The sequence below is a fragment of the Rhopalosiphum maidis genome, chromosome 3 (genome assembly GCF_003676215.2).
Source record: "Rhopalosiphum maidis isolate BTI-1 chromosome 3, ASM367621v3, whole genome shotgun sequence".
NCBI lineage: Eukaryota > Metazoa > Arthropoda > Insecta > Hemiptera > Aphididae > Rhopalosiphum > Rhopalosiphum maidis.
This window is the reverse complement of record NC_040879.1, coordinates 72,111,559-72,180,735: the sequence shown is the minus strand read 5'-3', so window position 1 is coordinate 72,180,735 and position 69,177 is coordinate 72,111,559. Positions and strand designations below refer to the sequence as shown.

The 69,177-nt window shown below is 32.1% G+C and overlaps 3 protein-coding genes across 5 annotated transcripts; 2 read left to right on the top strand and 1 right to left on the bottom strand.

The window, feature by feature from the left end:
* Nucleotides 1-27,428: 27,428 nt before the first annotated feature.
* LOC113556638 lies at nucleotides 27,429-30,764 on the top strand. 2 transcript variants are annotated; one of them, XM_026961719.1, is made up of 5 exons: nucleotides 27,429-27,941; nucleotides 28,608-29,024; nucleotides 29,091-29,221; nucleotides 29,799-29,957; nucleotides 30,052-30,764. In XM_026961719.1, the coding sequence occupies exons 2-4, from the start codon at nucleotides 28,635-28,637 to the stop codon at nucleotides 29,902-29,904; spliced, it is 627 nt and encodes a 208-aa protein (XP_026817520.1). In that variant the 5' UTR covers nucleotides 27,429-27,941; nucleotides 28,608-28,634; the 3' UTR covers nucleotides 29,905-29,957; nucleotides 30,052-30,764. The 2 variants fall into 2 exon arrangements, with proteins under 2 accessions (XP_026817520.1, XP_026817519.1); XM_026961718.1 differs by having other exon boundaries at nucleotides 27,430-27,941; nucleotides 30,049-30,764.
* A 1,966-nt stretch (nucleotides 30,765-32,730) lies between these two features.
* On the top strand, nucleotides 32,731-34,128 carry LOC113559280 (THAP domain-containing protein 2-like). Its single transcript, XM_026964944.1, has 4 exons — nucleotides 32,731-33,157; nucleotides 33,253-33,488; nucleotides 33,587-33,706; nucleotides 33,777-34,128. Exons 1-4 carry the CDS (start codon nucleotides 33,084-33,086, stop codon nucleotides 33,947-33,949), a joined length of 603 nt encoding a protein of 200 aa, XP_026820745.1. The 5' UTR covers nucleotides 32,731-33,083; the 3' UTR covers nucleotides 33,950-34,128.
* Nucleotides 34,076-54,640, bottom strand: LOC113559279 (inactive histone-lysine N-methyltransferase 2E-like). Of its 2 annotated transcripts, none has more exons than XM_026964942.1 (5): nucleotides 54,245-54,640; nucleotides 42,840-43,161; nucleotides 38,917-39,508; nucleotides 37,630-38,129; nucleotides 34,076-36,761 (listed from the first exon to the last, which is right to left on the bottom strand). In XM_026964942.1, exons 2-5 carry the CDS (start codon nucleotides 43,094-43,096, stop codon nucleotides 36,692-36,694), a joined length of 1,419 nt encoding a protein of 472 aa, XP_026820743.1. In that variant the 5' UTR covers nucleotides 43,097-43,161; nucleotides 54,245-54,640; the 3' UTR covers nucleotides 34,076-36,691. The 2 variants fall into 2 exon arrangements, with proteins under 2 accessions (XP_026820743.1, XP_026820744.1); XM_026964943.1 differs by having other exon boundaries at nucleotides 42,840-43,158.
* Nucleotides 54,641-69,177: the final 14,537 nt, after the last annotated feature.

The window sequence follows — 69,177 nt, the reverse complement described above, 5'->3', positions numbered from 1 at the left end:
ATATTATACAATTTTTATAATTACATTTTAGATTCTGAACTAGGTATAGTATGCAATACAAAAAAGTTAGAGTGCTTAGACTAGCCTTACTTAATATCAAAAATGTTTCTTAAATTATTTTGAATAACTAGACGATTATGCACAATTCAAATACTAAACACAGTATTACCTATATAAATTAAAGTATACACACTATAGTACTACACAGCAAACGTGACCACAAAATAAGTAAATGCTTGGAATAGAAACATTGAAGCTCTGGTCACTAAAAATTTTTCTGGCATTGATAACAGTGTTGACAAATTTAAATTAATTCATTATCACGTTGCACAAACTTTTGTATCTCACAGCACAGCTTTTTTTTTTTGGCCAGTAGTTATAATATGTTATACACATTAAAGTTCCCTACACTAAATATTTGTAATTGAGTTTTTTATTCGTTCTTCTTGGTGTGAGACAATATCATATTATTATTTATAAATGTCTAAGTAATGATAAATCGTTACCAAAAGAAATATTTGAGTGGCACTCCGGTTCCATTGTGTTATTTTTATAATACGTTAGAGAGCGTAATATTTTTCTACAAAATATGGTACACAAAGATAAATTTAACAAATTTTCTTACGAACAATAAATTCACATTTTTTTAATATATTCAAAAGGTAAATTAAAAGTATTTAAGGGTCATATTTACTGTAATTTTGCTTTATAATTTTATATTTTGTAAATAAAAAAATATTGTATGAACCAATACAGTTTAATACATATTTATATATAATGAAATATTATTTAATATCCAACCAAATATAACCTGTCCTATAATATGAAAAGTAAACACTTTATTTGCGATGTGACGATTTATTGAATCAATTGTTAATGTCTTATCATTTACAAAATTAACAGATGTTCTATAAAAACGCTTAGTAAAGGTACTTGAAATCCCAAACCTCTTAAGTTATTTGAAAGATTGATCAAAAAAATATGAGAAAAATCGTTATATTTTATTTAAGTATTAAATTGTATATATAAAATACAGGTTAGGCATACAGTGGTTATGGTATCCAAATAAAATATATAGAAACAATCAAATAAAATATAACCTTAAAAAACGTGCAATAATATTTCGAATATAACGTCTCAATACTCTCAATGAATCAATTATACGGGTAGACATTGTATTTTTTATAAGAAATATAAACTATGTGCCAAGACAAAATAAAGACAAATTTAGACTGAAAAGAATTCGTCATGGAATCCGGGCCTGTAATTAAAAATTCCTTTAGTGCGTAAAAATTAATCAATTAAATAGCTTATTCAATAAAATTTAAAATATATTAAAGAATTACTATACCATTATATATAATAAATATAATTAATATTGTTCAAGAATCTGAGAAAAAAGATTAATGTACCGTGTCGAACCTATTTAGTAAATTACATTTGAATTGCAAACAATCAGGTTAATATTTCTCAATTTATGGGGTTTTTATAAATTACATAAAAATGTTTTATTTTTTTCTTTCGTAAACTCAATTTTAGTTAGTCGAGATGCAGTGTATAATGTGTATACCATACACTCGCATATACATAATACATAATATATGTGCATATATTATATAATTCCTATAACGATAAAATATATATATATTAGTGCGGATTTATTATTGAATTATATATTTATATTATGATCAACTAAAACGTATAATTTTTTCAGTATATTTCTTCGTTTTTTAGCCATTTATTCAAATCTACTCATTCGATATATTTAACTACTCATAACTTATTCATTTTACTAATAAAATTTTTTCCGCCTAAGAACTTTACATTTTTGAGTATTATTATATTTAATATTATACTTAATAAATAACGTTTAAACATTTATTTAGTAAAGTACACATAACAATAACATATTTTATTATCAATCATTTAAGAATGAAAGATTTTTTGTAAAATATTATTTCATACGGCCATTATTAAAGCGTTTCCAAAAATAGATGGTCTTATTTTATAGCGCTGTTAAAGCAATGTTGTTTTCCGTAAATATTGGCATTAGACACCAATTAACGTTAGTTACATAAAACAAGTATTTTAAGATTATATTCTACGAATTTCTTCAAAATATTGTTGATTTGGTAGTTTATTTTATACAAGATTTAAACAGTTGCAAACGATTTTAAAAGCATTTTATCATCATATAATTTTATTGTACTATTATGTATTATGCAGAAAACCTATCACCAATGGAAAACGAAAATAACTATACAAGTTTAATATTTATTATACTTATATTTAAGTAGAAACAAGTAGTTACTGAATGGCATCGTGAATGTACATTTAAAAAATACTTTTGTTATATTCATAACAATTTGAATAAAAAACAAAACTTCTGCATATGTCGGAAAACTGCTATTATTATAGTGTTCAGTAAAATATATTGCGTAATAGTCGAAAACTTGAGTTAAGTATATCAACTTAAAATGATAACCATTGCATTCTAAAAAAGTTAGTTACTTGAATTTCAAAGTTATTTTAGCAGTATGTTTTTATTTTACAAAAAAAAATATTTTGTTATAAACAAAAAATAAACTATAAAAATAATGATATTAAGAAAAAATTCCAATTAGATAAAATTAGATTTGAAAATACCGCATTCATAGCTTTGTTACTATGGAGTAAAACTTGATTAAAAAATTATATACTTAATATTTATGAAAAAAATAAAATAAAACATTTATTAGTACGATGAATAATGCTAACAATTTTCAATTAAATTCTGTAACAATATAACATGGACATTTCTGAGCACTTTGACCCTATGGAATAACATTTTTTATTTTTAATTACATATTTTTATAGATATAAATAATAACCAGAATATTATAATGCTAAAAAATGTTACATAGTCACAATTTGAAAGACCTTGTAGATAAATATGCTTATAAGTTTATAACACAATAAAATAAACCTATTATAATTAAAATGCCATAGAATCATATTATTTACTTTAATCTATGTGTAATAAAATCTTAATATGATATATTATCTTATATTTTTCAAAACATAATTCATTGACTAAGAAATAATTATATAATTACGTATTATTGTTTTAACATTATTGGACATTGATATATTGTAAAACAAAATTATACTACATCATAATCTAAACATTTAACATGGAACCTAAGTATTTTTATTGTTTCAAATTAAAATTAATATAACTTTTTTTAAGTATTGTACTACACTCTTATAAAGAAATAAATTCAATTTGAATGACTAAGATTGTATAGTATTAGTCTCATAAGTTTAATCAGAAAAATGTTTTTCCATAGGTAATTACTTTTAACTAAAATTAAAATGAAGGAATAAGATGCTAAAAAAATCGAATTTTTTAATTACACATTAATTTAATAAACTTGATCTAATTAAGTGGAATCATTTAACTTTCTTCATTCATTTTTAGTCTTATTAAATTTTCATAAAAAAAAACTATATTAAGAACATGATTTATAATATACGATGTCATTTCTTCAATTAAAATTAAGCTTGATCGCATCATTTTATGTTCTTTTAGAATTTATTCAATTTCATTTTTTATATATTTTTTCAATAAAAATAATTTTATCAAGAAATTTCTTATAAACAATTAAAACATTAATTTAGGTTTATTACATTGTTCTAAAAATCATAATTTTATTGAAATAATAGAAGCATGTGTTTGTATGTCGTAGTAAGTATACCTATAGTATATATTTAATTGTAATTTTTTTCTTATTATTTTGAAAGTGCTATATTATACTAATCAACTGTAAAGCTCACAAGTATTGTGCACTAATTTCTAAATTATTAATTATTAATTTAGGACTACAGTCATATAATATGATAATATAAATATTTTCCTATAACCCAAAACATCAAACAATTTATTATTATTAATTATGATTAAAATTATTGCATGATGTAAATTATGTGTGTTATACGTTATACCTAATCAATATTAATCCAAATCCGTTCATAGATCGTAGATGTTTGCATCTATGAAGGTGCATAATAAATTTAATAATATCCGATACTAATATTTGTTTTGAACGTTTACTTTATTCAATAAGTATAAGTAGTATAACATATATATTCTCTCTATAGATACATGTTAATCCAATTGCTAGAGAACACATAATGTATAGCTATTGACCTATCATAACTATTGCGTTTATAGCTTTATCATAAATTGTGTACTTTCAAATAAAATGTTATTTAAAACTTTTAAGCATCGTTTCTGTATAAGTACATTTATTGATTTTATTTTATAAAATTCATCGTATACCTAATCAAATAATGTTGAAACATCGTCTTTCGAATGTAATCTTATTATTGTATTCTAATTTAATAGCATAGTTTATAAAAACTCGACGCTACAGGTACTGACTACTGATTAAAAGCGAGTAAAACTATATAAGTACGAGGTCTTCACTGTCTGTATTCTTCCACTATATTTAAATTATTGGTTGTTAGTTTGACAAAAAACGTTTAAAGCTATTGTGATACAATACAATTTCCACCGGAAGGAAATATTACGTAATACCAACGCACTCTAGTGATATATTCGCGAGGAAAATTGTAAAACTCGCCGAACAACCAAGGTTGAAAACACATAAACACGCTTGCCATTTTAGAGATAAAGAAAATCGACGATCAGTGATGATATAAAATTATCATTTTTATGCAAGTACGTATACAAGTAAATTTTATAGTAATTTTTAAATATATAAAATATATATATCGATATCAACTTTAAAGTTGATGCGAATACGTGTGCACATAAAATAATATATATTTACATTGATTTGCAAGCCCTGACGCATGAAATTTATGTAAGCATTTATTTCAGAAGACATCGATAAGAGTGGATTAGTACAAATTATATGAATAATATATATTGTTTGAATTTTTGAAATGTGACTCTTGTTACATGACCCGATTTAAAACTATTGACCCAATAACGGGCGAGATAGTTCTAATGCAATCGCAATACAATAGCCAATAATATATTGTGGTTTTGGTCTAATTTGTAAACATACACGGTACTTGATATATATATAATATATACTAAGGAAAATTATATATTTTACGTGTGGATTATAATAATATAAATAGTTGACCGCGTACGCGGAAGTTTCAGATTTCGTATACACACAATATGAAGGGCGAGATGAAAATACCCATTCGAAGGTCAACATTAACGAATGACCTACTACTATAATACTATAATACTACTAATACTACTGATAAATGGTTAGGTTATTTTTTAATCACAAATTTATCGTCGTCTAAGACTTCGTATGCCTCAACATACTCTAAATCTACCAAAACAACAGCTACGGTACTCTAAGCTTTTTGTTAGTAGGCCATTCGACTCACCTTCCATTGACAAAGTTCAGTTCACGAGTGTATGTGTGTGTGTATATAATAAAATAAATTATGTTAATAGACACGAGGTTCGTAAAATGATTACGTTACTTGAACGGCTCGTTGTCACGTGAACAAAGTGATAAAAAAAAAAAAAAAAAGTGAAACAATAATACGCTCCAAGACGTAAATGAAAGCAATGAATAGTGGTATAAATACGAAACGTTAGAATTTCCAAAGGACCGCGCAATTTAATGTAAAACAGAAAAATTATCGTACAGAATAACGTACGGCGATAAATCAATACAACGAATAAAACGAATAATACTATGTATTGCGTATACAATATCCGTTAACGAAAAAAATTTATCAAAACATATTAAATCCTTAATCCTTTTACTCGCGTTTTACTACGATAATCGTAAACGATTTTTACTCCTTCTCTTCGGAGTCGTCTCGATGTGTTTTTTTTTTTTTTTGCGTGTAGCGGTTCATAATTCAACGCATTCCTGCGCAATGTCCCTAGCCGAGATTTGCCCCCACCAGTCGCCCGACCAAACCTCCTAAGGGGGTTTTCGTCGACGCGCACGTGCGGGAGCCTCCCTCGCGCATAGAAAGCGCCAGCGTGCGTATGTGTGTCCGCTTGTAGGCGTGTGCGTGTGTACAAGACACGATGTATGACATTATACGTACAAACACGACCGGAGCAAATGGTGCACACGCGACACCCCCGACGTTCGCAGTACATTATGTCCACTCGGACGACGATGTGAGTTAATTAAATCTTAATTTTCTTTTCCGTCGACCGTAGTCGGATTTACTTTTCTTTTTATTTTCGGTCCGTTTTGGCCCGCCCCGCCATACGACTGCTCGTCCGGATTCGATTATGGACAGAGCATGATGGGTACATATGGTGCAATTCGTGTTTTCTGTCCCCCGAACATGCGCCTTGACGACTGCACGCCTTGACGACTTCTATACTATATATGCCGAGAAACACGTCGATATCGACGCTTATATATCGTATACCCCACCGTACAGGGAGCGGAATCCCGTAGCGAGGGGGTCGTGACAGCTGAGTACACCGACATACAGTGTGGCCGGACACGGGGTTGTTGTTGATCGCGAGTGCGATAACTTGCGATATAGATTATATACATACGTTTTTATAGCCGAGTACCGCCAACGCGAGTTTTGAAAATGTCCACGTACCACTCGGTCTAATAACCATTTCTTTTTTTCGTTTTGTTTGTTAAAAAATGTATTCGTTATTTTAAACGTATACGGAAGAGCCATTCGTAAAAATGCAAGGAAATTGTGCACCTAATTAAGAAAATGTAATCGTTCAATGCGCACAAAAGCAAAATATCAAATATGATACATTATTATTACAATAATTATGGCTTAAATTTTTTAATAAGACGAATGATGATGTTTTGAAAAACGATGACTTCGATCTCCACACGTCGATAACTCTAAGCCTTCATTCATTTTTCTACGTTCTAATTTATTTCTGTTTATTCTTAGTACATAAAAGTGGGAAAATGTGTTTTTCGTACAGATTCATCCGACACACAAGCTAGGGATTATGATCTATTGTAAACTTTGTTTAGACAATACCAATGTTTAATTCCAATTTTTTTTTTAAAACCGAAATTTCTTTTACGTAAAACAGACTATGAAATGTTGATATAGATAAACTATTTAGTACCTAATCTAATCTCGAGACATTTTACGCTAAACCACAATGACGTTTGTGTTAATCGCAAAACATATAGTACCTACGCGTACTAAAACGACGGCTCTATAATATAATATAAACATAATAATGTCAGTTTTATGATTACAAGTTTACATAAATAGGTTTACTCGAAATAATCCGATAGTTACCGTGATAATCATTTTATTTGTTTATTGTCATAATCTGCTACGGAACGAGATAAATAATATATAGATTTCTATGATTTTGAATTATATACGCAAATACTGTTTATAATAATAATAATACTTTATCTTTTATCTTTATCTCTACACTTTTTGTGTAATTTAATTTAGATCAATTTTTGGTTGACATCCTACAAAAATTATTATATCAACCTAACCGATATTGCGATAGTATACTAATATGCTATCAGTTATCGTGATATCAGTAAATTTAAAAGTTATCCTTTGTCCTTTATAAATTATATTCCAAGGCCACACAATTAAAACCACTTTTCTCACATTTACCTAAAAATTAATATTTTTTTTGCGCACAATTATATGAATTGTTTTTGCAAAAATTTACAAATAATAGTTACCCTTTTTTAAAATAGTTTTCACACATTTCCTGAAACATTAGTGAAAACTTATAATAACTGATAGTATACAAAACAATAAATTGGTGAATTCCTAAACTTAAAAAAATTTAAATATATAACAAATAAATTAAATGCACTATAGCATGTTACATAAATAGCATAATAAAACATATAAGTACACTTAAGTACATTTTAAAATATTAAAAATGTATAATTATTTTTAATTTTGATAATAAAATTTTAGCTTATCTATCAATTTCATCCATTCTTTTTAATGATATATAAAAAAAAATTGCTGACTAATAACATTTTAGTATGTTTGGTATATCTAACCTTAGATTGATCAACAACTTGATAACAATTCTTAACTTAATTAACCTTATAACTTTTCTTAGTTGTCCATGAATAATTATTTTAATTTTTAATTTTCTGAACTCAAGAAATTTAAAATTCTTTAATACTTAATAAATATTTTTTTTCTTAATATATTTTTTACCGTCACATCCGTTGTTGGATATCGTCAATAGACAATAGATTCTATATTTAATTTGTACTATGTAAAAATGCAACAAAATAATGCATTTAAAATATTTATATTTTGACTTTGAGAAGAACGATGAATGTGCTGATTTTACAATGATGTATTTTGTGTGTGTGTGACTATGCATACGATAAATATTTGATAAAATTTTTCAATCTTTAACTTTGGGGTAGTTTTTTGTTAGAAATTTTGATCTAGTTTGATCTTTAAAAAGGTCGAATTTAAATATTCTCAGTATTTACAAAAAGAAAGGATAAACAAAAATGTTTATTCAAAACTAGTATTTATAAAGTAACGTATTTTATTATTTGTTGTAAATCAAAAACTAATAAATAATAATCCATAAATACTATAAAATTTTACCAACTTTTTAGGTATGTTAGCATATTCTACACATAGTATAATTTCTAAATATCTTTATTCTATTTTGGAGCTAAAAAAAAATTAAAAATATATAATCCCTATATTTTTTTTTTATAAGCTTTTAAGGTAGAATTTTGATTTGAAAATTTAATACAAGATTCATCATAAGTTTTTTTGCCTATACGGCTATACCTAACAAAATATTTACTGGAAAGTCACATTAATTTTTCGTTAATTTGATTTCAAATATTTACGACATTGAATTTTTATCAGAACAATAACTGTTTTTAGATTTTTTTTTTTGTTATATAATTCAAAATGAATAACTGTTAATACTTAAGACTTTCAAAAATTTTAAATACCAATTGACCAATTATATTAAACGATAATAATAATAAGTATATATTTCAGTATATGTTTAGAGCACCAATATTTTTAAGTAATTATACATTTTGTATACTATACAAAATGTATAATTACTTATACTAGTGTAAGATACTATCTTACACTTTTTAGTGAACAAAATTAAAAAAAAAGTTTTGATCGATTTTAATTTAAATTTAAACCTATTAATAAATATGTACCTATTTTATTGTCAATAACATTTTTTCATTGTATAAATAGTCTGGAATGAATAAGCTCACCAAATTAAGCCAACTTGCGCCTATGCTTATTGATTAGTTCAAATGGCAATGTTTTCTATTATAGCTATATCTCCGACTTTTTAAAGGCTTTCAACATTGTATACCTGTAATTCACAATTTAAAATCTATATTTTAAATATTCACCACGAACGTTCTTTCTGATTTTTGTAAATAAATTGGTTGCACCTTTTTTATGACAATTTTTAAAATAAATTAAATTTCTAGTCAATAACGGTCCATACTTAGAATTTTCTTAAAATAAATTACAGGAAAGAGTTTTAACATTAATTTCCGTTTTAAATATTTAAATATAAGATAAAAATTATGATTCATACATTTTTTTCATTATTTTACATCGCTTTAAAATATATATAAATATATATAAAACAGCACGTCATTATGTACTTGATAATGACTCATTCAAATAATATGCAAATTTAACCAGTAATCTATATTCAACCTGTTGCTAGATAAAACAAAAAAATTAAGTACTTTAGAATGTAAATAATTTAGACGTAAAATTAGGTGATTCTATTAGTGGGATATAGTTTATGGCTGTGACCCGAGGTAATTTCACTACTTCTAAGTAACCTTTATTAAAAATATTTTAATATTTCATCCAAGTACTCAACGGCCAACATTTAAATATAAAATATTAAAGTTTAATAATCATAACTATAAATGTATAATCTATATTCATTACTCCTTACAATCTAAAGAAGGCGAAATTAACTTAATTAGTAAAAAAAAATAAATCAAAGCTTCACAATATTACAATATAGTGCAATTACTGTAATTTATGCCTATAAATGTTTTAATTAACTGATTAAAATAATTTTATTTTTAAATTATTACCTTGTAATAACGCACCTACTCTGATTTTCGTATTGATTAAAAACCTCCATGAAATAAAAAAACTATAATTGACGGCAATGAACTTCAACCAATTGAATGACAAAAGGCTGTAATATATGTAATACAGTATTATACAACGTAACATTTTTCTAATCATTTATTCTATTAGTACTATTAGTAGAATATGAACGAAATAATACTGAAAAATTAATAAAGGATAAAATAAGACAATAATATAGAACCTATTTTTTGATGTTACTATGAAAGTTTTATTTAAAAACAATCAAAATTTAAAATGATTAAAATACACACAAATTACAGTTATATTTAAAGTTAAAATGTTATGTAATACATTTTCAAGGTTAATAAGACATGCAAATCAATTTTTATTACGATCTACTTAGGTTTAAAGAAAATATAAAAATTTAATTGTTCGCGGTTATACGATATACCTACTTATATCTACCTAACTGCCTTGTTATGTTTTTTCATTAAAAAATGTTTTTTAGTATTTTTAATTTGTACTTTTTTTATATTCATTAAATGGCTATTAAAAACAAATAAAAATTATTTCGTGTCAATATAATACTCAAATTTTTTAAATTGTTACTTGATATCTGAAATATATTATTTTTTTCAATTGTATTTCTTTAAACATTAAATTTTTAATAAAGTACTCAATTGTATTAAATAATGATGACAGTTTACCAAATTTATTAATACAAATATTATACGATCGAATATCTATGTCAATTCTTAACTCCTATTATTCTATAGAAATCGTTGGAATGGCAATCGACAATAATTAATTTTTATCAGAAAATATTGTAAATAACTTAAAAATTATAACTTTATAAGTAAATAATGACGAAATAGAGAATAGTATAATCGATTTGTGGTATTAATAACTTAAAATTAATCAAAATATTTTTAAAGATCATCATGTTCTTAGAAAATCTCAATAGAAATATTTAGGGAAAATGTTGAATCGCTGTAGTAATTTCTTAAGAATAGTACTGAACTCACCGACTATATACAAATGAGTTATTGAAAAAACATAAATAAAAAAAATCACATTCATAGAAATAAAGTTCCATTTTAAGTCGACTAATTTCTTGTTGATATAGAGCCGACAAGTTGTTACCGTGTTAGGTTGGTAAAATAATAAATAGTTGTATTAGTATGATCAACGGTATAAAATCAACAACCATCATTTTGATTATACGTATTGTCACTTTAACAACAAGGTTATGTAAAGTCAACAATGGATTTTATTAATATAACAAAATAATATTATTGTAGTGAAAACACTTCTCGTCACCAATATTAGTTTTATCGACAATTCATATAATATGTTGTGTTAACTAAATCCTCTAAGCCGATGATTGTATACAATTTTTAACCAAAACATGTTTAAAAATACAAACAAAATAAATAAAAATAAACACATTATTTTAAAACCAATAAATTGGATCGTTCAGTATTTAAAATGAATTTTAAGCTGTTGAATTCGTTTACTATTGTGCGTGTGCGAGTCTCATCGGCAGAAACAAAGAAACGATTGTCGTTAAAATAACAACGAAAAGAAAACACACGAACAATGAACATTCTTACAGATAAATTATTGTCATGTATATAATATTAATATTCCGTCAACGGGAATGTCGCGGGAGTAAATCTACTTTGTATTTCGTACGAATTTCCCGATACGACATCATAAAGAAATTTTGTTTTCCCGCGAGTACACTCATTAGTTATATTACACAATGACGATTTACAAATGCGCGAGAGACCAGAAAATTGCAGATACAATATCGTATATCATGCCAATAGCTCGACTGATCATTATAATAACAATGGAATCGGTTTGAAAGCGCGAACAGAAAAACACATTTTGAACAGTAGTCCGCCGTAACCTAAATAATACGACCATACGTACAATGTGTTTGCACTTTTTAGAGGCATACCTAAAACGATACCTATAATACGGACTGTAAAAACGACTGCGATACGATATATTATTTCGACGATGCCCGAAGAGAAACCAGTATACCGGCGGCGGCGGCGGCGGTGTGTATATATAACTGGATTACATAAGTGCAATACACCTGTGTACATATTATACCTACGATTAATGGTGAATATGATATGAATGATATTACCTACCTTTGACTTTTGAGACATTAATACATTGTAATATTATTACGTCAGAGATCTAAATCGAACAATGAAAACCATAAACGTATGTATAGGTACTCCGCGCCGGTCCGCCAGTTGTCGTGTTTTAAAACGAAAACAGAAACTGCAGTTATTCATAATAATATACATATCCGGTAAAACATATGGTTATTTATTAATTGAGGCAGTTTTAACATTTAATTGTTATAAAAAATTAAATATAGTCAAGTATTTTTATATTTTTTTACCGAGTTATATAAACCGTGGTTGTTAACTAGTAAAATATGTATACCATATGACTCACATGAATCATTCGTACGCCTATTATTTAGTTCCTGTGACCTCCGAAAGTTGTGACTCCTTGTGGTGTAATTGTGTGACATTTTCTCGAACCTTTATAGACTATCCTTAGTCTTCAGTCACAACATCTTTAGTTTAAAAACAAAACCACTTCGCGCGGCTTGATATGTCGCTGTACAATCTTCACAATGACGCCAATTAAAACAACGTTTCATCGTTTGTAATAATATTGTCGTAAAGCTCGTGAGCTCTATGAACAATATTGGTGTATTTTACGTTTTTACTCATTACTCGAGTATATAATATTATTATCGTCATTATACGCAACATTGTTACGCATTCTAAACACTATAGATTTGATTCATTCAACCAACTATGTAAAGTGGTTTTTTAACACATTTTCAGGTTAGTCTATAGTTACTGTGATTATATTATGCACGGATGACTGTGCAATGCGGATAACTATAAAAATTACTCCTTAACAGTTTTGATGGTGATTATTGTTATATGCGAATCACCTAATTGTTCACATGGTTGACGTACCTGTAGAAGCTATACCCGTAAAGAAACCGTGCATAAAAGAAAAAAAAACGACTCGACGATGGATCATCGGTTGTGTGTTGTGTCCAGCCAAAGAGTACAATATTATATGTTATCGTTTTCTATTTATACGCCAGGAGTGGCTGAAAGTCGATTTTAAGTATTCTAGTGAAATGAAATCCTATTAAATAAAGTGATCTAAGCTAAGTGAAAATCGGTATGGGACAATTCAAATAATCATTACAATTCGGTTATGCCTTCCGATGGGTTTTTATCGCTAATGACCGCTAATCGAACTTACCTTGCAGAGCAATCCACCCTAATGCCTTACTATACGTTATAACAACTATATACACACTATATATATATATATAAAAAATTTCAAATCTTCCCTATACTTGTGCGTGCTAAACAGCTAAACCTTGACCATCTCTATATATATATATATAAATATATAATGTAATTGCACGAGCAGCGTAATCTGTGACTAAAAAAAAGTGTACGTAATTATAATTAGTGTACATAAAAGCTAATACAAACTATATATATATATACATATAAATACTATATATATTTTATGTTCGTAAAATATTGCTTGTTCGTTGTATGCATATAAATTACGAACAAAATCAAAACTATTACAGACGATAATAAAATTAAACATTATTTCCTTATATTAAAAAATGTACTACAGACATACGTCATAATTACCATACGGTAGTACTTATATACAGAATTAAAGTATTCAATATGTGTAGTGTATATTGCGCTGCAAATAATAATGTTATCGACAAAAACGAGTATGAGATATAACATGCAATTGTATAACATTTATATACAGTTGAAAAGCTGTACGTATGCGTAGGTCTGAAAAGTATTTAACGCAACATATATAACATTGTATACTACGCCGTAGCAGACTTTCGCTCGCGTTTTATAATATAATTATATACATTTATACCGTTAACGCACATCAACAGACTAGGCGTACTGCTGGACATCAATCTAATCTAACCCAAAACGGCTGTTACTCGCGAATCGACGCATACAGTGCAGTGATGGCTAGGATTTTATATCAGAGGAGAGAGTCACCGAACGCGTTTTATACGCTTAACGCTTCCTAGCTGCTGTAGGGTGGTCGTAAACATCTTAGTTTATACATTATTTATTTATTTTATACATGTATACATATTACGAGTATATACACACTTAAGTTTATTGCAAACGCATTTACTGCATAGTGCACGCCTTTACACACGATGGGCGAAAGGCGTCGTGAGTGCCCTTTTTTTTTCAAAATTGCGTTTTCCGCTGTGTACGATTTTGACAAAGATAATCATCTCCAGGACTGTACGAATGTTGTGATTTTACATCGACTAGATAAAAAAAAATATAGACAAATTATTAAATGTATAAAAACGTTACGCGCAAACGCGTGTTTATGGTATAATAAATATTTTCTATTTAATATTTATAAATCATTTAATAATACAACAGAGACTAATTGGGACACTACGTTGTCCGAATTAATGAAAGTCCGGATTAAACAAAATAACCCAATAACCGTAAATTATAAATTTAAGAAAACTGTATTAAATATAACATTATACAAGATATTATTCAACACAGCGTTAGACCTAATAAAATGATTACAAAGTATATAGAGCAAAAATTTAATATACAATATAGCAATATTTAAACAGCATCTTTAAAAAAATGATATTCTTATTATTTTCAATTTTGTATCGTTATAATTTTTAAGTGTTTTAATTTTATAGCAAATAACAGACAATATTTCTTTATTTGATATTCAGAAGTAGAATATTTTTCTGTGAATTTCAATGAACAATAAGTCTTAGGTGGAATACAATTATGAAAAAATTATAAATACGCAGGTGGCACAAAAACGTCTTGAAAAATGTAGGCTCCCTCGTCTACATTTCAAATACTTATATTGTATAATTAACGGCAACTATAGTCTACAATCATTTGAAATACGATTTTAAATTTTAAGTGGAGCAATGATGAATTAATTTGTTTAAAAATGATGACTGTGGTTTATTCTGATGTTTATTATCACTAGGTATAAAATTGCAATGTTATGTTATTTTTTTTATGGTGTTTTAATACGTGTAAGTGGAAAATACATTATATAGCCATACGAGTAAATTAATAATATTTTTATCTCAAATTTATTGGCATTTTTTTTTTTTTTTTTTTTTGATTTTATAGTGCATTTTCCCGCGCTTTTAAAGCATTTTTTTCCCAACAAACGTAAATTGCTGTATCAAATGTATTCTTGTGATACAAACAATATAATGGTAGAATTTTTTTTTAGTGGTCAGATAGTGACATAGTGTTCAACGTATGTAGTAGATATGCAATACACTCTGACTACGATTTCATATTATCTACAAATATTATTAAAGAAGCGATAAAAAAAAATACCTCAATACTAGTGTCATTAGCTTTTTAAAGTATTTTCTAAAAAAAATTACCTAACAACACGAACGAATATACAATATATTTTCGTAAAAAAAAATGTATACATAATACTATATTATTATGCGGTAAAATTAATGAAAAAATAAATATGTATTTGATTGTGTATTATTACAAACAAATAAATCAATATCCTCAAAAATAGAAGCTGACGCTGCACTGTTGCACTACAATTTATCTTAATTCATGTTACATAAAAAAAAAAAATATCCGCAAAAACGCAGAAACTTTCGAGATTAGCGAGTGATGATGTTCACTTTTAAAGAATCACTCTACGTGCCGTCTAAACGTTAAGTAAATCTTTCGACTGCATATACGAGTGTACATACATTCACATCACTCCCACCGCACACATCCTTGTCGGACAAACAGTGTACGGTGTATGTTATATAAATTACGATGTGCACAGGTATGTATCTTTTCGTGCATAATAATACTAATACACGAATATTGAATTTATCTACACCAGGCTTTACTATATATATATATATATTATATATACAGGTCGATACGCGCGAGTTGCTTACATAATAATATAATTCGCAAGCCGACAGAGTGGTAATACCGAAATACGGTCAGTGACGGCGGTAAGTATCGTATATAATATAATAATATGACGTACCTACCTGTATCCTACCTGCGTCTATATTATAGTCACCGTTAGAGAGTCTGTAAAATAGGCTACCTAGCTGTAGTCGCGGCGGCGTTAACGTTGTTGAACGTATCGCAATCAGTCGTCCCGTCGACCATGTCACATACGAAAACATAATGTCGTAGACCCGACGACGCAGAGTACGTGCATAGGTACTACTTTTTACTCATAATACCTGCATCTATACAATATCGACGGAAAAAAAAAGCACGACGTTTGAAAACGGATCGTGTAAAAAATAATTATAATAACAGGTATGTAAGTCAAGGTCGCGCGTTAAAAAAAAAAAAAAACACATTTTGGCATCGCGGGCGAAAATATATCATATACAATTCGCGCGCGCGCGAAGTGTGCGTGCTAATTAGTTAGTGGTCGTGTGAGGCGTACGCACGCGAGACGAGTAGACGGCACACATTATTCTACACACAACATGACATGTCGATGTGAGGTTAACACGTGTAATATTTAGCTGAACTACGACGTCACGGCCGCGCAACACCCGTGTTACGGCATTACGCGCGAACCATCGGGATACACGTACAATTAGTACATATATGTGTATATATTTAACATCATATACCTAGTACATTTCGTACATCTATTGGCTAAACATTACTTACGTTCGTTTAACGATAGTGTAGTGTTATTTACGTATGTGCTCGCACTACACGTAAATAATAACGTGGCAGAAATTAAACACACCCACAGTTGTAGCGGAGACGGACATTTTGCACCGATGATGGAGTTGTGTTCTTATAAATGTTCGACAACCGATCAGGTGCGATTAAATATATGAATATACATGTGTGTGTGTGTGTGATGAGCTAAGAGGGCTCCGAGCACCGCGTGTATTCGTTTTAAAAGAGTTTTAACGTTAAAAATGTGTATGTTTTTGGTTTTCATTATGAAAAATCAAGAGTGGATAAACTTATAATAATAACACCCGACTCATCGTGACATATATCATAACATCTATAACATGTTTAGTGATGTTCCGTCTATCCTCGTGTACATACAGTGTTTGACGTTAATAAGCATAAATTATTACAGAAAAGCCACGACTGTTATATGGGTGATATAATAACAGTATATGATTCAGTTTCTCTGTACTAAAATAATAAATACAAAAATGTTTGTTTACACGGTTTTTTTTTTTTTTTTTAATTATTTTTTTAGAAATCCGAGATAACTAATATATACTATGAGTCACATATTCCAGTATATTATGGTCAAGAATAAGATGGTATGTCTCGTAACTCGAGAACTCGGTTAAAAATACAAAACACATGATACTTACCACAAGAGATTCTAATGAAGAAATGGTAACTGCAGACCTGCACTGACCAGTATTGGCGCATTGCACAGTGCACACTTATCACGTCGCATTATACACATAAACGCAAAATTGTTGGTATTGCAGTTTCGTTGAGTATAACATACAAGAGTCAAGAAGTATAATAAATTTATCGCTTATACCGTACAAAAATTAAATTAAATAAATATAATATAATAATTTATGCATTTATTCAGTTATACCCAAAATTAATAAAAATTATTAAATTCATTTTACAAAAAAAAAAAAACATGCCAAGTCTATGAGTTTTGATTGCCAAATATCTGTTGTTTTTTTATTTAATTGTTCCTGTAACACGTGACTACACGGCAAAGTCGAATATACAAACTACAATTATTATAACACCTAACTAGGGCTATTCTAGCGTATTCTAGCGACGACAAACACGTAACCGCCACTGAAGGTGATTTATTGCAAAGCACGAATAGAGTGCAATAAAATAATACAAAACAACTATACACCGTTATATGGGATCGAATTTCTCATCGTCCACACGCTACAGCGCGGGTTACCGCCAAACAGCACCCGAATGACTCGTGATAACAATACTCGAGTATCCCTCAAATTTGAATGTTATCTACACTAACACGGGCTCCCGTTGGTACGGGGGAAGAGAATAACACTGGACAACGTTCGTCGCCGCGAAAGAGTGAACTTGTGCCATGATAGTTTCATTCCAAACGCCGCAGTATTAATGATGGCATCATCCGACGAATTTAATTTAGATTAAACTAATGGAATCATACAATTATTATTGGCCAATATATTGAAAAATAAATTGTATTGTTTTACTGTTTTTATTTCACTGCGCTCAATACAATCAATTTAGTTAAACATATAATAATACTTAGCATATAATAGTGTATACGGGTACATTAATAACTTTATATAATATTAAATTTTATTATTTATTTGATTATTTAACATACATTTCGAATTTTTGTTTTTTTTTTTTTATTTTCTCCCTAAAGTGTAACTATAACATGTGTGCAGTACACCACTGTTGATTTAAACTTTAAAATTTTATGAAAATACATGCAAACTGTAGACCTCCGTACAAAAAGTAAAGACAAACCTAAAAGTCACCGTTTTAAAAAACAATAGAACACGCGCACCGTTCAAAGCGCGTTGTATATTATGTATACATAACGAGCATTGAATCGTCTCTTTTGATCAATGCAGATGTCTCAAATCATATTATTCTATTCGGCATTAAACGTAATATAAAACGACATATTATACAGATATGCAGACACATATATTTAGGCGCATACGTTATAGCTTATAAGGTTCTGCAAACTCATTGCCGTGTGATTGTCGAAGGGCCGCATGATTTCGATTAAATGCCGTGTCTATGCGGATGCCGCTATTTTATAATATATATTGTTTTATGGATATATCCTACACGTCGTGTGTATATATGCAATACGCTACGCGTTTAAGGAGCTATGGGCGCTCGTTTAATCGTGTCACGCAAATATAAACGAGCGAGAGTATTTTCATAATTATCATTAACCATCGCCGAATAATCGTCCAACACTTGTGACCATAATGTATCATACTTTACGCGAGGTGTCTATAAGTATACAATATATACCCGCGGGGTCGGGTCGTCGGTTATATATTACCGCAACGGGCACTACAATACATATATCTCTATTATCCTTATAAACCGCGGTGTGATTACATACGGGTTTCCGGAAGTTCGTGTACTCGCATACTTATTTCGTCTATGTATATGTGTGTGTGTGTGTGTTTGTGTGTGTGTGTGTGTGTGTGTGTGCAGGTATAACATATATGTGGCTATGTGTCTGAACGCAATTTAAATTCATACGGCGTTCCGAGATGCAACGAAATCTATACGGAGATACGGCAATTAATAATAATTACATATGTATTTATGTAAAAAGGCGTATCTAAAACATGTTTGAACCACCCGGTGGTGCGGATCGAGTTTGGGCTGAACAAAATTAACGGGAAAATCCTTAAAAGTCCGCATAGTATTATAGCTATATGCAAAACACATAGATATACCACAGCTACATACAGATATAAGCTCAGCACGTAAGATCGTATACAGTCATCATATCATTTTTTATTTTATTTAGAAAAACATATACCCGAATCGTTGCGATATCTGCAGGTTACCGCGGTCGACGGTCATCGACCCCGCGGGTGATTGAGAGGGTCTCTCCGAGGATTCGCTTGAATCTGACGTAGCTGCACTTTCGCATTGATACGAATAATATATAATAAACGATAATCGTCCGGCGTGTATTGACAATACAGCCAGTGATGGTATAGGATTATTATGATGGATTTGGTATTGACAAGTTTATTGTGTACTGTTATCACGCCGTTATAGACGAGTCGCTCGCGAATGTCAAAATGGTCGAAATTCACTCGATGAATCGCTCGGTTTAACCAAAACAAATCGTGTTAACTATTGGCTATATTAATGTTCACCTTCGTCATTTATCGATCACGAATAGATACGCTGCAGTAAATTAAAAACTCGGTGAAACCATCTATACCGCGGAGGAGTAGCATAACGCAGACAGTTTTGTTCGAGAAAACAGTGTGAATAAACATTGTATATTACACACTCTACTGCAACAGGTCGCGCGTATGTACAATATTTGACTTGTAGAAATGTGCGGGTATGTTTATATAAATGCATAATATTTATCATATAAATTATAAACCAAACAAAACCTTAACAAAAAAATGTACTATATAGTATGTATATGATACACTTACCACACCTACGCCTGCGTCTATGTGTATCACGTTTACAGTTACTGTGATGACGGTGACACGAGTACCGAAATTACAATACATAAACTATTCGAAAAAAAATGTCTGAAAACAAACGTTTATGATGAAACATGCATGATATTATTATGGTTGCATACATATGGTGTGGCACGCACACCATTTATATTTTGGCTCGAAAAAATCATATCGTACATACAGTGTTCGTGTGATGCGTTGGCGTTGCACCACGTGCAAGCTGATAAAAATATAAATAATATTATTATCAATTTTTTATTATCGTATCATCGAACCCGTTGGAATAATATTATTTATTTTGCATAAGGTATTTAATAAATGTCAAGGATAAATCGACCGTCACAAAAACGAAACTTGAATTTAAAACAATATCGTGATTGAGTTTGACCACATAATTGCCTTTATCCAGTAACAAATACGTTAAAATATCCTTTGTCCGTACACTTAAATTAGATTCTTTTAAATTTTTATTATATTTACTTTTTATGGCATTCATTTTGTGAGGACAATGATTGCAAGAGGTTAAAAATCGATTAATTCATTTACTACAAAACTCAAAATACTTGTAAATCATAACTGACCTATTATGGTTGGTTCATTATTCGATATTTAATAGTTATTAGTTATTCGTGTATTACAATTATTATATATCATTATATTACATTATATATAGATACATTATGTTCATCTAACTCGTCAGATAATATCCTTATTGATAATTATATTTATAAAGTCAAAAATATGTGTTTAAATTAAATTAAACATGTTTTTGTTAAATAGAAAATAGTATTTAATAAATTTAAAATAATATTCACCAAAAAATGTATTACAATAGCTCTATCGGAAAAATAAATAACTATGCTGCCACTACGGTTAATTGAATTATATAATATGCCTATTTTTTTTTTTTTTTTGTGTACATTATTATATCAGTTCAGTGTGGTTTATAATTTTTTTATAACCGTGAGACAAAGAGATATTTTGTTCTCGTTAAAAAAATATCAATTGACTGAAACGAAGTAACAACGTGTGACGTCTGTGTAACAAATAACAATATATGTTAAAGTAACCGAATTCTCGTTCGATGCTATTATTGTATTATTATATAATATTATATTGGTGAACAATCGTTTTCAATAACGCACATTATGAACCTCTAAATTTGAATCAGACTTCCCATACGCAATATGCAATGTTAATTAATTGCTACAAATACTTTTATACGCATCCTATGTTTATATATATATATATATATTCATTCGATACGTTATATAATTGTATATTGCGTTAAATACGTCCCCCCCCGGAGCGACTCGCCCGCAGAAAATTGAATTAGTCGAGCGAGTTCAAATTTAGTGTCATCGTGTCAACCTTAAACCAACCCTCATTAGACACTCTTCTCGTACTTCATATTTGATAAGTATAAAATCAATATTTTAAAAATCTCAATGTCTGTGGTATATTAGTGCGGACATCGCGTGGCTTTTATTCCGCCGAGAGGCTCGCGTTAAAAAAAATATAATAATATGCTCTGGCCAAGGATAAACTATACATAAAATAAAAACCACCGGTTAAGACGTATTACAACTGCAGCTCGCGAAAAACAATCACAGGTCGTTATCGCGATTTCTCACAGTTTCCCCGCAGACTGCATGACAATATTATTATTACACGCGCGGAAAACGAAAAAACCGACTAGTTATTTATTACTATTTTCCTCGACGGCGCGGTGGAAATGAATTCAAATTGAAAAGACTGCAAATCGCGTACCTCGGAGCCTATAATATATAGGTATTAGAATAATGAATTTTTTTGAAGACTTACGTTTCACTCGGGCACACCCCCCTGTACTGACGGGGAGCATAACGACACAGAAATATTATATACACAATACATTATAATATTATATTGTGTGTTTAATAGAGTTGTTCGGACGAACCATACAATTATTCGTTTGCGTAATTCGTGTCTTACATTTTACTGTTTGTACATTTTTTCCGATAGACGTCGATTCGTATTTGAAAAACGTATAAATTCAAACGGGAGACATGACGCGCGGGTGAACCGCAGGTACCCAATATGGTAATCGGTTTTCTCGAACGGATGATATATTGACTTATTTAGACTTGTGTCTATACACCGGCCGCGACGTGACAGATTTATTGTAATTTAAGACGTATAATGTGCACCATTGCACAATATTATTATACGTACCTATATATAATTGTTAACGTCGAAACAACATTTTACGATATATTTTCGTCAGTCGACGAATTGTCACCGCATTAAGGGAAAGCTATTAATCGGTCGAATACGGTGTAATAGGAAACGGCCAGAAAAGTATTGCATATTTCGATATCATTTTTTATTCGTTTTTCAATCTTATATAAGATCGGTCTACGGCAGCGCAATTATTGACCACTCTTCTTTGACACTCGTCACCCTTTTATTTATTTCGTATACGATAATCCAAGCAAGCAGCAACCATCATGTCTCAGTGAAATTACCATCCATTAATTTCATTTTATTTTTTTTTTGTTTTTGATATTTTTCCAGATCTCCGGTATATTTCTAATAGCTTCTCGTGATCATGTATATAATGGTTATAAATTATGTTTTATTTGGAAGCAAAGTTTTAATTAGTTTTTTTTTAATTCTTTCGTACACACTTATGGTAGAGATTAAAGAATATAAACACTTCTTAAATATGTGAATATTTTCAAACTTTCTCTATTATTCCTCGATTTCCTATAGGAATATAGGAATATATATGTATATACATGTAAATCGGAAATGTGGTGTTTTGTTATCCTGCTGTGTTACATTGCACACGCTATACGCCTAACAACTTTGATTTTTTCGTGTGTATTTTCAAAGTGAATATTTATGAAAATTATAATGTGCATCTATATATTTTGTAATCTCGCTATGCTCAGCACATTGTATTGCGTTCCTGCAGCGTGTTTATTTACTTTTTCAAAACCCATGTGTTCATAAACATATAATATCACCGCGTCAGGCCGACGACGAACAAACGCATTTGTATTACGCATAATCATAATAATGATATATACGTACACGTGTATATTTATGCGCATAAATTCATAATCACACCGCAATCGTATTTATAACGCCAAGCCGATTTAAAAGAAACGCAAAAGTAACAACACCACATAATCGCGCGGTGCGAGTTTGTGACGCGGTATCACACGCGTAAACGTCGTCGTTTAAATAGCGATTATAATAGGTAGGTATGAGCATTTAATAATATACATCCCGCGACTAATGCACACTTCGACACAAACAAATGTTATCTATAACAGTCCGCGCGGTCGTCTCCGATCGCCGAGGTGAAATCCATCATCGTCGTCGTGGATCACGATTACCATATATAATAATTATGCGTATACCGCGGTACGCTAAAACGTAATCAGTTTACTATATACACACACACACACACACACACACACACATATATATATATATATATATTACATATTATTATGATACCTACCTACTACCGATACAGACTATGGATAGGCTTTAGTCGCCGTTCTGATTAATCGTATATAATACGCGTAGGTACAATATGTACATATACTATGATATGTATTATGTACACATCACTATTAAACGCGTCAACGCTATCATATAATATCATAAACCTGTAATCCAATCATTTACACCACACGTTTTCGGATGACAAAACCGGAATAAACATTATACTCGTGTTATACGTATTATTATTATTATTATTATTATTATTATTATAGGTATGTATCTACGTGTGTGTACAGAGCACCGAGTGGTCACTATAATATGTTATCACCGCATGTATACGAACCAATCTCGCGCGTGAGATATATACATATACACCGTGCAGAGTTGAAAATAATGAATCCTGCAGTGTATTAGACACTACAAATTGTATTGCGTTGTGTACTTATAAATATATACTAAATATTTACGTATAATAAATCACACCAAACCATATTATTATAATTACATATAATATAAGCGTGGGCGTGCGACCGGTAGAAGGGATGGTTGTGTGGTCGACGGTTAGAGGGGAGCCAGTGAAGAGCTTGCCGACAGCGGAGCGAAATTCCACGTCGAGAGCCAAGAGAAGTGATTTTTCATATTTTCTGTTTATGATCGACGAGCTGAGGAATTTATTAAGAGCGTGTCAGCGCACCGTTTTCTTTCTCTCCCTGGCCCACGTGCAACATACATAGACGAAACGAATTCACTCAAAACCGTGTTCTGTTCTCATAGGTTTTCTCCGAGTAACGTATTACAGAAAGCGGTTCGTGTAGCGGACGATTTACTTCACAGCTATATTTTAATACGTGTGATGGCGGGTGATCTACCATTTAATTGTACAGTTTTAAACAGTCACAGTTGTGCCGATCTATCAAATTTTATAAATATTTCGCAGTGATGATTGCCTATATTACACATAGTTCTTTTTTAGTGGTAGTTAGTCAAAAAAGTGAGCTTTCACTTTTAAATTATCAGTTGTTTACCATCACCTACCTTTAATATATAATTATTGAATATATTTTACGGAATTTATTCGCCGAATGCCCGTGGGCGCAATTAAAATTGAGGGTACTTAAGCTTTTCATTTTCCGGGCATAGCGTTGAATCGCTGCTAAATGTGATATTATAAAGAAATATTTGAGGGTGCTCATTTTAAAATTGGGAGTGTGCCTATGCGAATGTCGATAATTCTTTTATAATTGATTATGATCATCATGACGTATAGCGTATAGGTGTATACACTGAATGCCAATACTATTGCTATCTATGGAATAGAAGTTTAATATTAAGTTACATTGGTCAATGGCCAGAAGTAAACACTGTACATTTTAAGAGGCCGCAACACCCGCATGTGTGTTGTCTCCGTCTTACAACTTACAAGTACGTAACATAGCAAATTTATGCTCAGCAGATCACATTTAGCTCCGTTAATTTAAAAATTAGAGTGAATCGACCTATTATGAAACTTGCTGGTAAGAACGTTATCTGTGTTTGTATGTTGGTTTTTTACGATTATTAAATTTTTAAGTGAGTTATGAGCATTTTTAATTAACGCTAAGTTATATACGCATAACTTGCTAAAAAAATGCACTATCGTAAAAAATCAACACACAAATACAGATAGTTTTCTTACCATCGAGTTTCGTTACCATCGAGGTCGATTCGCTCGATTTTTTAAGCTGACGGAGCTAAGCGTGATCTGCTGAGCGTAAATTTGCTATGTTACGTACTTGTAAGACAAAGACGACACATGCGGGTGTGACGCCCTCATAAGCGGACCCGTATGTGTTGTCTCTGTCTTATACACGCGTGACATAGCTAAAACCCGTGTTACGCGGGACAACTTTACTCCCTCGATATTTTAATCAAAACAACCAAAATTATAAATCCCATTGGGAAGAACTTCGCCTGTGACGTAGCGTTTTAATTTTTTTGATAACATGAATGCAATTAAAGTTATCGGTTTGAGAACTTTAGGTTTTTTTCATTTAATTATTAAAAACTATTGGTTACCACTATCAAAAAAATTAAAACGCTACGTCACAGGTAAAGTTCTTCCCAATGGGATTTATAATTATGATAATTTTGATATAAATATTTTGAGGGAGTAAAGTTGTCCCGCGCAAAACAGTTTTTAACTATGTTACGCGTGTATAAGACAGAGACAACACGTGCGGTATACCGTCCTCTTAATGAAATTGTATAAAACAATATTTGATTTATTCGTATTATTATAACAGCGAAATTATTCTCAACGCGATGGGTGATATGAAATGTTTACTCTATTTGAGGTTATACGACAATGAGGCCCATAAAAAACGCATTTTGCGTGAGCGAGTTTTTACCCACTTTGTCCACGTTGCGCGTGGGCGAGAGAGGAGAGAGAGAGAGAGAGAGAGAAAATAATAATATATATTCAGTGCACTATACCGCAGCCTCTTGAATTCGTTTGATGACCGGACGGTATAATCAGCTGCAAGATAGGACTTGTCGGCAAGTTTTACGTAAAATTCCGAGAGACACCGCCGCGAGGGCGGCTTGTTATTATAAGAACACTAGGAGCGACTGATCGTGCCCCGAAAATGGGGGGGGGGAAATGTTTTAAATTGAACAGGTTTAATCACGATAATTCATAACCGAAATTGATCATTCGAGTACAAAAAATACGTATATCCATATCGTAAACTGTAAGATTTAATGAAAAATTTATCTCTAAAAGAGAACCTAAAAATATATATTATATCGACTCTCCTAGCAAATTTAGTTGGTGGAAACTATTATTACTCCTCGAGTTTAGAAGACTCCGTCGATAGCCACCATCGCCGCACCACCCCGCGAAAGCGAGCGCAACAGGTGTACTCTAAAACGTTACCGAAGACCCGACCGCGGCGAGTCGGCATGAAAAAACGACGTGGAAACCGACCGACTGACGCCTTCGCCGGTCGCAGTCGTCGGATCTCAGTATAATATTATCTCGCCATCTCGGTTTTTTTGTTATTCGCCCGTACAAGGTCATCATCTGCCGCTGACGACGATGACGAGGCGTTCGTCCAGACGTTTCCTATGCGTGTACATAATAATAATAATAATAATAATATCGTATTGTTCGGTCTTAAGGCGTTTAGTGATTCCGAACGCGCCGAATTTCGAATGACGCGAACAGACGGAAGACGAGGGCGAGGCGGCGTTCGCGCGGCACGAGCGCTTACCGCCGCGACACGTGCGTATCGATCTCGCGCAATCCGTCGGCGTTCGAGCGCGAACGCTCCCTCGCGGTTCGTGCGCGCACGGTACTACCGTGCCGCGACAAGCGTGACTATCGTGCGCGACGACTTCGACCGGTCGCGAACAATGGGAAACTGGGTGGTGGCCGTCTGTTGGCCACACTGGCGCGTCCGTCTGTCGGTGGCGCGGGGGGGGAACGTCGTGTCGACCCGAGTCGTGGTCCTCCGAGTTTTATCAGAATATCAGACACAAAAAGAGCATTAACTTTGTCGCACACCCACCTACGGATTCTCGCACTATTATCGCCTATCTCCATTCGCCGCCGCCGCCTCGCGACAGTTTTTCGCTTTACGTCCGTCGCTAGACCGCGACCAGTTTGCCGCCGCCGATTGCCGCGCGCACAGCCGGATTTTTGGTATCTACAATTTTTTTTTTGTTTATCGCAAACGATTACAAAAAAACGGAAACAGAGTGAAAGGAAATTTTCAAACGCACCACAACCCCCCCTAAAGTTCACAGCAGACTGCCCATTTATTGCGCTACGACTATTAAATTTTTGCCAATACTAACTGCTACTGCTGCTGACACAAAATAGTACTTACTACTCGTGTTTTTGTTATTTAAAACCGCTCGTTAGTAAGTGTTCTATGCGACTGGTTTTCGATTGATAGTATGATATAACGACGACGTCGGAAGGAGAACAGAATACCCGGAGGGAAATCGCCGTTTGCAGCTTTCGACTAGTGTAGTAAGTGTATGCATTACCTAACTAAATAAATCCCAGTCCTGATGACAATCCAGATCCAAACGCCTTTGATCGACCCTTTGCTATCGACGGTTTGCTGACATCTATCGTGCGAACCGGCACAGGTCAGGTATATCGTGTAGTACAGCTCGACTTTCAGCTCTCTAGTACCTACGTCGGACATACTATGTCCTAATGCCTGCCATAGCATGGGTTACCCGTCCCCAAAACAGTTTTCATTTATGTGCTCGCCCAAAGCTTTAAATGTAACAATTCTGTCATGGTTTATAACATATTGTTTGATTACCATCATTCGATATGCATTTCATTGTATAATTCAATTATCTGTTCTGCTAAATTTGCCACCTAGCTTTAATGTTTTTTTAAGTAGAAACAATAAAAATGTTATCTACATTGGTATGCACTTCTAAATCACTATATATATCTATTCTTTATTAGCGATAATTGTTTTTCTGACCATAATATGATAAAAAAAATTTAATTATTCATAATTAGTTAAGGCAATTGTTAATCTAATCAATTATGAAAAATGCCACAAAGTATCATCTTTGACACGCGCACAATATACTTTTCATTGTTCATAAGAAATCAGTAATTAAAACACCGGCTTATCCTTTTGATGTACCTACATAATATTAATTTTTGCAGGTGTTGATTAGTTATTAAATTGTCAAAATGCCAACATCCGGTCCAGTATACCAGCCAACTACGGTCAGTTATGAACAACAAAGTGAATGGTCTCAGCCATCAAATGGCTTAATCAATCGTACCCTGAATCACATCCGTAACCCGAGGTGGTTCCACTGGTCATTTATTTTGATCAGTTGGATACTGATTGCCATTGGTGTATTCTTGTTCCTGTCTATTACCACAAACTTTGTGAACTCAGACGACATAAAGGACAACTATACAGAAGACATAGCATTCTTGGTTATTGGTTCTTTTTGTTTTGTATTCGGTGTTGTCCTATTAATAGGTTATTTCAGATACATCAAAGACAAGGAGAGTTGCCCTTGTTTCAACAGCAAAGCGCGACAAATGGAATCTCAGTCTTCAAATGGACAAGTATGTATCAACTACAGAAATAAGGTTTTTCATATGAAATAATAAACGTTATACTTATTTATACAGGTACTCACATTGAACCCATCTACAGACCTGCTGATGGCATCTGCACAGTATGGACCAGTATCAGAAGCTCCTCCTACAATTATCGAAGAGGATGAAACTAGAAAATTAATGGGAAACGATAACAAAGATTGGTAAGTGTTGAGCATCAGCGTGCCTCATGAATTAAACGTTATTCAGTGACTACTTCATTAACAAAGATAAAATGTGCATTAAATCCAAAATTGGTTAAAAATGTAAAATATATAATGATATTTATTATTAGCTTTAATTATTAATCATTAACCATAGAGTAGTATTATAAATTATTTATACTTTTGTGTCATTAATGAATATGACTCATTCTTCTACACTTTGAAGGACATCTTGTATTTTTTTATTCTTGTAAACACATTGTAGGAAAGTGAAAAAATAAAAATAAAATTGATCAATGATATGCTTTGCTATAAATATAATATACATTGACATAAATTAATTGAATTGTTTTTGTTGTTTAAAAATATTGTTGCTTTATGTATATGTTAGTTTATTATTGTTTTAAATCCTAATTGACGATGCCATTGATGATTAGTGCCATAGTTAATAAGAATTAATGTTTTTTTTTTTTTATTTATAATAAATGACATATAAAATGTTATGATTAATAGGGTGTTTTCTTTTATTTCTTATCAATTTTTTTTATATATTCTTTTTACTGTATTGTGTGTGCAGCAATGACGAAAGGGACCACATGTTAGTAACAAGCAACCCGCCGGTAGCGGCACTCCGTACGCATGTACCAGGCGGAGTCTCGCCGCTTTCCGGTGAAGATGCTTGACTTGAGGCGAATTTCACTGATTCTTTATCGGGCATCAATGACTATTATCACAAGTGAGGATGCCATCATATCATAACATAATTTTATTTCTTACCCAAAACTAAACTCGTTTAACACACACAAATACTTGGTTATTGTTCTCAGTAGATACGACAATCCCACACCTCATAATCACTTCTACTCTCCACAAACACCTGTCCACAACAAAGCACAACTACACGGCAACTGGACAGCACCACTTGCATTACACGATGACCTGACACCATCTATAAGTTCATCAGTTTATAGTATGGACCAGGTAAAATAACGACAATTTAACAGTTTATTATTTTAATAAATTGTCCAAATTAAAAATAAATGTATTTTTTTTTACTATTTACTTCAGCGATCATTGGTACTAAATTTTTTTATACATATAATTTTTGTTACCTTACCTTTTTCTATTATTTTTTTTTAATATTTTGATTATGTATACGTGAGTAAATTGTAAAGTTTCTATTATGTCTATAAGTAAAACCCTTTATTATTGTTAATATTTTGCAACTTCAAAATGTAAATTTAATAATAATTAACGAATAAAATAATGTTTATAACAAATTTGAGGTTATTTTAATATAATATTAAATTATAGTATTAATAATACGAGTGTTCAACTACAGCATTTATTTTAAGACAATACTATTTTGTTGTCATTATATTATAATGTATTATTATAAAATATTGTATAAGATGTGCTGTAACAACAATAGATGTGATTAACCTTATTAATATGTACTTTTGTATACTTACCATTTTTTTTGTATTATTGCATTTGACAAAGTCCATTTTTGTAATTAGACATTAAGTAATTTTATTATTATGTTTAAAAACGAAGAATTCTTTATTAATTCTAATATAATATGATTTAGGTGTTTACACCTGATAATAATTTGTTTAATTTTTTTTTTTTATATGTTTATTAAACAGTAGGAATTAGAAACAATTTTATGATGTGATCCAAGCATACGTCATAAAGTCAAACAATACTTTTAAGTTCTGCTTTACTTGTTGGAAAACAAAATTTCTAGAAATGTAAAAAACATATTACTGTGCATTTAATAATTATACACTATAGATATTAATTTACTGGTAGTAGTAATAAGTGTACTCAACACTGAGGTGTGTTAAAATTTGCAGTGCTAACCATGAAAACAAAATACCATATACATCAACCACAAATTTATCAACAAACCAAACAAATTATAAATCTATTATCCGACGATAGTTAGTGGTAATTTTCACGCTAAATATCCTAATCGTAGTTTAGTTTTCTTCTGTGCGCAATTTCACTGTTGTCCGCACCAATGATTTTTGTAGAATTTGTTGACCAGAGAGTACTTTTGCGTCGTTTTGATTTTTAAGATCAATTTTCTCCTTTATCGGGTGTTGGGTTTTATATTTTTACTCAAAAGACGAAATATTAAAGGACAAACGCTACAAGTACTGAAGTACCCACCTACAATACCTATTGTATTTTCACCGATATTTTTATGCCACGCCACAATAACTCGCGCGCAAGGTTGTCGTCGATTATGATTTTATGACCATCATTATTATTATTATTTTTTTTTTTTTCAATAGTCCAAAGACGATATTTGTTTGGTGTTATTATTAAAAATATGTATTTTTTATAATTGTATTTGTGGTTATAACAAGGTTTTCGGTTTCAAGGACTCGGCGTCCTTTTCTCCCGTGAAACCGTTCCGATATATAGGCGTCGTACATAATAATATAACGCAGTATTGAGTGTAGGAAAACGTACCTCCTATATGACCCGTCAATCGACTGTAACATATCATGACATCGAGTTTTATATGCATTATTATCCGCTACGGTACTGTTTATTGCGTTTCGTCGTACATGAGAGATCGTTATTGAGCGCGGCCGGCAGTGGGTACCTTTTTTTTCCGATCGGAAGGTCGTTGAATAGGTATAGGTAGGTAGGTAAGGTACTCAACGATGACGTATTGCTAAACAAATTCGTGAATATACACCCTTTTTCGCGTAAGTAGAACGTATGTGACAACGGTAAAAAAAAACTTCATCAAATATAATACAGTCTCAAAGCCCTTATCGTGCAAATTAAAAAACAGGTATAGAATACTTGGGAAGGTATTGGATAAATAATTCTTGAAGTACTCTTCCTAAAACGAGAAACGAAAATTTTATATTTTCACACATCTGTTCTCGAGATTATTATATAAGTAGGTAATCGTATTACACCTATACGCGTATATTTGTTTAAAGGATAAAAATTAATAGTTAGTAGGTACCCATCTATCAAAAGATTATGAAACTTCAAAGTATTTATTGATAGTCGCATGATATAATATCTACTACAAGTATATCTGTCATCTGAAAATGAAAATTGCAAATAATCTTAGACAGTTTTGTCCACGTCATTGAGATTTCGAATAGGCATACCAAGACCAACGTGTCGTTGTGAACTTAATGAGTATATATACGCTAAAATGTTATTATTCATATAATCGAGTACGCTCGAAACCTATCCAAAATACACCAATGTTAATATTATAATGTTGTGACCCCCACAACTGCCGATATCGGAGGGTTTAGTCATTGGCACAGCGGAGACATATTTCAATCGAAACACGTAATGTTGTTTAATAATATAATGTATGCATATGTATATGTGTACAAACGTCGCCCCAAAGCACCGGGACGAGAACAAAAACTTAGTTTCAAAAAATAATAATAATAATAATAATAATAATAATTAATGTAGTTACAAATCGTATATAATATAATAATATTTAACCTACACACACACACACACACACACATACACGCACAAACTCAATGGGGAGCTATAGAAAAACAAAAAAATAATAATAATCATGACCAGTTGATAACGGAGACGCGTGTGTGTGCCACAGATATGTATAATAAACTAGATTGCTAACTGATGATAATATGCGAAGTTATTATCCGCCATTTTAATCGAGGCCGATGTAGATTTTGCCTTATCAATTGTTGTTGTTGTCTGTTGACTTGTGTACTGTACTACTGTGAAAACTCAAAACTGAGTAGTTGACACTGTTGACAGTATTGTTGTGTTCTGTTTTTTGCAATAGGTATATTGTTTTGAGACTTAATATTTTTATGCTATTTTTCCAATTATGCCATATAAGTGCTGTGCTGATGGATGCAGTAGCAAGGACGGGGTTGTTGGTTCAACTACAAAATTATTTAGGTAACTAAATACTTTACAAAAAAGTTATCAAAAATAATTAGCTCTACTGAAATACACTTTTAATAATGTGTTTGATATTTTGTTTTTAATTATAGATTTCCAATCGATGAGTTAAGGAGACAAAAATGGGTGCACTCTATCCAAAGAGATAACTTCATTCCAACAAAATTTTCACGCTTATGCAGTCTCCATTTTAATAAAAGTGAATTTGTTGAAGCCCCCGAAAAACTTATATTAAAAAATACAGCTATACCATCCAATTTCGATTGTTCCAAAAAAGCAATAAAATGTTTAAGCAGCAACAAATTTGATCACAATTATAGTTCTTCAGGTAAAATTAAATTCTTCTTTACATTCAATGTTGTATTTGTACTACTTACCTATTACTACTACTTACCTATATTAAGTAAATTACATTTTTATCTACAGTTTCTTCTTCATCAAATATAATTAATATAATAACTACTTCTCCTAATTTACCTATTGATTCTGGTGTTGAAAATGCTGGGTGTAATTATGAAGTTGTCGATCTGACTTTTATTGGACCTAGTAAGTTAAATATGTTAACAATTTTAATTTATATACAATAATGCTTTGTCATGTATTAAATTTGTTGCAGATTCCAGCCAGTCACCTCATACCCCTACATATACACCAACACTTAAAAGAAAATTTAAAAAAAAATTGTTTGATACACCAAAAAAAGCCAACCTCAAAAAGCGAATTAAACTTTTACAACAAACGGTTAGAAGGCAGAACACAAAAATAAATTCACTTGAGGTATTTACGTAAATGCTAACTGAGAAAGATTGGCTTAGTCTTAGTACACACTTAATAAGTTATTATAATATGTGAAATGCCTCTAGTGATTAGTGATGACTGATTACCGGATGAGTGAAACTTAACTGTATATTTATATATTAATAAACTATATTGTAATTTTTATTAATAAAAATTATTCTTATCAGCAATTGATGTCTACTATTGGATCCTGTACTGATAGAGAAACTACTAATATAATTGAAAAAAATTTTACTGAGGTTTTTTTAAAAGATATTATAAATAATGGTAATGTGGCTCCTACTGCAAGGCGATACAGCGAAGAAGTAAAAAAGTTTGCAACTACACTTTATTTTTATTCTCCAAAAGCATATAACTATGTTAGGTAGGTATATATCCTCAATAACTGAAACAATTATATATTTGAGTTACAGAAATTGTAATTTTGAAAAATAAATTGTAATTTAAAGGACTTCAATTTCTTTGCCTAATCCAAGTGCTATACGAAATTGGGTATCAAATATAAATGCTGAAACTGGTATTTTACAAGATGTCCTATTAGAAATAGGTAAATTTCCCAAAGAAGACAAATTTTGTTGTTTGATATTAGACTCCATGAGTATTAAAAAATCAGTTCAGTGGGATAAAGTTAGTCATATGTATGTATTATTAGAAAATATTATTCATAGTTGAATATATTATAACTAGATATAAATTTATAAATTAAAATTTTTTAAGGTTTGTTGGTTATTGTGACTATGGTAATAGTTTGACAGTTGAAGACTGTGAAAAAGAGTCAACGGAGGTTTTAGTTTTTATGTTGTCTAGCTTAAAACAAAAATGGAAATGGCCAATTGGGTATTGGTTTGTAGATAAAATTAAATCAAATGTACAAGCTCAATTAATTAGGATTGCTATTACCCAATGTGATAAATTTGGGATTAATGTTGTGGCAGTCACCTGTGATGGAGCATATGCTAATTCTTCAACTTTTAAAACTCTAGGATGTGATCTAGACCAACCTTTTGATTTTATCAAGTCTGATTTTTCGATAACTTCAACTAAAGCTAATGTTTATTTCACACCTGATGCATGCCATAATGTTAAATTAGCTAGGAATGCTTTGGGAACACTAGGAGTATTTAAAGATTCAAACAACAGTCTTATTGAATGGAGATATATTCATAAATTATTTGAACTGCAAAACGACATGGGCTTTAAATTGGCAAACAAGATAAACTCTTCACATATAAATTGGAAAAGCAATAGTATGAAGGTAAAGTTAGCAGTTCAAACACTTAGCAGTTCCGTCGCAGACTCTCTACAATTTCTATCCAAGACCTCAAAAGATTTTGAAAATTGTGATGCAACAATAAGATTCATCAGGGTTGTAGATGAGATTTTTGATTTCTTGAATTCCAGAAACCCATATGCAAAAGGCTTTAAACAACCAATTAATAAACAAAATATTCAATACTTAGAAACAAAAATGAAAAATAATATTGACTATTTGTATTCACTGAAGACAGCTACTGGGCAAGATCTGTGGAAAAGTAAAAGAAAAACATTCATATTAGGTTTTGCTGCATCCATAAAATCTACTATAGCTATAGCAAAGGATTTGTTAATAAATCAACATTTTAAATTTATTCTGACATACAAATTAAGCCAAGATGCAATAGAAATTTTTTTTGGATTTATGAGAGGTCGATTGGGTCATAATAATAATCCTACCTGTTTGCAATTCAAACATGCTCTAAAAAGTACTTTATTGCACACTTCAATAAGACTTAGCTCAGGAAACTGTACACTGATGTCACCTCATGAAGATTCTCTTTTTTCAATCAAATGGAAATATAAAGCACCAGAACAAAATTTAGAAAATGAATTTGATATTTCATTGTTAGCAGAACAGTACAATAAATTAGATTTTAATAGCATCACTATTGAAAATATATTATATTACATAAGTGGATATATTGTTAAAAAACTAATCCCAACTTTGAAATGTGATGGTTGTATTGAAGCTATTACAGATCCATACATTGAAAATGATCACGTTTATCAAAATAATACCACACCAAAATATTTTACAATTATGAAAAACAGAGGCGGTTTGAAGTATGCTTCTTATGGGGTATACAAAATTGTTAAATTGACAGAAACATTATTTAAAACCATTATGGTGGATAAAAAACAAATGTTTATTAAAAATATGGATTTAAAAATTATGATAAATGTCCAAAACTCACTGGCGACAGACACCACGCTATTTCCAAAATGTGATGCTTGCTGGAATTCAACAGATTTATTGGCAAGACCTCACAAAATCGATATTATAAACAAAGTAACCAGAACCTATCTTAACGTGAGATTATATTCTTACAGTAAAATAATAACATCCTCGATTATGAAAACTGCTAGTAAACGACAGAAACTCAGTAAAACCATTTTATTTTATAACATGTAAAAATTGTTAACCTATCTGAATAAACTATGTTAAAAATTGTTATTGATATTTAGATACAAAATTTGTTTAAATAAGAAAAATAACGTGCAATAAAAATTTGTTTTATAATTTAATTATTTATTTTTTTTATCGGCTTCCTTATCAAACAAATCTAAGGCCGTGATAAAGCCCATAGGCCTCGAATTAAATGGCTGCTGTCTGCTTCAACTAAACACATTGATAGGATGCAGCAGTTAGCAATCTAGTTTATTATACATATCTGTGGTGTGTGCAGTGTCGGTTGGTTACGGATAAGGGGCGCGGTTGTGATACGGTCTGTTGTCTTCTCGTCTCCACCACGGCACTCCTTCGATTCTGAAACGGACACAACAGCAAATTAGAAGAAAAAAAAAACAGTTTTTGCACACTCAGCTCGCACACGCAGTTTTGATATTACATAATATTATTTCAACCGATGTGCCGCGCCAGAGCGAGTGCCTGCATATTATGCGAATTTCTCGAGGCCATCTTAAGAGGGTATATGATGATGGCGGGGTAATAAACACTTATAACTAATAGTTGGGACCACTCGTTCGAAAAAAAAAAAAAAAGAGAGAGAAATCGGTTTTCAAAATTATATATTATTATAGGTATTATATATGTTTCGTAAAGGGGAAGTTCTTAAAAATAAAATAACATCGCTCGTGGCGATATAGGTTATTACAAATAAAATATAATGATATTATATATGTTAGGTATAAGTAAATATATAAATAGTATCGATTTAAGTCGAACGCGTGAAGATATGGAGCATAGTACAGAAGTAATAATTTCAAAAAAGCCAACATTTTTTTTGTTCCGAGCACTGCTCACATATTATATATTAGGTAGCTTCTATTGGAGATTATCGTCCGTACTAGCTGTGACTTGTTTTTATGTAAATAGGAAATTCAACGACTACGCCTACGTTTTCGTCTGTTTCCATGTCGAAGGAGAGCACAGCGAAAAATATTGGATATTTTAAAGACGCTTGTAATAAATAGAGATTTATGTCGGGTTTCACGATTATTTTCGCACCGGCCCTCGTCGATCCTACATGGACCCAAGCTTGCAAGCGGACGGATAGAACGATCCTTTAAATTATTTTTATCTAGCCAGGATAAAACAAGGAAGGATATTATATTTTTTCATCTAGACGACGCACGACGCTCGTAACGGCGACACCGCGATTGTCAACACTCACTGCTGTATTTCGGACGTCGTATCGTAGTGATGGCCGTTGGCCGCGTTATAGTTGGCCTCGCTGTCGCCGTCCCTCTGGCCCACGTACTGGTAGACGTTGCCCTGAAACTGCCGGCGAAGCGTGCCGCCGTTATCGGCACCGCCGGCGGGCGCCATCGCGATGTTCTGCAGCGGTATGGTCTCGGCGCCGGCGGCCGGGCCCGACTGTTGACCGACGACGACGCCGCCGCCGCCGCCGTTGTGTTGGTTGCCGCCGCCGCTGTTGTTGTTGTTGATCACCATCAGGGCGCCCGCGTTCGACCTGTGGTGGTGCCGGCCGTTCAGCTGCCTGTTCCGCTTCCGGCGGTCGGCGTCCTGCCGCACCCGGCACTGGACGGCCATCAGGAACGCGCTGACCGGCAGCACCAGGCCGCCGATGTAGAGGAACCGCGGATCCCGGGTGGACACGACGGCCGCCATGATCAACAGGAAGCCCACCGTGATGCCCGCGAAATAAAACACCTGCGAAGCGCACACGATTGATATAAACGATAATAGTAGGTAATGATATAATATTTAAAGCCGAAAATAGTAATAATAATAATCAACAATAATATAGAGTCCATCTCCGTCCTCGTGCGTGTCTGAACGTCATAAATGAAATCGTATAAGAAAGAATATTATCTCGTGAAAAAACCAGAGTTCATGCTCTACGGTTATAACTGTCATAAAAAAATATGTGTTTTGTCGTGCCCGCACTGAAAGTTTAATTTTTGATGTTGCTCGAAAACGACCTTTTTCGGTCCCACGTTGATTCATAAAAATCGATTAGCATTTAAGTTATAAAAACCGGATAAAATATTAATTTTGACAGGATCTAATAGGACTCGTATTATGCGTGAACAGGCTGTTATCGTTATATTACATAATATTGTTTAATACCCATAAAATATTTTATGACTATGATTACCGAAATACACGACACTGTACATATTTACATAATAGTATGTATTATCGTGTAAAAATATTCAATTGTTTATTTTTCGCAGAGTACGAGGTTCACCGTTTGAGGGAAGTTGATAAAAAAAATCTGTGTTACAACGCGACTAAAAATATTTTTTAATGTGGTATTATTCAGAGGAAGTTGAGCCAAATCCCTAAGGCGCAAAGCGCAACAGTTTGATAACTACTCTAAACACTATAATGCGTATACATACAATACTATAACAACGTGTGTCAAAATAATTATAATAAAATATATATTAAATTAATATTCTCGTGCGATGGATACGATATCGCGGCGACTCACCAACAAGCAGAAATGGCAAAAGTTTTCGAACCTCGGACAGTGGCCGCCGCAGGCGTCGACGGCCACGTCGCACGAGGGCAGCAACAGTGGCACTGCCGCCGGTGGCTGGTGGTGGTGCCTCAAAACCGCGGCCGCGGTGTTCTGTGGAGGTAACTGTGGCGGTGGCGGCTGCGGCAAGTATTGCGCGGCAGTGGCCGGCTGCTGCTGTTGCTGCTGGTGATGGTGAACGGCCGACGGCGGCGGTTCAGTCGGTGGCCAAGCAGGTGCCATCTGCGGCCGGTGGTGGTGCTGCAGTTGCTGCTGGTGGTGCAGTTGGTGCAGTGATTGGTGGTTCAACTGTTGGGGGGGAGGTTGCTGCAGCGGGTTGTACTTGATGCCGGCCGTGGTCACCGACGACAAGGCGTCCGGGTCCGTGGTGGCCCCCCCGCCGCCGCCGCCGCCACCACTCTTGTGGTGGCCACGAGACGTCTGCCGATGGCTGTTGTACACCCGATGGTGCTTTGTCCGGCGGGTGGCGTACGCCCGGTCGTTCGAGCTGTTCGACGAAGATCCGCCGGCTGCCGGAGAATGTCTGTCTGCGCTCCAGGCATTTCTGTCAGAACATGATAAATGGTTATAATAACGATCAATATAATATTATTATTATGATTTGGTCGTCGACGACGACGTTGCAGTTATTATACACTTTGCAGAAACGTATAATTAAAAATGTTCGTAACTGCAATAACGCTTTTGCCAATTACAAGTCGCGTATTTCAATCATTAATTCGTATTGTCAAACAAATTAATATTATATACATTATTGTTATATAGTTATATAATCAAGTAGTTATTTCCTGAATATTAATTAATAATATTGAAATCAATAGATGACTTAGCAAGTATAAATAAATAACATAATTAAACACAGATTTTCAAAACAAATTAAAAATATTATTGTATAAAAGTGCTTTTACACTATGTACCTATCCATAATAAGTTCATATTTGTAGTAATAATTATTTTATATTTTTATACGATCACATTAATTGGGTAGAAATATTTAGAACCTGAATAAAGGTTTGCCAGTGTAACTTTTCATATCTTAAAAATTGTATCAGCAATTTAATTGATAACTATTTGACCACTATAACCGCATGTCCAAGTCAAGTTGAATATTATTCAATTTAATGGCAACACCGGATGACGATGATGTGCCTATATATCAAAAAGATAGCCAGTGTTCTACTAATTAAAAGTGCACTGGAATTTTAACACAGCGTGATAAAAATTGTGGACGAAACGAATGAGCCTTAAGAGTTTAAATTGTAATAATATCGAGGATTTTATTTTTTTAACGGAGAGAGAGGACTAATTATTTGCTATAAGATTCGTAATGAGTTTAGTATAATAATGATGCTATATTGCTGGAATAAAAAACATTTTAAAATTGTACGGTGAACTTCATACAAATAATAATTTGAATAAGTACATGCCACATGGTTATATATATATATAATATAAACATTTTAATATATTATATTAAGTCTTATACGTTTACAGAACGCTGAAAGCATTTATACATTTTTCAAAAAAATAGAAAAGAGCTACACCGCCGTCAGCACCCTAAGCCTCTTTTCAGGTACTGGCATAGAGTTTATATAATAATTATATAAGCACAAAAGTTCATATAAAATGCAAAACCCCTATAACCATCCTTGAATATACGTCTCTGATGAATCGTTATTAGAATTGATGGTAATACACGACACTATATTATTCGTAAAGCACTATTAACATTTAAAAGATGCATTTAACGAAAGCCGTATTGTCTCGTCGGCGTAGTTTTATAATATGATATACATATCGTTTCGTTGAATTCTGAGCGACCCCTCTAGATCGTCTGGCTAGTATAAGTTCAAAACTTCCGTACTGTGCAATAGAAAATATTATGGGAGATTATTTTTAGAATGTATAATAATATATAAAAACTAAAAAGCTTTAGCTGCAGTGAGACGGACGGACGAAAACAATGAGAAATTCTTCCCTTTGTTCGCTGGTACAAAGATAGTCTGTCAGTCTAACATGACTAGTATATATATAATATAATATATTATGTTCATTATTCCCATCGATTTTACTATTATTATCATTATATTATAGTACGTGATGATTTTTTGCCGCAGTTTTGATGAGAACGGCCACGGGGTAAGTAGTTTATAAATAGTATATGTTTGTATGAAAAGAAAAACCTTTGGAAATCGTTAAAATAATATTGGACAGTTCTATTATACACCGGACAAACCTCCAAATGGCTTGAGGGGGGGAGGTATATACTACACCACTTCCTCTCTCCTCTGTATCTCATGCCAAAAGTAAATTGTATAAAAACACGCCACAGACGTTCTCGTCTCAATTATAAGAAATGCCACTCGCTCACACAGACCATATTTCTAAAGTAAATAATCAATAAATACTATACAATTTTTGCAGAGCCAGTGTTCTTGGCAGATTACCACTACATTAATACAATTTAAAGACACGGTGGAGTCGGAATATTTTCAAGCTAACGAATACCACAACGTCCACAACGGTATTCATCAACGACATGGATTTCCTAAGGGTTTAAGATGAAAAATGGATTCGTCGTCGACACACAAATTACGTCATCCCCAAAAATCCGTCAATAATCCTGTCTGCAATTTACTCTAAAACTAAATAACCTTCCGGACACGAATATATCGATCGAGTAAATTTACTGCGAATCGCCTATAAAATAAATAGGTACCATTATAACTATATGAATTGTACGAGTATATACATTTTATATCGCTGTTTATGTTGTACGTATAACTAACATATAAGCGTAAAGTACCTACGTTATCAATGCAACGTCAGACAGCCACAATCCAAACGTAGTCCATGTTCAATGTCTCGAACCGACGATAACACACTAGATGCCGCGTCAAGATGTATTAGGAAAACATATTGATACACAGTTTATGAGACGGGTGATAACTGATAAGCGATTACACAGTATTTATTGATATAGTCGATATTATAGTAATTAGTAAGGCATAGCGTACAGTAAATTCGTAAAAAAAATGCATAAAACATTAATTATTTCTAGGACATGGCATGGGAATGCTGGCCATGCAATATTAATTTTGAAGGGAAAGGTGTGTCGTGCGAATTTAAAAATAGGCATGCAATGTCTTTGCAAACGGAATAGGCATACATTTAAATTCGCAAAAAAAGATGAACAAATTGAAGAGACCTGTTGCTGACCGTTTTCTTGTATAATATATCATTTTACGTAATTTTAATAAGATTGTCGTGCGAATTTCAAGTCGAAGTTTGAATGTTCATAGATATTGCGTACATTATATTCGTAGGAAAAATATTTTGAAAATCGCCATTTTTACTATGATAGAACTGAAAATATATAGATATATTTATCCACCTCGTGATAATAGGATTTTCAAATTTAAAGGGAGTAGTGTCTTGCGAATTTCAAATTGAAAACGAGGACTACACCGTTCTTAACGTACGAAAAAAAAAATTTTTAAAATTAATTTTTACTTATCGATAGGGACAAGTTGCTAATAATTCTATTTTATTTTTATTTTTATCTCATTTTACCGACGAAAGATTGTTGTATGAATTTCGAAGTTCAGCTTGTATGTTTAGCTATATAATCATTTTTTTTTTTTTAATATTTAATTTGGCAAAGAATATGATAATAATTATCCTAGTTGGGGGGTAAGTCCGTGCAGCGGTCACTAATTTGGCATTTTAACATAAATCGCATACGCTAACAAGAAATAGTAAAAAAAAGTTTTCTACTTTTAAAATGTCGACAAAGACGAATCCAAAAACCCTGCTCCCCGCTTCAAACCACAATAACAATCGCAATAAATCACCAATATATAATATAATTTTACCTGGGCAACGAGTGATGGTGATGACTGCTCGACGGGGGCCTAGATCCGACCACTGCGTTTGACTGTTGCTGCGTGCCGTAAAATTGCTGTTGCAACAGCAGTTGCTGGTGCTGTTGCTGTTGTGACTGCTGCTGGTAATGGTGATGTGCGCGGCCGTTGTACGTGTTGTTGCCGTGCACCGGCGGCGGCGGCTTGGTGTAGACGGCCGCCGGCGGCGGTTCCGGACCGTATTGTTTAGAGCGTCCATGCCTTGACATGGTGCATCAACATGTCGCCGCTGGTCGACCGTCGCCGTTGCCGTACGTCGTCATTCGCATGTCTGCTGAAAAATCAAATTGTCATTATTATCTTTTTATCGTGTTATTATTGTGAGCGAAATTATTGTCGACGATTATTTTTCAAGTATACATTTTTGCAAACAGTACTTTTCCTCCCCTCTTATTATACTAGTGGAAAAACGCATAAGCTATTATGATTAGTAATCAAATACGTTTCGCGGACGTTTCATTTTCTGGTAGAATAAATTCCGTTCCACTCGATAAGATAATGTGATGCGTAGATGGCGCTGTCAGTGGAGTATATACTAATCTAGAGCTCGCACAGTTACCTTAAAAAAATTTTGGTAACTTCATAACGTTATACACACAAAATTACACATAAACCATCAACCGAGAGATTAAATATTTTTAATAAAATAAAATATAATGCCTATATAAATTACCATTGAGTACCTATACATTTGACTAGTGTAGTTTTTATTATATTCTTTACACATATAGTTATAAGTTATAACTCATAAAATTTATAACACAATATCTGCAACTTTCTATTTTCTGGCTTTCCAGTGACATGACAGTGCGGAAATTATATAGACTCACTACTAATGGCTAATTTGGCTGTAGGTTAGGTTAGGTAGTTGTATGTAATATATTATAATGTATAAATATATGTAATATTCTATGTTCTAAGTTTCAACATTGGATTTTCGAGCATTAAATTATTTTAAATTGATATTGATCATTTACTTGTAAGAACATTTGAAAACCATCAGCTATTTGAGACGCGTGTATTTTCTAAATGACAAAAAAATTTTATGAACAATATTTTGGGTTCCCCAATTCACCATTCTCTTTCACATATCCTTCCACATTTATTAATATAATAAAGTAAAATAGGTATACTTTAAGTTAACATTTCTATGGCTTAGGATATATACTGCTGAGTCCCTAAATTCCACCATAGTATAAAACGTTATTTTTAGTAATTTACTATATACAGTATTTTTATATAGGTACATTTTTAACTATTGGCTAATTTTTTTTAAAACAATATATTACAATAGAATTATATATATTAATAATTTGGTTTAATCAGTGAATTTTTTTACTAGACTTCAGTAACCTAATCGAACACAGATGCAACGTTGTATTTTTTTTTATCCCCAAAGTCTATACGCCTGAAGTGATCCATGAATATAATTACTTACATCAGTTATATATTTATACTTTATAATATTATTTTTTTAAGTTATAAAATAGATTAATGGACAATTTATATGTTTTGAGATATTACCAAGTCAGGGTTCATATAGTAAGTAAAAGATTGTGAAAATGGGGTAGCAATAATAAATTAATAATTTATCATTAATTTAATTTAAAATTTCATGTATGTTTTTGTGCCAGTGATACACCATGTATATTGCACGCACAGCCTAGTAAAATCGAACCAACAGCGCACATGTTTTATTCGTACGTATAATAAATGAATAATTAATTATAACACAATATAATTCAAACAGATGACTAGCTATAAAAATTTTATACTCACTATTTATTATTACTCATTCAGCTTATAGTTACTTACATAAATATATAAATTGACTGAATCGAGTTATAATGATAAATATTTTAAATTACATCAGAAAGAGCGTCGATCGAAGTATTCTGTTAAATGTGGGATTCTTACTTGTATACCATTAGGAAAAAACCTATTTATAATGCCTTAATAATTGATCGAGTTATGATACGGGAGCACGCGTAGACCACATTCGTTCTGGAACATACCTTTACTGATCGGAGGACTTATGTGATAAAATACATATCACGTTGGTAACCTTGTTGGCACACTATCCTTCTTCGTTAGTATTCATTAAAAATTATCATTTAATATCCAACCGATGTCAGAGTAAATTGTCTAACCAGAAAAAAAAATTTAAATAGGATTTAACACTGATAATTTTTAGAGACGGCTCTTAAACCAACTGCTAATAACGATGTTTCACAAACATTTCACATATAGCTAGCTACAATAAAAATATGATATAATATAACGAAGGAACATGTGATAAAAAAACCTAAGCGTAATCATATATTATACTGAACCTATATAGAGTGGGTACAGAAATATTTAGATCAGAGTTTATCGTCTACCTAACCCATATTGGCGGATGTGGACCATCCAAAAACAAATAAATCAATTTCCAGGACCACGAATTACAAGGGCAACGTGTTCTCCGCCTACTTATTGTTGTTTTTCTCACCTAACTTTATCACTAAAAAAATAATTTATTAATAATTATTCAAATCCACGATAGCAATGATTCGGTTTATATCGATTTTGATTTTTAAATATTACCATTAAGGCGATCAGCAAGTGCGGTCGCTCAACATATTTTGTGCTCGGCAACACATGTTAGTGTTCCAGAAATATAGCAGTAGACTAAAAAATATATTACTAGTCGGTTGTCATTATAAAAAAGGACTTGGGAGTGTCAATGAGAATTTTTGACACACGCCCAGTTTCACACACAGCTTACGCCTATAAATACTGCTCGAAATCTGCAGTTTTTAATTAAACACTGTAATAGAAATATAATAGTGAAATTATTGTTAATTTAATGTGTATTATATTATATAATATTCCTAAAACATATTATAGCATTTGAACATGAAAATAAAAAAATTTGTGTGTGTAAGTTTCCTAAATAAATAATTAGCTATATTAATATAAAATAATACCAAACATTCTTTAGGATACTTGCACAAGTACCTATAAAAAGAAATTTATTTTCATTAAAATAGTTGTATCCACACGTTCGACGAAAGTGTGTAAAATAATACTAGATTAAAAACATGATTTCGTCACGTAAATAGGAAAAAAAAGAGAAATTATATATAATATATCGCGGAAAGCTATATAAGAAACATAAATGACTACCACAGCGATTTAAACATTGTTAATAATTTCCACTTTTGAATAAAAAAAAAATAGCCACTGATTGATGTAACAGATGCTAAAACGATTTAAAATAAATAAATCAGCTTCCAAAAAGTATATATTTCTCTCTCTAAAACCAGAAAGCATTTGAAAATATTTTTAAATTATTTTGTAAACATTCTTATGACGCAAATATTATAAAAATATAATTTTCTCAATGCTATTTAATAACACCAGGCATCCAGACCATACCATAACACATTTTGGTCGGTTCCACGATTGCCAAATAGACAAAATAAACTATGAATAGACGAATAAATGTAGAGAATAGTATTCAAGCCATAAAAATATTAAATGTTTTTCCAAACATTTTATCAAAACAATTTTTAACCAAATAATAAAACGTTGTAACTTATAACACAATGCACAGCAGCGATTTACGAATAATATTTACTTTAATAATATGTTTTGTATAGGAATAATTCCTGGACAATATATTAAAATAATATTAAATAAATAAGTTATAGCCGTAAAGTGGTAATTAACTTAAAAGCTTAAAAAAAAATTCTAATGTGTTCAATATTTTATTTTTTATATTTATGAGTCACTACAATTATTTAATTGTATTCAAAAAAATAATATAAGTACTATATTATAAAACGATTTGATGGAATCGTGTATATAATTTAACCTAATTAACCAAAAGGACCTAAGTTACCAAGATTAGCAATTATAAACCATCAAGATAGACACACAATTAATACTCGATGTTTTATGTTTTAAACAAGTTATTGAAACATTTCAATCATTATTTTGTCTTAAATGTAAATAAATCATCAGTCGAGAAATAAACAATTAAGATTTTTTTTTTTTTATAGACACTAATAAAATAATTCTAAAATATAAAAAATAAGCTGAATTTTCTTTAAACCAAATATTTGCTCAAACATGCAAAATAAAATGTTTCTAGATATTCTGTAATCAACAAATCGTCCGCATTACCACCGTTGAGCTGCATAAGCTCAAAATAAATACATATTAAAACCTACAAATTTGCACTCTTAACAGATAGGTAATATAATAATGTATACTGAAGAAACGGATATTAAAATAAATATACCGCGTATACTTTACGCGGTGTAGAACAATAGTCTAACAACGACTATACTCACGTTCGATTTGTCTGTGCACACGTAGGTGTAACTATACTTTATGATGTAAGTTTATTTTTTCGGCGATCATCACAAGATGATTATCAACAATAACGCGTTATTATTAATTGCCGTCGAAAACCGCCTGCCAGCGTGGAGAAAAAATCTCTTGTAGTTATTCTCGTCAAACGATCGTCGTCATAATATACGATGCGCGCACCACTTTACCATAATACTAAACAGCATATCAAACAATATAAAATTATATTATACAGGTACCTCGGGACGTTTATATAATTTAAAATATCGAATGGACAAGATGATTTATACAGAGCGAACGTATAAACAACAAACGGGAAGCGGTAGACGATGAACTCCCTAGTTTCATTAGGAAAGAAAAATTATGAAATATTAAATCTTAACATCCTAAAGACTATACAGCAGTTTTGTTATTTACAAGGCAAATTATTGCAGTGAATAGGCACAAAATATGCAACGAGTAATGTGATGATAATTAGCTTCCGATCGGTTAAGGATTCGTTATCCGTTCCTCTTTCTCGACAGCACACCATATGATTGCATATGTGCACAAGCACAACAATAACAACAACAACCGTAGCTAGTCCTGTGCGACTGATGCCTACTGCTCGACACTATTGTGTAGTACGTACCACTACCACCGCACTAACACCATATTATACATACCTATAATATTATAAGGTACGCATCGGAAAGTGCCCGGAGAGCCGAAAAAAAGAAACCGGTTGTCCGAATCGAGGAGCAGACCTATAATTTATCAATCCTCACATGTTCCCTTAACTAGACTACACGAGCGCGCATGAAACGACCGCCGTAGCCACAGCCGTCGCGGACCGAGAGAAGAGGAGTGGGCGACGGACGGCGGCTGCAGTTATAATATTATGGGAAGAACAAGGACCGGCTAACGAGCGTCCAATGCAAACAATTCATGTGTGTGTGAGTGTACCAGCAATAATAATAATATGCGTATGGATTTTTTTTTTCGTTTCGGTTTTTCTTCCACAATATACGCACTCGAGCGGCGTAAAAATCATACTCTGGTTTACTCCGCGGCGAGACCAGTATTACAACTACTATACCGATATATTATAATAACTACGACTTGCAAGTAGATTATATTATATACCTATACGTCGAGTCCGTCGATCTTGTTTTCGTGTATTTTATCTACCGCAGAGCAGCACACGAACGATATTCAAATCGATTGTGATGAAATGTAAAAAAAAAAATTTAAAGACGACAACGACGATCGTTTTATCGATGCCGCCACGGGCCGTTAAAAAACGCCGCGGGCGGATTATAATAATAATAATATGGTAATCGTCTTGTATGTTATTGCTTATACGGTGCACCGTATAGTATGTGCAAGCATCGACGACAACGTCGAGTTTAGCGAAAGAGCGATGTTTTTATATTATTATGTGTGTAATACGTGAAACGAGACATTTACAATAGTGGTAAAATAATACGCACACTTTACGAAAGAAAGTATTGTAAATCGTGCCCCCGGCGATAATTGTGTTATTTGGACCGTTTTGAAAAGTAAACAACGTGAAATCAATTGAAGAATTTTCGAAAACAAACCCCGAGTAAAACGGGATTCTTCTGTTGTACGGCTCGTACGCACAACGACGACCTACACAGCCGGTCTATATACTATATAGGCACAATAATAATTATTATTGCAGCGCACGAAATCCATTATTATTATTGTTAGAACCTCTTCGATTCCGAAACGAACAGCAGCTGCATCTCTGTCTGAAGTTCGAACGTGAAAACTATTTACAATACACAAACTGCTGAGTACCAAGTTATTCAACGTTTTACTACCTATACTATATACGATTCTTAGATAAAGAAAAATGGTTATTCAGGAGTTCACTGCGATCGTGTGTAGGAGTTCACCAGTTGCAGATAACCTATGACATTGAAAGATAAACACATATGATATAATATATAGGTACCTTTAGTTATCATTGGTTGTTAAAAAAATTATGTAGTTCAACGTTTTTCAAACCAATCCTACACAATGGTTTAGTTAAAGAATAATTTGTCAGTACAAACGAAGTTTACAAGGAATTCAATAAAAACAAGACATTATTTTGATACAAAACAATTTTTTTAATTCTATTTAATATTTAAAACGTAAACACAAATTTCATTAAAAACGACCTAGCGGTATTCACACTAAAAAATAAATAATTGTACTACTAAAAACATTTACATACACGTGGTTTATTAGAATATCAAAATAATTCAATGTGAAGCGGAGCTTGTTCTTCAAAAATAAATAAAATAATAGCCAATGGTTTATATAATGATTAATTTATAATAATATTTATGTCAATGCCCGAGTTTGAAATAATATTTTAAATGATTATTTTATACATATAGATTCATACTTTTAAGTGCAAGGATCCCAATCTTAGTAGCCATTTTTTGTCATAATATTATACACGCATTCCAAATCGTTAGCTACATTTACTAAAATAAGCACAGAAATATTAAGAATCTAAATGAAAAATTCTTTTCTCTCTTTACAGTCATTATTTAATATAAGTTATGAGTGTCGGACTTCAACACTAGTTAGACACGATTTTCGCTTCCGAGCAAATTACAACAAACGAGTCATACACGTAAAGTAATATGTATAGGTATTGTGTATGAACAATGACTAATATTAACTATATATTTTTACACCGATCGATTCACTCGCTAACACTAAACAGTCACTATATAATTAACGTATAAATCATTTAGCACTATAAATTAGTTGTATTCGGGTATCTCATTAATTAAATGAAGTATAATAATAATTATTTTAAAAAGAAATAAGAGCATGGAAGTAATTATAGTCAATAATTTATTCACACGGTTTGATGAAAAACTATTAACACTGTCATTAAAACAAAACGTCAAAAAAATGTACAATTTTTTTTTTAATTCAAACAAAACATTTATTTTCCCATTACAACTTTGTATCCGACGATAGTTCGCTTAAAATAATAATGTTATTAATTGGATGTACATTTTAGTACATCATAATGTTTGTCGTGTATATTATACGAGGTGTTTTGTTTGATAGAGAATGTAACGTATATACTACGCATTTACATATTATAATATGCTCGCTTATAAAATATATGTACATTTATATATATATATATGCGTATGGGGGCACACATTAGACAATTCGATAGATTTCAAAGGGAAACCGCCGCCGCCGACACGGTTGCGTGTCGTGTTGGCGTCAATCCTTTTTAACGCGATTCGGTTCGATCGCAACAACATCAGCAACAGCAGCTAATAGCAACTCCTATAACGACTGTACACAATAATATCCGTCGATATAATACGAAATTCGACATGGCTAATAATTGTTTCAAACATTGTATAATAGGTACATAATAATATAATATGTGTACGCGGCGATTCGGCCATCGTAATAATAATAACACGTACGGACGAATAATACGTATACACAAGTCTCAGTATATGAAATAAAATCACGGGCTTCGACAATCACGTGTTATTTGGTAGTAGTTACCGCCGTGTCGTTGGTTCACAAAAGAATTTTGGTATATGTTCGCCGAAATCCTTGTGCCAAAACATCTGGAAAGGTGTCCCGTCGTATTTTAAAACCCCATATGCGGGATGAACATGCGCACGCAGAAGACGCGGTTCCTTTTCACCGACAAACTGCGATTTCTTTTTGTTCGTTTATTCCGGTCAACTCTCCTCCGCTAGACGTTTTCGTCGTATTATAGGTGTATATATAGGCACAACAATACACACTAACACGCACGATGTAGGCAGCACACACAAACTCGTACACAAAAGGCCTTTTGTATGCGATCCCAAAAAATATTTAACGCGCGTGAAAAATGTCCGTGCGAGTCTTTTGTGAAAAAAAAAACGTGTAATCACATACACGCACACACAGACGATCCTATAAGTATGAAGTAAAAAATTCGATTTTTCGGTGAAGGTGGATTAGACCCTAAAGTATGACGACAACGTGTTGTCGGTTACAGAGGGCAAAAAATAAAATAAAAAACCAAAACGACTTCATTCCCCATCTTACTTATGTATTTATATATATATATATTAATATACAGCCATCATAGAGGGGCAGAGGGCCAATATACTCTATAAACATCACCTCATCACACAATTCCGATTGATGCGACACTGATGGGGAGGTTGGTTATAAAACACGATTGTATCTTACGGGGTATTCTAAAACGAGTAAATAGCTAGTTCATTTATCTCGGATGCTTATTTAATTCGAAATGACTAAATTGTGAAACGGTACAAAAAAACTGTAGACGTTTATCCAATTTATACACGGCTGTTACTATAGTTCCCGTTGACAACACGTTAAATGTATGAAAAAATGTAAAAAGAACAATAGAAGCACAGTAAAAATACTTAACATTATAATATACAGCATTGTCTACGGTAGGGTGGGTGCAAGCCGCCCCGAGAGAAATGGACCACCACGACAAATCAACGCAGAAAACCACCCTTGTCCCCAAACGTGTTTGGAAAAATTAATACTTCTCCTGGGTGGCCATTTCATCGATTTTAAATATTATTGTAGTACATAAACGAAAAATAACGAAATATTTATAACTCGCCTTTATCTCTTGGAATTCGTGAGACGTCATGCAGTTAACCCAAAAAATATGTGCATTCACCGTTTCATCTTTCATAATAATAGTCGTTACTCCTATCGTATGAAACAATGATAAGAAACCGTAGATTAGTTGTGTTGGAACGTTTACGAGAAAGGTCAGAGTTTAGAATCATTCCCAAGTCCGTATACCTAATACTAGATTACACATGGCAATAGTTTTATATTGAACAATTAGTACAATAATTTATAGCACAATATATCCAATATATATTATAAATTGTAAATCGCATGGGTATACGTCGTTGCAGTATTTTTTTTATGTGTTTGTGACCATCTACAGTTGTTGAAAACGTTTAATTTCAATATGACATAGTGGTCAAAAGTATCATTATATTCTAACAGAGCTTATGTTGTAAGTTCGTTGACAAGCACATAACTACTTGAAAACGAAAGAACCTATTTGTGCTTTCCAAGTTAGGTTTTTACAGAAAGAAAAATTGTAATAATTTTCTAACATTTGAAAAATTGGTGAAAAATTAATTGCTATTTTCGTATTAATTCTCGACTAGCATGTGTGTATATTTATTAAAATTTGGCATACATGTAAATGTATATGATAACGATACTCTGAACCACTTTTAAAACAAAGTTTAACGGATCAGTTAGTAAGTATATAACATACATTATTGAGTGTAGAAAATCAATTTGCTAATTATTACATTTATATAGTAATTATAAATAATAATAGTTATATTGTTATTGTGTTATATAATATTTAATCGAATAAATCATTTTAAGGTTTGGCAAATCTTAGAAATAGCTTACAATTAATAAAAAAGCAACCAAATTCACTTAATTCCCCCTCCAACTTTAATTTTTTTTATTCTCAATCACAAATACTACGCAATAAGCAATAATAATTAAATAATTTATGACAATATGTGTAATACATAAATCAAAATATTGTAAATTTGTAAAATATGAACATTTTTAAAATGACAAAAATAATAATGAAAAATCGTAATTGATAATTTCTTTAATTACCCAAGTACAATTTTTTATTTCCAAAAGATAAATGAATTGGAATCCAATTTATATAAATAACAAAATGATTCCAATAATGCACACTGTTGGATTATGATAGGTACCATAGTATTTGACCATAGTCAAACATAAATGGAAATCCTTTCGAGTAGGTATAAGCTTAGGAATTATACGAGACGCATAACATTCTGATAATATAATTTACGAAACTCATATATAGTATTATCATTTAATTTAAATCATTACACCCGCATTGGGTGTGCTCGGTCGTAAAGGGCGTTTATTCGGCATTTGTAAATTTGTGATATACGCCGAGGTGATGGTGTGTATTGAACACAACGACGGCGGTTTTAAATGTCTGTGAATGTGAATTTAGGCAGAACTGCGAATGAATTATTCATAAATCTTATAGCACTTTAATAATAATAACGCACGTGATAATATTATTTACTAAAAACAGTCACACACAAAATAATATAATAACAGCAACCAGAGTCCGTTATTATATCTTTGGGGACACCCGGACGACGTTCTCCGCATACTGAGACGACGATACAGTGAATTCTGAGAACGAAAAGTATGTTATGAACGCTAGTGGATCTCCGAGCTACACACGGTGTTATTGTACACATAGTTTCTATACAACAACAACGTTTAACTGGTTCGTCGGTCGTACTCAGAGTGCTGAGAAACATTCATTTCGTAATCGGAAAAATAATTGATGATACCTACCTATGACAATCAATAAAGCCGCAATCTATACAGCTGCGGTAGAGCCGATGAACAATTTAGTTTTCGGGAGGCTCACGAAAAAAGCAACAAGTGTGTAGGGCGGGTGGTGGGTGCAATAATTTTAATCTTTCATTTTCGAAAAAGCCGACCGTCGTCAAAGACCATCGAGTAAAATGCAATAATATTTGATGTACCTAGTCACGTGAGCCGACGAACTAAAAACGACTCTTGACCTTGGCGGTTTTCGAATAGATATTTTGCTCGTGGGTCAAATCTCGCGTTGTGCACTCGCCGCCGGGGCATAAATCGTTACATGCACAAATTACGACAATGGGCAGCGTAGGTGCGCAATAATGAAAAATAGCTTTGTACGTCGTCGTGATGGATATCCGTTCCCATCACAAAATAACCTACTTAGTTCTCGAACTCAAAAGCAATCAACTCGCGATCACGTCGATCCGTTTCTCCGACTACGGCGACTTAGACGACACTGACGACACAGTAGTGAGTATGTATATATTATAAATCAACACTAAGACGATATCGTTATTGCAACCGACAATGTTATGGCATTGAAGACTTACTTGACTAGAGTTGTGTCGTGTCTCGCGTCGCTGCTATCCCGTCGTCGTCGTCAATAATTATTCATACCAGCGGGGTATCCCCGGACGCGTCTAACTGTGATGGTCAAAGGCCGAGCGTTTGTGAACGGTGTCTCGGGACGGCTGGAAACGGTGAAGGAAAAACGAAATAAAAATCCGACGGATAAAGAAAACGGAAAAATTCACTGACGACCGATGTAACGTATATCACGATTGATTATCATTTATTGTTATGATGATGATATTATTATTGTGGTCGGACACCGGACGGCTAACACTCGCGGGAGTACACGGCGGCGGCATACGCGTTGACGGACTGTGTGGTTGCACGGTCGTGGTCGACCGGCCGGCGCGATACGTGTGACGACGCGTTGCGGACGAGATCGGAATTCGGCGGTCTCGACGTCGTCGTCGGTCGGGTCGGGTGCGCACGCGCACGCGCACGCACCAACCGCCGTCGCACACGGTCACACGCACGCGTTTCCTCCCCGGTCCCCCGCACGGCCGAACAGCGACGAGTTTTTCTGTGCACGGCGCGGCACGCGGCGGAGGAGACGCAGAAACCGGCCACGGTCGTCCGTCTCGGAGTAGTGGTGGAAGAAGACGACGACGGACGGACGGACGGACGGACGCACGCGCATCATCCTCGGCCAGTCTTCCAGTTCCGCGGTAAGCGCGTGGAACGGTGGAGTACGCGCGCCCGGTGCGTGTGCCGCGGACAGAATTGTGCGTTTTTTTTTCGCGCATTTCAAAATGCCACTATGACTCGCTTCGAGACACTGATAAAAGCGTAAATAAAGCGTACACTGATCACGGGGCCCGGACCTTAGAATTTGATATTCGATTCGCCCTGTAACGTCATAAACGACCGAGTATAATCCGTCCGCGTTAGACTGGACGTACCACCATGTCATCTCAATAATAACGACCATACTCTCGGGCGGCACACACCGGGTGTTCACCCAGAGGCCGACGCCGCTACAGGTGGATATTATCACCACATCGCGCTCGACGTATAATAATATAATATACATAAAAATAATATTATTGTACTGTTGTACATACCTACTTCTTTATTTATTTTTTAAAAACATTTTTTCGATTTTTGTGTACAAACGCCGCCGCGCCCCTGGTTTTCAAGCCCCAAACCCGCGACCACATCTGTTGGAGTAACATAATATTAAACTATATCCTACATCAAACGGCTGTGTTTTTACAATATCTCTGAGACGTTTTTTGTACCGCACCTACTTATTTCACTCCACGTTTACATTGTTGTTTACCAATCGACCGATTTCGTAAAACGTAATTATTTCAACCGTAATCTACAAAACGGCTCTCGGCTGCCGCTGCTGCTACCGCCGACCCTAGCTAGACCAAACATCATAAAGACGCCGCCGCCGCATTTTGTAATATCGTTTCCGGCTACGCAAACAAGTGCTTAAAAAATGTTATTTTTTCGTTTCGTGGTGTGGAGATTTTTGAACACACGCTCGCACGGTGTTGTATTGATCGCACTCGATTTATCTCACTTTCTCACCGTTTCGATATTATGACGGAAGTCTTTGTATTAGGGAATATGGTAATAATTATTAGTAGGCGGACGCATTCAATTAACGACTTAGTTAAAGATAATTGATATTTATTATTATTATTTATGAGTTTATGACGTTCAATCCAAACTCCGTGTACATAAGTACACGTTTTTCGATTTTCACGAGTTTGACGATTAAAATACACAAAGCATCACGTTATGTTTCATTTTTTGAATAAAAATAAAAATGTACCGTCCTTTCAACATCACTAATTTTATGTTATTCTTATTTTTGGAGCACTTTCAACTTTATTCTTCGTTAAACCGTCTGTCGCTAATTTCCTGTTAAAAATAAAACGTATACAGAACATAAAAGAATATTATTAATTAATGTGTAGTAAAAACAAGATTATAACCTCTTGATGTCATGTATAAGCGCTTTGTTATTCTATAAGCGCTGCAAGTCGTACGTCTTTTGTCATGCACTCATTTTGTTGTTTCATCTGTGTTGGAATAATGCATTATTTATCATTTTTTTTCCAAATAATAATGTATACCCAATAGTTATACTTTATAGTATAAAAAATATATTATTCCTACTAATTCATGAATTTATAACCTAAACATTTTACACCTCAACTCATAATTAATAATTATTATATATTATTTCAATACAATTAATTATTTATCTTAGTTTGTGTTTTAGCATCCTGGTTAAAATATACTTTACATATTATTGGAAGATTAAAAATATATAATAGCCCAGTGTAAATTGATATTGGTTTTAAGAAAATCATTACTATAAAAAAGAATAGCACGTAGGACACTAGGGGGTTTTGTTTTTTCATTTATTTCATTAGTTCATTACAATGTGAAAAAGATTATACTGATTATACCAATAGGTAATAAAAATGTATTTTATCTTCGTTGGTCTTCAACAGATTTATTGAAAAAGTCTAATGTAGCACGGTGATAGTTATATTTTAACCAAATATACATCATAAACTTTGTCAAGTTGAATTTTAAATATTGTATACATGTATAATATGTATTATACTTTGATATTTTAGATTCCAAAATTTATATCAAGTGAGAATTCAACTAAATTATTAAAACTATACTAATACAGATTAAAAGTATGTTAATACATTAATAATAATAGCAAAGAATGTAGTAAAAATTCAACAGTAAAATAACTGATTTGACTCAATCGATAAATTTTGTAAAATTGTTAAAATTGAATAGAAATAAGAAAACAATTTTAATATTTTTGGTAGCAATCTACTTAATCTAGTTTATCTCTAAATAATGGCAATAATCCTAAACTTGTTTATACTATATGTTAACATAATACCTCGCCATTGTTTACTATAATATAGAAACTAAAAATTACTAAGCAAATCGGTTGTATGGCAGTTGCAACTTAAATAATATAGTACCTACACATTAACCAATATTATTTTAGTTTAATAAAACTGTAATATATGAAAACAAAAATGTCTTAAAATTGTTTTAAACATATTTTGTAAAATATTAAATCGTTTTATTTTTACGCAAAGTGTCATATACCTGTTGCATACTCTCTACTGATCAATATCAAATGTGACCGCAAAATTAAATATAACGCGTTGACATTTTTTTTATAACAGTATAAAAACTCAAAAAATGTTTGGCGATAAGTGTGTTTGTTTTGTGCGAGCGTTCTTTGCTTACATACATTGCACACACACACACACACGTCACATATAATAATAAAAGGGTAGGACACATGGGGGTGTGTTAATATCGGTATTGTCTGTAGCCAACGCTGCCGAGAATCCTCGCCCTATCAGCAATTTTATTGCCATTCATCGTGCGCAGGTTTCGTATACGGCGTCGTATATATTATTTTAGTGAAGTACATAATAATATTATTTCAACTTCTACCCACGTCGCCGTTATAAGGACAAAAGATTTTTGTCGACTAATGTACGAATTGCAGACCCATTATTATTATTTACACTTTATATGATTCAGCCAGTGGCATGCAGTAAGTGTAGAACGAGAGTGGCGGCCAGGTTTAAAGGGCTGTATAGTGTATAATATGTATATAGCAAGGTGGGCGACCATACGTTTCGTTATCAAAATTCTATTTAAAGCAATTTTTTGAGAATGCGTTTGGTATAGTAATATTGATGGGCGGATTAGATTTGTAATGAATTAATTAGATATTATTTATTCATACTACATATTATAAAAATATTATACATTTTTCACAGAAAACTGCAATTTAATTTTCAACATAATTTATTTTCTTTAACATAAGACTATGGTCTAATGATTGATTATTCGAGTCTAGGAACTCAGTAGAAAGACACACAACTGCATATTTTATTCCGTGCTAAAAATAGTCGAATTACATGTCTAGTAGTTTTCGATGACCAAACAATAATACTATTCTGTATAAATGGTTGAAATGTGTTCTCGAAACCAATGGTTATATTATAGGGTATCTTATTATTGTCACATATTGTATACCTGCAGAGCATTGTGGACTTCATCATAATATAAAGGATGATTCCAATGAATTCGTTTCATTTTTTCAGTAAATTTGCTCCGAAGGCCGTATATATTTAACTCTATATAATAGTATAATAATGTAATATACACGCATTAACCCATGCGTTATTGTACATATACCATATATTATATTGTATGAATGTTTGACGTCGGGCGGCGGCTGAACGAACTCCAGCACTTTAGATAACATACTATATGTAACCTATAACTATAAAATTAAAATGTGATGTCTGTAATTTCAACACGGTAACGCGTATAATATACTTAATTAAAACATTATTCGTTTAAATGGCAAATTATCGAGTTAAATAGGTTTTCATTTTGGTCGTCGTTTCGTCGAACGATTACAATAATTGGAAACAATTATTATCAAAAACCGAGAAACGTATAGTGTTGTATATGGGATTTAATCTAACAGGACAATCAAACGTTTTCTTTTAAGACAGGTTTTCGACTTATCCAATGTAAAAGAAAATTTCCTAAATATTAATTTATTATTAAATACTAAATTATTTTCAAATATATGTATATATTATACATATTTTTATTAAAAGAATATTTACAATTTATGCCAGTGGCGGATCCAGAAGGGGACGATTGGGGCAATCGCCCCCCCGCCGTTGTCAAAAAAAAAATAGTTTAAGTTCCTGATTTTAGTTTTTGACGTAATTATATTTCAAGGGTAATAAAATTATAGTGATATATTTTTTTATTACTATTATTTACTATAAAAATATTTTTTTGTTCTGTACGAGACTGTGGAAAGTAACAAATGTATGTACCTGAATAAATACTTTATCAAAATTAAAGTGTGCCCTTTAAAAATCGCCCCCCCTGTTATCGTGGTCTGGATCCGCCCCTGATTTATGCTTCAAGGCATAATAAGTAAATTATAAAATAGAAAAGAAATACACAAAGAGGGAGGCTATCCAGTAATAGAACCCATACATTTTTCAAATATACATAAAATATATCAAAAATTGCTTCATTTGCGTCATTCGTGCTTTATTTTCCAATGCATTGTCAGTCAGCATTACCTATTATTAATACAGATGCAAATTGTATGTCGATAATTCCATTTATAGTCGATTGGCGGCAAAAATAAAATCTCTACTTTCTTCCGCAATATACAAATATGAATGATCAGTAGCGATTGATGATATATTTTATATCGGTATATTTATTAGAATTAGAATTATTTGCGTTCGCGTTATTGAGAATATGCATAATATTATGCTATTTATAATCATATAATATATTATACCCATCAATATTGAATCAGCTATGCAGCTTAAAATATTATAATGCATTGTGTAGTAATAAAACGTGAATACTTTTGTTTTTTCAAAAATAAGACTTTAATGCATATTATCCGTAAAAGAAGAAGTAATATAACCGCGAGGAGGGCGTACAAGTCTATTCTAATTTCCAAGGATATTTTTGTAACAAATATTTTATAAAACGCTATATTATAAATTATATATTTATAATTATAATATAGGTGAAACTTCAAATCAATTAAGTATTTGTTGTTTTTAATAAATGTGACTAATTAACTATAATATGTAGGTACCTATATGGCTATATAACATATAATTATAATGTATTGATACTCACAGTCACACATCACTGTATTAAAAGTTAATTTAAATACATATAATAAATATCGACCATTTTTGCAGAAATGATCATCCACAGACCCTATAATATAAAATAATATATATAACACTAACGAAAGGCGGTCACGGGTCACTCATCACGAGTGCAACTCGTAGTCGTATTATAATAGCGCGTGACCTTCATAATTGTCGCCGGAGAGAACGGGTGGCCGGAAAAGGGATCTAACGTCTCGGAGAGAAGGATAATATAGTCCTTGGAATAGCAGAATCCTTTGTTTAAGCCACCTACCACGTTGCGGGTCAGCGTGATCGTATCGTTCTGTTTTCAGTGCGCATGCTCACCAGCCACGCCGCAGAGAACCAGACCCTATGGGTCCAATGGGTACCAACTATACAGAATACGACGACAACTGAGCTCTTTCAACGAGCAATACTCAGTGATGTCTATATTTTCTTTCGACTTTCGCATCATTATACACATCCATTCCTACTGCGACATTGTCCATAATATAACAGGCGGTGGTCTATATAGAGGCCTATGTGGTTAAGTTTTATGTACATTTTCAAACACTTAATTTTAGTGTACAGACTACAGAGTATTTGTTCAGTTCTCGAATAGACCGTCCCGACATCTGGAAAAAGGCGATAACTGATAAGATAACGTAATGTATATTAGATAAGATGTGAATTACGTTGTGTCGCGTTTATATATTATACAATTTATAATATTTTATAGCACTTATTAGTTATTATAGTGTGGGGAATTATCCGGATATCGCATTCCGTTTATTCTATGATGTATTTAGGTATATTAGGTTGTTTGATCGTTTTTATGTTATTATACAGTTTAATATTATTGGTAACCACTGTACCTATTACCTATACATACCTAGTGAAAACTATTTACATATTCTACCAAGTATAAGTCTTATACTCCGGTGAGCGTCGGGCCACAGACAGTCCCGATGGCCCAATATAATGTGTTATATTCTAGTATCTAGTATAATGTAGTTATTAAACAAATGACTTAAGAACAATAACCATTGTTAGTGTAATAGTGTGTTAGGGAGATAGACGGCAACTGCAGTGTATTTATACTCTGCGAGCTAAAGTTTGTAATTACACACAATAGCTAGGCATCAAACGATGTAATAATATTTCCGTTGCTGTTCTTTTCTGTACATCGTATATAACTTATAACACTGTTATATGAAACAAATTAATAAATCAATAACCTAGCCCAGAGGTTCTCAAACTGTGGTATTCAGTTCTAATCTTAATAATTTTATACCAATTGAACATATAGGTACCTAGCTGGTAATGCCTCGCGTAGTTCGCGTCAGAAACGTTTAAATAACTCATTTTACTCACTGAAAAATATAATTTAATAGTAATATACAAATAAAAGAAAACATGGAATATTAAATAAAATTGTATACGTTCAGAATATATTATTATTGTTATGTAATATAAAATATAAATTATAATATTATTAGAGCCCATCGCATACTATAAATTGCAAATTAAACATGCAAGTGTTTATGACTATAGTTCTATAATATGTTTCTTAAATACCGAAAATCGGTAAAAATTACTACAGTCGTTCTAACTATTTAAAATTAAATTAATTTATCAGGAATAACAATTCCATAAAGACGAGAAATTTATTTAGGTTATTTTAGTACCTATACGTTTGTATTATGGAGATATGATAAAGTTTAAACGTAGGTAAGTTCAATCCGTGTTGATGACAATTTTTAGAATAAATGAGTTTGTAGAATTTGGAAATATTATAGTTTGTTTTTGTAAATAAATTGTTTTTGCCTGTATAGAGATAAATTATAATATAATCTCTCCTACAACAAATTCTCAATCACACATTTATTTTACCACTCCCTCTTTATTGCTGTCGTATTTTTATTTCCTCTCTTCATAAGTTTTTTGTTATGTTTGCATATTATATTAGGATATATTTTATTCATTAAATAATTTTTTAATACATTTCTAAGTGCTTTAATGCATATTGAGATGACTAAGATAATAATTATGATAATTTAGTAGGTGTATAATTATGATTTTTATAACACACGATGTCTATAGTTTACAGACATTAATTGTATTTGAACCGGACGTCGGATTTAATTTATTCATAATCATGACAGCACAAATTCTTCCAGTTCATTTCACCATTTGGGTGCTGTGTATATATATATATTTAAATTACTAATTAGTATACCTATATCGAATCATTAGCGAAACGTTAAAAACAAGATAAATTAATGGACATCCTTCCGAAATGTCAATTTAATATACCTACGTAATTATACTCGCTACAGTGCATTTTTAAAATGAGCGCCTCGTCAGTTAGAAATTACACAAAATCATATAATATACACGTTCTAAAATGTATAAACATTCTACAGCATGTCTCGTGGCACTTAGTAACAAAAATAATCGAGCATTCACGATCTAAAATCATTACGTTTCCAAGTAAAAAAAATCTGCAATAAACGTAAATGTTGAACAAATTTTACATTTTTATGAAATTACTATAAAAATTCGATCTCATATATATAGGTAGGTACTTGGTAATTCTGGATTATGTGTTCGATCCGTTTATTTTACGATATTTAATGGAATTTTAGAAAATGATTTATACGTTCGTCGCAATTATTTACCTGTATTGGTCAAACAACTTGTTACAAATATTTTATATAAATATATAATAACTTAATGATCATATTTTCTAAACTGGTTTAACGAACGGTTTTTTTCTGAAAACTATAAAGTCTCGAGTTTTTTCCTTATACCTACATTAGACGGAACACACGTGAAATGTAGCTTTTATCCGTTTAATTGACTTTTTAATGTACGTAGTTTATTTCCCTACGTGTTTAATGGATCTCATATTTTTTTATTTTTTGAATTCGTGAGAAACATTTCACGACTTTCTTGTGAGTTTATACATACCTACTCGTATTTATAAATTATTTTCTGTATGCAACATAAATATCGCACGAAAAACTAAATCAATCATACGTGTATATGTCGTATACGGTATACATTTATAATTCACTTCAGTATAATATGTGCGTAATATTATATTCCGTGTATTCATATTATATTGAAACAATTAACAATGGTAATAAAATAAAATGTGCATAATATAATATAATTTGTAGTTATACACACGACACATTTTTTTTTTATAATATTATACTCAAGAGTTTCACCTCTCGTTCACTTTTAATCATGATCATTCATCGTTGACATAAAATGATATTTGTTTTTATACTTAAACTGGATATCTATAAGAAAAAATCGAGTTGACGGAAAAAATTAAAATAAATTTCTATAGAAAACGTTTATCGCGTTATAATATATATATATATATATACCTACTTTATATCTATAATAATATATAGTGTTGCTCATTTACAAATAAGAAAATGCGAACGTAAACTATACTGTAATTATATACTGTATATAGCCCGCCGGTTTACTGTGATTTTGTTACAAGATAGTGCCAAAGCAAATTCTAATCTGAGGAAGATTTTAAATCGTGTACATATACGTATAAACTGCAGCAATAGTTATAACATAAAGCAGTATAAAACAAATAATAGATGTATTATTACGAATCTCACTTTTCACGAGCTAATTTGTCAAACGCATCTTTTACGCACTTCCCATTTACGTCACATTGTATACAATAAAATACACATAAAGCTTATAAGTGTCGCCTGTTCCGGCTGGGGCTGATCCGCTTAAAACGTTCCGACTGAACGGTTCACTGCGCCGATCCTCGAAGGATGTTATAATGTGCAAGTTGCGCCACCCATACTGCATTCGGTATATAATATTGTATACCTACTATAATATTCCGTACAGGAGAAGGGGACGCGTCATGTTTATTAAGTATAAAAATGCAATCCGCACTAGTATAGTAATACGAGACGACGGTGCAGAAACTCCGCTCACGAACACAAAGTTTAAACGCCGTTTACAAATAATAATATTATTCGAATGTCCAACACTTATAATAAGGAAAACGGCAACGGCAAAAAAATGTCGTCTCGCGATAAACATAATCCATAGGGTTTCTGGACTGTATACTGCAGATTATAAATAATGCAACGTCCCACGGTGTAATGATAAAATGTGTTTTGGGGTTGTTAATTTGTCTTAACTTCAATAATTTACGTTAAAATAACATTGTTTTGATAAACGATAAAATCGAGTTCATTATTTGGTCGACTGACAAAATCTGTTTTAAAATCATATTTCCGGTTGAATGCGTTTTAGAGTACTAACCATTGTGTGTGGTATTCCAGTTACGAAAAGTAATGTTGAAACTTAAAATTGGCGGTTGACCGTGGAACAGCGGTATTTTTTTACCCATAAAAATTAAACGAAAAACGTTTGTCCCGGTTTAAGTAAAATAAGATACGGCAACCCTAGCCATAATATTATGTATATTGAACATTTTTGGCTAGAGTATATAGTTTTTTTTTTTTTTTTTTATTAGGTCTTGTCAGAGGCGTGCGCGCAGGTGGGCAGATTGGGCTATATATAGCTACATCCGAACAGTTTTTATTTTTTTGGGCAAGTATACCCGTCGTATCGACTATAGTAATATAAATTTGAAAGTATGAAAATTTGTTGTTTCAAAACATTTTTACTAAATATGACGGATAATACCGTATACTTGTTGAACTCTGAATTTTGACTAAACATTAAAAATTGTGTCGGTTAAACGGTATGACAATTTGTTTGAAAACGGGCGGAGGTAGTCACGTAAAATTGAATTCTTATTATAGAAGACAATACAGACGACTGTAGTTTGATGATCGTAGACCGTAAAAGCAAAACAAAGAAAAGTATAATGAATAATCATAAGTGTTATACGTGCTACTACGTTTTTTTTCAAACCTATATTAACCTATTATTGTGTTCTTGTTGATACGAGTGGCAATTATTTAAAAGTGCATTATCACTTATCAGTATTTTTTTCCTACGGATACTCGAGTTATAACGTTGTGCACAGAACAAATAAAAACAAACGGCGTCATACATACATTATCTCTTATATATTATGTTTAATTGTTTAAACACACACACAAAAAAGATTACGCGTTGTATGTATCATTGCATCAATAACGAAAAAAAAAATATTAGTGATGTTTTACCATGTAATATGTATTTAAGGTGTTGTTTGCTGTTGATACTGAATATTTTGAGTATAGTGCAATTATATAGCTTTATAATAATAAATAATAGTATACTGTTGTAGTGTTGTCTGTTATTATTACATTGTTGCCGGGAAAAAACTTCGTTCTTTTTAAACGCCATCATTTAACGACTATCACAGAGAATATTTTATAAGTTCACAGCTTCCATTAAATATAAAATATTAATACTTTAACCAGACGACGACGATGTAACATTCAATTAAAATAAACTAAATGTAATTCCGATATGACGTGCAGACGTTTTAATTCGTCACAATCGATACGAATAAAAATATCACAATAATAATCAACAACAATAATTATTATTTTTTAATTAGTTATTATTTATTAATAACAATTGTACGCCGCGTTTCGTATCGGCCTACGGTTATGAAAATGGTTTTGTCTTTTAAAAGCATTAACTCGTAAATAATTATTGTATTTATGTGCACAGGGTAAAAATCTATTTAAGCCTATCGTTTTATCGTGATCACTGCTGCGAGTGCTGCGACAATCGTAATTATATCGATACTTAAATACAAGGGACTGTAACGACTAACGACGTATAAAACGATTTGATATTTTTGAGAAGTAGGCGTAGCTCGCAGTATGGACTTATGCTGTAGAAGCCTCCAACGCGGTGGCAAGGTTTTATTCTCCACGCGGTAAAAAACCAACCTCGAGCACATGTGGCGTGATGTTATAATATATACGTATACATGTATTATACTATTATAATTGAACACGTGAGGAAAAAAGATACCGCTGACTGTCAAAAGCGTCAAGAATGTTGTATAATTCAGTGCTCACCGGGCGAGGCAAGTCGTAGGCACAGCTTTATTTCTATACATTATAGTAATCGGAGGTAAGAAGAGAAAAATATAACATCTAAATACATATAATTTTTCATTTCAATATTTCTTCACGTTCCGAACAATAATTGATTGCATAATTTAAAATTTCTCATAACTATTGGTATTTTTTTTTCTTTCGTCGTCGGTAATTTATTACTACGACGTCGTTACGGCTGCAATGTAACGGCGCCTTTCAAAGTTTCACAGTCAAACACGAACGAGGTGACAACTATTTAGCTAGTTTGTTATTGATTTTTCCAATTTTTTTTTTTCAGCTGTCTTGTATGAGTAATATTATTATGCATTGGCATAATTCGTGTATAGTTGCGCACACATATAATTTTAAATATTATAATCACAAATATTGGAATTTAACAAAATAATATACGTACGATGTTAATCTATTTTAATATTTTATCTTCGTAAATCGTACAGATTTATCTCCATAATATTATATAATGTTGTTGTCGAGTCAACTCGCCTCGTCCGACAATGATCGATGCGGACGTGAGTTCAAAGAACTTTAGCGTTTTTTTTTCGTAAACTATTCAATAAACGTAGGTTAGGTCTTGATGCAAGAAATTCGTCAACACAAACCGGTATAGAATTCCCCTTAAAAAGTAAATTTTCGTTTTAAGAAGTTCGCTGTTCTTAACCAATTTATAAATGATAAACACACTGGTTTACTTTTTTTCGACAACGGTAACAAGGTAGTTGAAAAATTTTGATCACGATTTATCCTTACTTCATAACCGACTTCTCCCTATTTTAATTTGTTATCAAATTAATTACTATCGTCAAGTATAATTTATCGAAGAGCAAACCTATACATCAATGAATTTCTAACTAAACCGTGTAAAATAATTTGTATTTCGTCGATTAACTGGAGCCAGCAAACTTCTAAGTGTTTGAACCCCCCAACCTCCTATCCAACAATATTTTTTAGTAAATATTTAGTATGTAATTAGGATGTATTTACATGACTTTTGTAATTTACATGTTTTTATTTAGGCGTGATACCAGCAATTAAGTATAATGGTTCAGCGGGGAAGGGTGGAAATAATATGTGTGTCCTACAACCCGACCGCCACTTACCCGGAGGTATAATTTGTCTACCGGCTGTGCAAATACATACTAATCACATGCCAATATTTTCCAAAAAGAGATTTTAAAATTTCAACTTGGGCACATAGTATTGACTATAAAGTATCTGATAAGTTCATGACATTAATTGGTCATTACTCATTCGTTTTCTGAGTTATTATTTTTTTTCTGTTAATCACTGTTCGATCAATTTATATCTTATATTTTTATCCGTATCAAATGGTGATATATAGGACATAATATTATTAATATCTCAAACAGTTATTTTGATATTAGATGTAATATCATATTTTTATTTCCTGTATTATTTGCTCCGTTGATCTGAACTTAATGATCAGACTTATTTTTATTCCCTTTGTTCAAAATCCTGTGTGAATGAAATACACCATAGGAGGAGCAGCCAGGTAATCGGAATACAAAAACCATGATTTTTCTGAAGTTATTTGCAAAGGTGGGCTTTAAGTACTTAGTTAATTCTCTAATATAGGTACTTAATAACTTAGTTAATTAAAATATCTATTGTAATAACTAAGATTTTCCAGTTAATTTGAAGAAAATTATGCTAAATTAAAATAAAGTTTATACACATTCACACATACACATATGATATATAATATAACTGTAGTTATAAAATTATTAATTAATTATTTTTTGTGTAATCGTGTGCTTTTAATTAGTTGAGACTAAATGTGTTTTTGACATATATAGTATATACTATATATAAGTAACTACAGCTGCAAGCCTGCAAGTGTACACAATACGGAGTAATAGCGTCAGTGGCGGTCAAACTGGGAGACGAGGGTGATAGATTCCACCATGACTTTTTTTCTTTAATATTTATATATTTATAACAATTAAATTTATGTACATTGCACTATAATGTTGAATGTTGATGTATTAAATTAAGTTTTATTTTTTACGCCGCCACCCTCCCCCCCACATAATAAAATCATTTGACCGCCACTGAGTGTCCATTATTAACAAAATATAATAAGAATAAAAAGTTGCATATAGCAATCACTTATCGCTATACGTATGAAGGTAAATAAAAAAACAATTGATTAATTTTTTTTTTAACTAATTTAAGTTAAAATATTGTTCTTCGTATATAAACCATATATAATATTAACTTTGAACTTTTAAGTTAAATATAATAGCTACTATTTGTTACATTATTATATCTTGTTACTGCAGAGCATTATTAAAGTTGACTTAAGTCACTTATTAGACTTACTCGAATAAATTGTTTTCACAAACTTGCTTACATTTGCTTATTTGATTTTAAACAGCACACTGTTGCGAAACGCAGCGTTAAAATACAGATATACCTATTCTAAAAGCGATGTTCAATAGTTTTCCTAAAACATAATCAAGTAATCATAATCGTTCGACGTTTTTATTGTCGTTTCATCTCATCATTTACCATAGTATATTGTTATACTTACGGCATCAAACCGCGATTGATGAAACCAAACACGGTTAAAAATGTGTAAATAGACTTCCGCTACAAGTTTCAGGAGCGTGACAGCATATTATATTATGCACAAAGAAATCCGCGGGGTATACATACAATGATTATAATAATACAACAGCAGCAACACTTACGAGTATACAGTATAGTGCACTGCATATGGTATGGATGCACACCGTATATATACCGTACAAGTGTGTATACGTTATAATTACAATATACGACATTAATTGTCGTTGTAAATAACATAATATATTATTATACGTGCGTAGTGCGGTCGGAGGAAAAGAAAACGATATTCGTTGGTGGTAACATCTGTGCACCACGCACACGTATTGAAATAATATATATATATATATATATATATATATATATTTGCGTGTATTATTATAATATACAGCTGATTATTAAGACGCATTCCGCGTTGTGAAATAATAGATCTAATCGCAATAAGTCCCTCTGACTCCTCGTCCTGGCACAGCGTGCAGTCCATGATCATCAATGTGTGGAACACAACGGAACATGATGTAGATGATCTAACAA

Coding starts and splice junctions, on each gene's coding strand:
- LOC113556638 (XM_026961719.1), top strand. CDS start 28,635: ATGCCAACATCCGGTCCAGTATACCAGCCAACTACGGTCAGTTATGAA. Junction 29,025..29,090: donor CTCAGTCTTCAAATGGACAA/GTATGTATCAAC, acceptor TTATTTATACAG/GTACTCACATTGAACCCATC. Junction 29,222..29,798: donor GGAAACGATAACAAAGATTG/GTAAGTGTTGAG, acceptor TTGTGTGTGCAG/CAATGACGAAAGGGACCACA.
- LOC113559280 (XM_026964944.1), top strand. CDS start 33,084: ATGCCATATAAGTGCTGTGCTGATGGATGCAGTAGCAAGGACGGGGTT. Junction 33,158..33,252: donor TCAACTACAAAATTATTTAG/GTAACTAAATAC, acceptor TTTTAATTATAG/ATTTCCAATCGATGAGTTAA. Junction 33,707..33,776: donor TCTGACTTTTATTGGACCTA/GTAAGTTAAATA, acceptor AATTTGTTGCAG/ATTCCAGCCAGTCACCTCAT.
- LOC113559279 (XM_026964942.1), bottom strand. CDS start 43,096: ATGTCAAGGCATGGACGCTCTAAACAATACGGTCCGGAACCGCCGCCG. Junction 39,509..42,839: donor CACCATCACTCGTTGCCCAG/GTAAAATTATAT, acceptor ATGTTCTGACAG/AAATGCCTGGAGCGCAGACA. Junction 38,130..38,916: donor TTTGCCATTTCTGCTTGTTG/GTGAGTCGCCGC, acceptor TGCGCTTCGCAG/GTGTTTTATTTCGCGGGCAT.